This window comes from Mytilus edulis, chromosome 13 (assembly GCF_963676685.1).
Source record: "Mytilus edulis chromosome 13, xbMytEdul2.2, whole genome shotgun sequence".
NCBI lineage: Eukaryota > Metazoa > Mollusca > Bivalvia > Mytilida > Mytilidae > Mytilus > Mytilus edulis.
The window spans coordinates 66591556-66652503 of record NC_092356.1 but is presented as its reverse complement, the minus strand read 5'-3'; the positions used below and the strand labels follow the sequence as shown (position 1 = coordinate 66652503).

The following is a 60948-nucleotide window of genomic DNA, read 5'->3' as shown; positions in this document are numbered from 1 at the left end:
TGTTTGGTTTTATAAATATTTTGATATGAGCGTCAATGAGGAGTCTTATGAAGACGAAACGCGCGTCTGGCGTACTAAATTATAATCCTGGTACCTTTGATAACTATTTACACCACTGGGTCGATGCCACTGCTGGTGGACGTTTCGTCCCCGAGGGTATCACCAGATCAGTAGTCAACACTTCGGTGTTGACATGAATATCAATTATGTGGTCATTTTAATGAATTTTCCTGTTACAAAACTTTGAATTTTTCGAAAAAAGTAAAAATTTTCTTATCACAGGCATAGATAACCTTAGCTGTATTTGGCACAACTTTTTGGAATTTTGGATCCTCAATGCTCTTCAACTTTGTACTTGTTTGGTTTTATAAATATTTTGATATGAGCGTCAATGAGGAGTCTTATGAAGACGAAACGCGCGTCTGGCGTACTAAATTAAAATCCTGGTATCTTTGATAACTATTTACACCACTGGGTCGATGCCACTGCTGGTGGACGTTTCATCCCCGAGGGTATCACCAGCCCAGTAGTCAACACTTCGGTGTTGACATGAATATCAATAATGTGGTCATTTAAATGAATTTCCTGTTACAAAACGCGCGTCTGGCGTACTAAATTATAATCCTGGTACATATGATAACTATTGGAGTTAAGTGTGATGTCCATTTTTACTGAACTAGTACACATTTGGTTTCGGGGACATCTATATTCATAACCTTGAGTTTAACCAGCGAAATATCTTTAGAACAAGTGAGACACATTTGATTTCAATATTATTAATACAATAATTGAATTAAATACATATCACATCCACGCAAAATTAAAATGAAATCTAATGTTAAACAATACGCAAAAAAATAATGTAGTAATAAACGACGAAATAATATATAAGTTGATTTGTTTAAAAAGTATGATGCGACAAATTATTTATGATAAGATCCGATAACTTTACATCATAGAATTTAGAATGGAAGCAAGAGAGGTATTTATTATTCAATTTTAATACATTTAGTAATTTAACACATTTACAATACATTCACTATCAAAGCTTAAGTTTCAAGCAGTTATTAATGCGTAGCGTCAGTCAAATGTTCTTCTTTCATTCGCTAATCAATGTCTTGTATGGCAGTTAATCTGTACATTTATATCAAAAATTCAATTGACGACACATGAATAAGTATCAAGTATCCCACCATCTCTTTCGTCAAAAGACGAACTTTTATAGTGTTTCAATTTAAAGGTGTAAGTTTCTAATGCGCTTGGTATATCTGGGTCATAAAACTCACTTGATCTGAAATATAATCATAAAACACCTGTAAACATGTTTATTCAGGCATACAAAATAAATCAAAGATAACCACGTGGAAGTGTTATTATTTGTAAAATTGACTGATTTTTGAAATTAAACCAGAGAAAGACAAGATATCACAGCGATTTATATTGTCATACAAATCGTTGGTAATGTATACATTTGATGTCACATATATAATTTCATTCCAAATCCCTTATTACAAAAACATTTGCTGAAAGTGTTGTTGAATCTGTAAAATTTGAGGTAATGACAATATACCTATTTTGTTAAAACTTAATGCTCTTGTTAGAACACCACGAAAAAAAGTTATTTATTATATATTCATTTATTCTATATAAATCAGATCTAACAACCCTTCTAATTGAGAAGACTATATCTACTACCAACAGTAACATAGTTAATCAGATAAATATAGATCATGGAATATCCACAAAAATACAAAATTAGCAGAAAACTTGAGAGACCTACTCTAACAATATATCTTAACTGTTACATAACATATTCACTGCTTTATGATCTTCGTGTTCTTTAGGTATACGCTTCCAACAAAACAATCCGCAAAAAAAATAAAACAAAGAGCCCTTAGACTCAGCATAATCGAATTCGCTCAACTTTGCACGTATATTAATATTAAGAAGGTTATGCAAATATATAACAAATGGCTTCTTAGTTTAAATAAAAGAAAATGTTAAAGAATTGTCAGAAAGTTACCTAAACTATGATTTCATAGTTATGTATCTGCCTGAGGCCAAACTTTGATCAGCTGGACCTGAAAATAAATCAAGAACTATGTAGTTACAATGCATGCTTATTTTTTAGTTTTATATGTTGTGTCATGTGTACTATTGTTTGTCTGTTTTTCTTTTTCCTTTTTAGCCATGGCTTTGTCAGTTCATTTCCGATTTATGAGTTTGACTGTCCCTCTAGTATCTTTCGTCCCTCTTTTAACTATTTCGTCTCGATATTCAAAGAACATGTCATATGCAACCATAAAAATGTTTTATGCATAATACAATAAAATCAATCAAACATAAGTAAAGTACAAATCGATATTCTATAAAAATGTTTATCGTTTACATCAAAGCATTGATAAACATTTTTTTTTTATCAACTTTAAATAGAACAATCTATTTCACAAAGTCTTAATTGCATCTCTGGTAGTATAAATGGTACTTAGTTATACTTTTTATTTACCTTATTTCGATAAATCAAGATGTGATATAAGTCCAAGTCGTCACAATACGTAAAAGTAAACCAGCATAGAACAGAGTATGGTCTTTGAAATCTTATTTGTATGAATTCGCAGATGTTGTTTAATAAGTTTCGAAATGCATAACAATCATAAGAATGATATTGACTTCGCAAACAATTCTAAAGACAGTGACGGTGCTAATTGGATAACAGACCACACTACTAGTCACTAGATTACGTACCAATATTGCATTCATTGTGAAGAGAAGTACCTGAAAAAAATATATAATTATTTAAAATATGGGCGAAACAACGAAATAACAATTATTCACACTTGAAATATTGAGATTTTGAGAATTATCAAATACAACGGAGAACATTGACTATTTTAATTTGTACGGGAAATGTCCCACAGTCACCTCTTGTTATGTATTTATTTTATAGACTATAAATTATGAAAGTAATCAAGCATTTTCAAATATAAAAATTAACTGCCTAGAGTCGTTGACGTTGTAAAAAAAAAAATATAATTCATAATATAAATTGGTAGTATCTTTTCCTACTGAACAGATTTAATATAACGTTATAAAACATGTTTTAAATATCTGAACCGGTTAAAGGTACGTTTCATTAAAGAAGAATTGACTCATTAAAGTCATAAGAAACCTCAAATTAAAAAAAAAATGCATATGTTTTTTTATAACTAAATGGATAGTTTTCCTTATAAAACTTATGTACATATACTTTTTTCTGCAGAAAATTCTTTAATTTGTTCATATTTAGAAGAAGTTAACTTTATTTTAATTAATTCCCCGACACATTTCCCGTATGCAAAGTGACCTTAGTGTGACCCATCTCGTAAAAATCCTGTGGTCGCAATCCGCATGGATGTCCTTAAAATAAAATATTATCTGATTGTACATGTTAAACACGTGCTCAATGTCCATGTTTTTTTGTTGTTTGGTGACAAACAGGTGACAATCGTTAAAATTTTGCTACAAAACACGAACTTTAATTACCTGCCATATTTTCACAACAACACTGAGCGATTAAAATTTTACGAAATTTATGCGATTTCTTTTTTATAAAATCGTGCACAGAAGACTAAGTTTATGGTGTATGTAAGCATTAGTTCAAGAATTGGAATAACATTATTTTTCACCGGTCACATGTTTATTATGACTTTAAATAAATCGTTTTTTGTTTAGTATCCATATATTTAAGATAAACACTATACACTATAGATTAAAAAAAAAGAAGGTTAATTCACTTTTAATTACAAACAGTATTGTTCAATATTATTCCTTCAAAATTAAAGCAGATCTTTGCAAACAGATCGTTGCAAACATATCTTTGCATTATACTCACATTTACGAGTCCCACTTTCCACATATGGTAAATTTGATGATCTAGATACCGAATTATTGTTATTACATTGTTCACTTGTATTTGTATTAAAATTGTCTTTTTGATATTCGCACTGGTTGGATGATGCCTGATCCCGATATATTTCTGAATTTCTATTGTCAGTTGGAGTGGCTGTTGGTCTACCTCCCTCTGTTGTTCTAGTATCTACAATTTCTTGAATATCTCCATTTTCTAATTGATTTCCATCTTCGACTTGATTTAGAGGAATTTGCTCCCGTGGTGTATGGCCTAAAGAAAGAATTATTATGCTTAAAAACTAATCATAAAACGAACTATAGGTTTCCGGTGATTCACCTGCCTTCTATTTAAGAAGTAATGATACAACTCCAAGACACGTTTTTATTATATCTCTGCATTTGTGTTGCATGTATTAGTTTAATTCAATACAAACTTCTATGTCACTTGTTTTCACTTGTTCTTTTTATAACAATAAAAGACTTTTCGGATTTTGAATTTTGTTAGCAGTTCGGTATATGTTTTATATTAATTTTTTATATCCGCTTTTAAATGGTCAGCATGCTTGACAAGAAACCCCTTTGACGTACATTCAGAAGGTGATGTCTAAATAAACACTTCCGTATAGGAAAGATCATGTTCGTTTGGTGTCAGATGAATGTCGTCTATATCAATACCAAAGTTAAATGAATATAAGTATTGATTCATTTTTACAAAATAAGGTCAAACAAACAATGAACGCACTCACGATGTTATTATGTAAAAAGAAAACGATGTTCTTTTGTTTTTTATGTGTTATTTCGTAGACTGACTGTGTCATATTCTTTTGTTCTCTATTTGTGTGTGTGTGTGTGTGTGTGTGTGTGAGAGAGAGAGAGAGAGAGAGAGAGAGAGAGAGAGAGAGAGAGAGAGAGAGAGAGAGAGCAAATAGGAAAAGACTTACCATGATTAAAACACATATTAAACCTGCACATGCACTGTTCGCGTGTTCTCACTATATACACAACTACTATGAATAGAACCACCACAGCTATACCGAGAACAACTATGCTGAAATGTGTAATACATATTTTGATCATTTTACCAACATAACTTTTATTGCATATCTTGAATTAATATCATAAGAATTGTAGAAAGTTATAAAAATATTCACACTTGTTATTTCTAAATTTACATTGCCGTTGCTGCATTTATATATTATTGCCCGTAAGGATATATTATTGATCGTGATAAAACAATCTCAATGTTTTGCTATTTTGTAAGACAATCCAGAAATATGTATGGAAAGCAGTAAAGTATGCAATGCATGTTACACAACAAAAAAACATTTTTAAGCAGAAAATTAGACAACGATTCAAAAGGCCATTTGACACAATTAACACAAAATAATGTTATGAGTTCGAGGAAAAAGCCGAACATTTGACGTAAAATAACGACTGCTACAACAGAAAACAATTCAAGCATAATGATATAATAACCTATATTACGGCTACAAAGTTAAAAAAATTAGAAACGGCCACAATGGAGATCACTTTCAACCTCTCATTAGAAATGTCAAAATAATCTGATTTATACTGCAATCAGCTATTTTACTATACAGATAAAGCTATACGTATAAACGTGGTAAGATTATTTTAGCCCGACCCCCAAATGACATACATGTAGTTTAAGAAAGTAAAGTTCACCGAATGACCTTCACCAATTATCAAAATCATAACATACATATCAAGCTACATAAGACCCGACATGACACAATATATCAAAATAGAAACAAAAGCATTAGAAGAAACAAATGTGATGTTTAGAAACATACGGCAAGGTGAAGGTTCTTAAATATTTCAACACATTCTAAATTTTAAAACATCTTAATATGTGTTTGAACTTCATAATTTAAATAAAAAGTATTATAAAATGAGCATTTCTGTCTTAAAAAGGTTAACATCATGGATTTTAATGCCAAAAATAGAATATTTATCATACAGGGTTGTTCATCTGCCTTGTTATTGATGGACTATTATGAAATATACGTTTAATTCCAATGGGAACAAATTGTGTTCCTCTTCTTGTCGACTTGTTTCTTTATTAGTATTAGGCTGACTTCTTACAAGAACTTCTTAGGAAGAAAAATAAGAAGTTAGCAATATCATTTAACTCTACTTTCCGTTATATAGATAATGTTCTTTCACTAAATAATTCACAATTTGGTGACTATGTTGAACGCATCTATCCTATCGAACTAGATATCTTGACTTACATCTAGAAATTGACAATGAGGGTCGGTTGAAAACAAAACTTTACGACAAAAGAGATGATTTCAGCTTTAAAATTGTGAAAATTCCATTTTTAAGTAGCAACACTCCAGCAGCACCTGCATAAGAAGTACATATCTCCAAATTGATACGATATTCCCGTGCATGCATTTCCTATCATGATTTTCTTGATAGAGGGTGGCTGCTCACAAAGAAGCTATAAAACCAAGAGTTCCAAATGGTGAAGTCACCCCTTCGTAAATTTTACGGACGTCATCACGAGTTGGTTGACCATTCTGGAATAACCATTTCACAAATGATATCGGATATTTGCCTTATGTCTTAACTACAACCCCTTCCCTTTCAAATGCATGTGACCTACATAATTAGACTATTTACCGGATTTGTTTTCACTTAAACAACACGACGGGTGCCACATGTGGAGCAGGATCTGCTTACCCTTCTCAAGCACATGAGATCACCCCTTGTTTTTTATGAGTTTCGTATTGCTTATTCCTTAGTTTTCTATGTTGTGTCATGTGTACTATTGTTTGTCTGTTTGTCCTTTTCATTTTTAGCCATGGCGTTGTCAGTTTATTTCCGATTTATAAATTTGATTGCCCCTCTGGTATCTTTCGTCCTTCTTTTAAATTTGGATGAAAACTACTAATGTTAGCACATGACGAGACGAGCACAATGTTTATTATGACATGCCATGCAAGTGAATAAAAGCCTCCGAACGTATCCATACTTAGATAAACATCTATCTAATTTTAACCAGAGATAACAATACACAGTGACATGCACGTTCTTACCTGCTTTTAATCTAGTAGAAAAGAGATGCACTTTTGTTTTTCATACCTTTTCTATCTTTGAGCGAAACAAATTATTTTTAAAAAGTTATAATCTGTCTCATTTTAGTCATTTAATGTCAAAAGTCAAAGTTTCATATTCCTCCTAAAAGCGAATCAATATAATTTATCATTTTATCATAATTTTATATTTTCTTTCCAACTTTTAAAGTTATTACATTGCTATGTTATTCTTATGTCACAGTTAGTTAAGGGCTGTAAAAATTTAGATTGATGTTTTCAATGTCAATTTGTTTTAAAAATGAGATTATAATTTCTACATATTTATTCTAACATTATATTGGGAAAAAGATTCTCTTTTTCAGTATTTTTTTGTTAAGATCTATTATAAATATATAATATTATAAATATATAAGGAATGAACAATATTACAAATGTAACAATACGTAGTATCAATAAAATATTTTTTTTTCCTTTTGGGTAATCTATTTAATGTTGTTTCCACACTCGTAACGCGACAAACTTGTTCTCAGCCTTTTTGTAAAATGTGAAAGTAGTTGTTAGGTGGTTACAGTTTCTGCTGTTGTCCAGTAAAGTTCACTTACATTATAATCATTGTTGTATTGTCCGAGTCTTCAATATTTTCTTGTTGATGTTTAACTGAAATTAAGATAATATTTATTAATTTAACAAAACAAGAGGCCCGTAATAGCCTGTGTCGCTCACCTGTATCTACTGTGGTTTGGGAAATCATGTTAAGTAAGGTAAACATCATAATGAAAAGTATTAGATAACCTACAAATGATAGAGGCTAAGAGTGGTTAAATTTATAGTTTGATTTAAGAAGGTTAACCAATTGCAGTCTGACAATAATTAATGAAGATCCTTAATAACTATTCAAATAAATTTTCAAATTGTTACCAATTGAAATTGTTTTTACATTTTTCCCATAGATTTCTGAAGTAAATCCGTATGTTCTATTTTTCAATCAAGCTATTCATTATCGTGGCTAATTTTACGCCTATTAAGACCAGTAAATTAAGTGGAGCAGTTTTTTGTAAAAGATTACAAAACATATGAAAAATTGTAAAAACAAATTCTATAAAGGGTAATAACTCCTAAATGGGTCAATTGTCAATTTTTGTCATATTAGTCTTTTTTGATGATTCTAATTTGCTGAACATTGCGGTTTTTAACAGTTTATCTCTATCCATATTTATATCAAAGATTTTAAAGACAATATCCGGCTAATAGTTATCAAAGGTACCAGGATTATAATTTAGTACGCCAGAAGCGCGTTTCGTCTACATAAGACTCAATCTCATAAAACTTGCAAAATGTCCTTACAATTACCAATTTAGAGGCATCATTCCAACAAAAGGTTGTCTGATATGTCTGAAAATTTCAGAACAGATAGATCTTAACCTGATGAACATTTTTATTCTGTAAGATTCTCTTAAGTTTCAGAGATGAAAAACTGCATTTTACCCCTTTGTTCTATATCTAGACATGTCGGTCATGTTGGTTTGCCGGTGGGATCATAGAACACATTTTTTAAACTAGTAACCCTGATGGTGATTGAAAGAAGACAATAATAACAACGATGAACAGATGAAATAGTATTTTTCGTCTGGTTGCAAAGATGAACTCACTTTTGTACTAGAAAGGAACGCAATGTTTTGCAATATAGGCATAGGCAAATGGGTACTAGGCTATAACAAATATAAATATGCAAATTGAAAATTAAATATATATTTGCAATTATGCCAGAGTATTGATAAAAAGGCCACATAAAATAACTGAACTGCAAAACAATCAGTTGAGGCTTAGAAATACATATATTTTGCAATATTTTATAATACTACTCGAATGAAGACATGTAACCTACACTGCAACATTATTAAGGTCTTTTTTTCTATAAGGAAAGACCTTACTGTATTTATTCTGATTATTCTTATTCTTCTTTCCGCCGAACTTTAACGAAATTTCCCAAAAAAAATTCGCGACATGTTGACATGATATTTGATATCTAGTATCGGTTGACCAAAAGCTTTCTTATGGTGAGGGCACGACCCCGTAACATTTCCTTTACAGCTGTTATCTCCCCTAACACCGAAAACCTTTTTATCATTCTTAATCCATAACCATGATAGGTAGAAAAAAAACAAAGGATGGAATTTGTTCATGAACAGACCCTGGTTCTTCGTTAGATGAATCGAAAAGATTCAACGACTCATTGGTAGGGTTATGCCCCTTTGAAAATTCACCAATGTCGGTTGGCCACTAAAACTCAGAAACCGTAAGATGTAGCCACCTAGGATCATCACCAATGATTATCAATAAATTGATCTAAGTTCAAAAATCAAGGTCATGACCTAGATTTTGACCTTAGCTTGAATTTACTCAATAACCGTAAAAGATGGCTGATAAAATGTAACGGAGAAAATGTGTGTCTTGTCGAGATCTACATATGTTATGTGGGTTCAAAATTATTGTACCAACTGTTATGGAACTAGGGCACCCAAAACTGTTTTTATGGTATGAAATGATGATTGATTGCCTAAAAAAGTGGTTAAAGATAGAAAGAAACTTTGAATTGCAAAAATGTTCAGCATGATAAGATCTACAAAGTTAAGTCAAGGTCAGAGGTCAAGGTCAGAAGTCAAGTCCCCCTAGCAACGACATAAAACACCTTAGCAACCATATTTTGTTTTAACTTTGAAGGCTATGAATAATATAAAAATGAAATTTGTAATACTGGAAATGACATTTTTGTCCCTAGCAACGACATATAAGTCCTAAGCAATCACTTATTTTTTTTAACTTTAAATACTATGAATAGTACATATGACATTTCTAATACTGGTAGTAATATTTTTACCCTTAGGAATGATTTTTGTCCTTAGCAACCACTTGTTATGAAAGTCCTTAGAAACCATATATTTTTAACTAAGAAGGCAATTAATAAAAGAAAAGAAAAAAGACCTTTCAATTGTTCATGAACAATTGACTTTTTAATGATGAATCCATTTGTTCGTAGGAAATGTCCTTTAATTATTCGCAGGAACAACTGCATTCGAGGTAACCTCGATGCAATTTCTTTTTGAGGCAGTTCAAGGAAAACAATAGAGATTAAAAGGTAATACATTTAATTTCAATATCTCTTTGATGTAACATGCGGGGATGTATATGTGGATACAAAGTAGACTTAAATTCAATGAAAATCATAGTGCTAACATATATTACAATAACAGAAAAACTGGGGAACATTAGGTGCATTGACTTGATTATTATAAGGTGCATGCATCACTAATCATACGGTTCTAATGACGTATGAAATTGAACGACGACACAGCTTATTCAATTTGAGAAAATCATACCTATGGGTAATTGTGATGAGGTAGACAAAAGTACACTAAGTTTTGTCGACTGTGTTTCAGTTCTTTTTGACGACATCTTCACTTCCGGTACACTATTGGAATCTCTGCAGCAAAAACAAATTATGTTTAGCATTTTGTTATAGTATAGTAAGTTGTGAGATACTAGTAGAAGCTTTCTACATGAGAAAATGCCTGTACCAAGTTAGGAATATGACAGTTGTTTTCCATTCGTTGGATGGTTTGAGCTTTTGAGATTGCCATTTGATTAGGAACTTTGCGTTTCGAATTTTCCTCGGATTTCCGTTTTTTGTGATTTTACTTTTTATTAGAATTTCAACTTGCATATTTGATACGACAGCATTGAGTTATCTTGCAAATGCACAGATGTTACACCATATGAATGATTTATACTTCTAACAAGCTGTTTAAATGCACGTCAGAAATACAAAATTTGTTGTTCATTCGTTTGATATGTTTAAGCTTTTGAGTGGCCATTTGATTAAAGACTTTCCTTTTTGAATTTTCCTCGACGTTAAGTATTTTTGTGAGTTTATTTTTTCACCAGAAATGTTTTTTTTTTAAGTAGCTATATTTATGCAATGCTTTTATAATTCTTAATCAATAGTACTATCAATTAATAACCATATAATGCTTATGTGTTTTTTATGCAATCTCATTGACGTGCAATGACTTTAATACAAATAAATACATGAATGCATGAAGACTATTAGAAAAACGTAGATTGACGATTTCCGTTAAACAATTCTGCATTGAGCCGGCAAACTTCCTAATTGATATTATAAAGCTGCAATAGCAAATAGACGCATCAAATGCAATGATATTAACTGTTATTTTCTCAATCGTTTCTCTCCTCCAAAAAGATTTGTTTTCTTAACCAAATATTGTTGAAAAACCCAAATACGGCATAGGGCTGTGCGCTTGATAGTATGTCGCATTTGATATAAAATGAGTTACATATATACAAGCAAACATACATACATACATACACAGACTAAATACACAAGTCCATGCGAACTACGATAAACGATAAAATAGAAGACTATTAGTGTCGGATGCAAGGGAAAAGGTGAACAAAACTAACTTTTATGTCCTAACTATCTTGAAACAAACGTCGCATTGGTCAAGCGTGCCGTAAGTGCTCCCTCTTATATCTGTCGCCCCTGTTTGTCACCCGAAATAGTCTTTGCAGACAAAAATTCAATGAGTATTGTTTAACTTATGTAATTTGAATATTAAAATCTGCTATGTGTACTGTCATTAGGTACGGTTGTCATCAGTAGTTTGAAAAGAGATTTAGTGATACACATAAACCAATTATACTTTACAAAAAGCAAGCTTAGTATTTGTAGATATAGGAAGATGTGGTGTTTGTGCCAATGAAACAACTCCCTATCCAAATAACAATTTGAAAAAGTAAAACCATTATAGGTCAATGTACGGCCTTCAACACGGAGTTATAGATATACATATTTTAGCTTTTTGAATCAAATGGAAATGAAAAAGTGTTTAATCGAAACAGTTGCTGTAGCAATTGGAAAACGGAAAATCTCACCTATCACTTTCTACCAAGAAGATTATTTGCTTACTTACAAAGCAAAAAACATTTTTAGGTAACACAATAAATCCTATTACGTCTACTTTAGAAACTAAAATAGAATAGAGTTATATATACCTCGAATGAATTCGTTCAGGTATATACTTGGTTCTTCGGCATGGTCCACAACCTTTTCCGGCTTTTTCTGTTCCCTCTGGACAATCCTCACATCCTACATTAAAGACGTAAAACATATTAAAGCAGTTAACTGATGTGTAATTAACAGAAGATGTGATATCAATGGCTTTGTTTAAACATATTATCGGACTCAAGATTTTCTACTAGGCAACGTTTTTATATTGATGTTGGTAAGAAGCCTGCCCTGTTTTTGTAGTTTTGATGCCTTTATCTGGTATCGGGTAATTTGTTGTCATTTTATTCCATGTTTTACTTAGATAGTAAAGTTTTTGTTTCGTGTTGCCTTTCAATTTATACTTTTGATATTTTTTCGTGTAGTTATAAAACCACCTAATTCATAGCCCTATTGCATTCTATGTTAAATATTGCAATTTCAAGCATTAATGGCTACTTTGTTCGAATAAAGTTGCAGTTATTTCGTGTTAAAACTAAACCTTATACTGACTTGTGCTGAAAAATCAACATACCTTTAATTGTATATTAAAGCATACTGACTGGTTCAACGAAGTTTGATAGTACAAAAACAGGAACTTCTAATTTGAACAACAGGCCAAATGTGCCCTCCTATTAAAATTTATGTAATTCTTTAATATTCAAACAATGGTTCTACCGTGTTTCCAAGTCCCTAAGCTTTCATTTGATACTAAAACTACCCTAATATTCCCACTATTGACAAAGATACAGCTATGGGTATGAACTATTATGTACTACGTTCTTGAATGTTCTTTCCGACCGGGTCTTAATAACTGGTTCTATACCTGTAATTTATTTTTCATTTGTCTTCTAAGACTGTTTGTTCAGTAAGGTAGATTTTTGCTATGTCTCATCACTTTTAATTCTGTGGTATGTTTATTTTCTTCTCTGAGTTCGTGTTTTGCAAAGAATTTTTAAAAATCAACACCAGTGTATTTGTATCTTCACTATCTTTTTTATGCATGATCAAATTGAGAATGGACATGGGGAATATGTCAAAGAGACAACAACTGGACCATAGAAAAAACAACAGCAGAAGGTCACTAAGGTCTTCAATGTAGCGAGACATTCCCGCACCCGGAGGCGTCCTTCATCTGGCCCCTAAACACATATATACTAGTTCAGTGATAATGAACGCCATACTAATTTCCGAATTGTACACAAGAAACTAAAATTAAAAAAAATACAAGACTAACAAAGGCCAGAGGCTCCTGACTTGGGACAGGCGCAAAAATGCGGCGGGGTTAAACATGTTTATGAGATCTCAGTCCTCCCCCTATACCTCTAGCCAATGTAGAAAAGTAAATGCATAACAATACGCACATTTAAAATTCAATTCAAGAGAATTCCGAGTCTGATGTCAGAAGATGTAACCAAAGAAAATAAACAAAATGACAATAATACATAAATAACAACAGACTACTAGCAGTTAACTGACATGCCAGCTCCAGACTTCAATTAAACTGATTGAAAGATTATGATTTCATCATATGAATATCAGGCACAATCCTTCCCGTTAGGGGTTTAGTATCATACCATCATAACATATATGAGATGAACATAACCCGTGTCATGCAAACAACTGGTTTTTTAATAAATGTGTTTAGTTCCGATGCAAAGACCCTATAAGTGAATCAATATTAACGCCAAAATAAGCAATCTTTAGTGACCTGACAACAGTATCGTATTTATATCCCTTCTTGATAAGTCTATTTAAAGGTTTTGTTAGTTTCTGAGGTGAATACTGACATTTTTGTGCTTTATAAAGAATATTTCCATAAAAAATTGGATGTGAAATACCTGAACGTATAAGAAGTCTGCATGTTGAGCTATATTTACGAATGATGTCCTTATACCGATGATAAAATTTAGTAAATGTTTTGACTAGTTTGTGATATCGAAAACCCTGGTGTAATAATTTTTCAGTAATACATAAATTTCTCTCGTTAAAATCTAAAACATTGTTACATACACGAGCGAATCGTACAAGTTGAGATATATAAACACCGTAAGATGGTGGCAATGGAACGTCACCATCTAAAAATGGATAATTAACTATAGGAAATGAAAAATCATCTGTTTTATCATAAATTTTAGTATTAAGCTTTCCGTTAATGATATAGATATCAAGATCGAGGAAAGGGCAGTGTTCATTGTTAGTATTAGCTTTATTTAAAGTAAGTTCAACAGATGTCTTTATATACTTTATCGAATCCTCTGTTCGTGTTTGCCAGTTTGAGTGTTTATATGTATAAACTTTACTAAAATGTTTGCAGGTGAGAGTGTTACCTCCAGTTTTGTTCAAGTATTTTCCTTCTTCACATTCTGTTTGTTTGTCGTCGCAGAGGCAGGGATCACCATAGTAACACTTAGTTGTATCACATTCACAGCCTATCAGCTGATCGCAAAATGGAATCTTTTTGCTTTTACTATACTTTATCTCTGTAAGTAGATTGTTCAAAGTATATTTAGCTTCCCAATTGTGAACTTTCCATTTTTGTAACAACATTCCAGCAGTATATATTCCAAAGTTAAAACGATATTCAATTGCTTGTATTTTCAATCACGATTCCTAGATATAGGGTTGATGTTCATAAAGAAGCATTTAAACCAAGAGTTCCAAGTGGTGAAGTTGATATCATCCCTTCGTTAATTTGACGGGTGACATCACGAGTTGGTTGACCGTAATGGAATATCCAATTCACATATTTTAACGGATATGTTCCTTATGTCTACAATCCCGTCCCCTTTCCCGAATGTGACATACATGTACCAAATTTATTTATCGTGTTTTAACAAAAACAAAGCTGCACAACGGACACCATATGTGGAGCCGGTTCTGCTCCAGTTGAAATAGCTCTGTATTTATTCATATCAAATGTAATATTGCGATATTTTAAAAAATTTATATTCTTGTTTTTCATTTTGATAATGAGCTTTAGGTATATGCCTTTTTGAGTTTTTTGTTACATATGACGTCTTGGCTCTGTACTTATAAATTCTGTCATTGTGTTATGTGCTATGATGATGGTGAATTCTTTTATTTTTGTCTTTCCTTTTTACTAATGAGCTTTGTCTATATGTTTTGTATTTCTTTGTTACATACTTCTTTGTTTTTATAGTGATACATACTTTAACACGGTTGACTGCTATATCCCTATGTTGACATGTTTATCTATTATGTCTGTTTGTTTTGTTCACAAATCGTTGTCTAAAGGAAATTTATGCGACTGTCATACAGGTTTGATATTTAACTAGCTATACATCCAGGTTTAAACTACCATTTCCTATATTAAAAAATGCCTGTGCCAAGTCAGCAATATGACCATTGGTACACTTTCGTTTGATGTGTTTCAGTTTTTATTTTGTCCATTTGATTGGTGACTTTCCGTTTTGAATTTTCCTCGGCGATCGGTATTTTTGTGATTTTACGTTTTAACTATCCAGAGAACCTGAGATTAATCCTAGTTTTTGTTGGATTTCGTGTTGCTCTGTCTTTAGTTTTCTGTTTACTATTGTTCGTCTGTCTGTTTTATGACTGGATAATTTCGACTGATTTGCATAAATCATATTGCTTTGAATAATAAAAATATAAATGAATACTTCAATAATGGGCAGTTTTTCTAAGTTCAGAGTTATATATATTTCCTTTAGAATTTACATCACAGTATTCTTTTAAATATCTAGCATGTCCTTGATTTAGTTCTTCCGATAATGAAGCAATGAGATTTGAAACAAACAGCAAAGTACTATCGCATCAATTCATTCATTCTAAAGTTTGAATAAGAAGTAAGTACTGATTCATACTTGGTTCGATAGTAAAATTATAAAACACCATATGAGATATTTCAGCAAATAAAAATATGGATCAACTGCAGATTCCCAAGTAGAGTACATTCATTTAGTTGTTAATGTCGTTTGCATCGTTCTGTTTTACCTTTGCATGGATCCCTGGGGAATTTAACAATAATAACTATGGAAAGTTTGTGTTAAAACATTTTGAACAACTGTAGATTCTCAAATCAAGTGGTTTTATTGGTACAACTATTATTTATTCTAACTATAACACACTATACTTGCCGTTTGCATCACATTTCTTAACTCGTGGAAAGCATTTTGTATCGTTCTGGTTTCCTGTTGGTGATGAAGATATCAAATCAGGTTGAACCTCATCATTTTTACATGAAGTACATACATCTTTTGTAAATTGTATAGCACAGGGTAGTATTTCATTGCCTCAAAAATAGTAAATAATAAATATGAATTAAAGTCGAAGATGGTTAGAGTATTGCAATTCTTCATTTGTCTTCATTACGTTTTATTGCCAGATAAAATAAATAAACAGTTTAGATTTCTAATTTGTAAATTGTTTTGTAATAAATTCGGTCGTTAGTTTCTCAATTGTGTCACACGAGTCATATCGTGGCCTTCTATAGCCGACTATACGGAATTGGTATTTCTCATTATTGAAGGCCACAGATTGTCTATAATTGCTTATAAACACTTTATTTGAACTTTGATAGACAGTTGTCTCATTAGCCATCATATATCATCTCCTAATTCTAAATTTGGAATGACAATATCCAAATCCATGCACAGTGAATAAACCGCCTGGATTATGTCATATTCCGTTCACAGTCCTAAATGTATTGCACATTTTTTACATATTAATGCGCTTAAATGATTAAATGACATTCAATAAATGTCTGTAGTCGATATTTAAATCATAAGTAGTACTTTAAATTTTTTTTCATTGTTTATGAATTATTAACGGTCAAAAGCGTACCGCCTTTCTAGTTTTCACAACATCAGCATAACAGATACGATGCAATATACTTTAACGATACAACTTGTAAGTTAATTGTGTTCGAATGTGAAAACATTAGTGTTGCAATATTAAGTTGCAAAGTATATTTAAGCCACGTTCTCTTCTCACCAGGATGTTGATATCCCCATACGGAATCAAGTGTGTACCTCTCCTGGCTGGTGTTCTTTATTAAGTTGGAGTCGCAGTTCTTTCTCAAATGTCACAAGTAGAGCTGGATCTGATTACCCTTCCGGAGCACCTGAGATCAACCCCATTTTTCAGTGGGGTTCCAGTTGTTCAGTCTTAAATTTCTTTATTGTTTTTTTGTACCTTTGATTGTCTGTTTATCTTTTTCCTTTTTAGGAAAGGCGTTTATTTTTGACTGATGATTTTGAATGTCCCATTGGTATCGTTCGCTTTTGTTGAAAAAGCGTCCGACCGAGGAAAAAAATAGAGCCAGCGTTTAAAAAAAGAGTTTCGGTGGCAACTTTACAAATATTACAACATGGATATGAGTTATAAATTTCACGTTTAGAAGTTGTGTATCTTTAGCGTTATTGACGTGACTCGGACCTTGACTTAGAACAATACCTAAAACAACCTACGACATGTGACTGTTCCCACTCGCCTTATAATTACAGCCCCTCTGGTCATGTTATAACTGGGGATCTAAACATAATTCAACATGAAAATCTCCGAAAGGTGATTTCTCATGGTCCTAAGTTTAGAGAACCCCAACACTTTAATTGGAACCATAACTTCAAAATAATTATGGATTCCATTGAGGACTACGCCAGAGCATGGGCTAAGCGAGAAGAAGTTGAACTGGACACTTTGTCAGAATGGGTTAAAACTATCAGGTCTCTGATAAAACGTCGCGTTCACAAGTTGAAAAACTGTGTGAACGATCGACCAAAGTCCGTTTTCAGAGACAAAGAGGCCATGAAATGTCTATCAACTCTTCATGATAAGTATGTTGTTGTTCCTGCGGACAAAGCTTCAAATAATATTGTCTTTGTATGTAAATCGTATTACTACGAATGTCTTGTAAAAGAATTGGGTATAAAGGAGCACTCAGGTAATCCCACATACAAAGACATATCATTTGACAAGGATGAGATTTTAGCAAATCATAAGTCCTTCATGGCTTCAATAAACATTGCATTGAACACCAAATCGGAGGACTTACCTTGTTTGTATTGGATACCAAAGCTTCATAAAATTCCGTACAAACAAAGATATATTGCTGGCTCATCTTCATGTTCCACTAAAGAATTGTCCATTAGATTGACAAAAATTCTGTCCGCAGTGAAGGAGGGTCTTCAGAAATACTGTGAAAATGTTTACTCGCGTAGTGGTATTAACCATATGTGGATTCTTAAAAATTCGAAAGAACTTCTAGACAATTTTAAATCTCGGTCTTTTTCTGAAATTAGTTCCATCAAAACTTTTGATTTTTCAACCCTGTATACCACCATTCCCCATGTGAAATTGAAAAATCGCCTAAAAGAAATAATCCACAATGCCTTTCAACATAAAAATGGTAGCATACGCTATAAATTTATTACTTTGGGATTTCATAAGGCATATTTCGTAAATAGTGACAAACAAAAAGGTAAAGTATGCTACATAGAAGAACAAGTGGTCGGTATGCTGGAGTTTCTTATCGACAACATATATGTTCAGTTTGGAGGTAGACTTTTCCAACAAATTGTCGGCATTCCTATGGGAAGAAACTGTGCGCCTCCTCTTGCCGACCTCTTCTTATTTTCATATGAATCGGAGTTCCTCCAGACACTTGTAAAAAACAAGAGAATCAAAGAAGCCAGATTATTTAATTTCACTTTCAGATATATTGATGATGTTCTTTCCATAAACAATCCGAACTTTTCTGATTGGGTTCCATTAATATATCCCCCAGAACTAGAGATTAAAGAAACAACAGACACGGCTTCCTCCGCCTCATTTTTAGACTTGTATCTCGAATTTGACTTACACAGTCATCTCAGTACCAGAATCTATGACAAACGAGACGATTTTAATTTTGAAATTATAAATTTTCCCCACCTTAGTAGCAATATACCAACTTCACCTGCATATGGGATATATATTTCCCAACTTATTCGATATTCAAGAGCTTGCAGCTCCTACTCAGACTTTGTAAAACGTCATCAGTGTCTGAGTACAAAGTTGATGAAACAAGGGTTTGTCAAAGAACGTCTCGTTCTTTTTCTAAAAAAGTTCATCGGAAGGTACCAAGACCTTGTTGATAAATATTCCGTATCAACTTCTCAAATAATACACGATGGTCTTGATGTATAGATTCTGCGTACTGATGTTGTTTATCATCTTAACAACGTGTTTTATAGTTCTTTCATTTGTCTTTGTTATATTATTAATATTACTTTTACTGTTGAATGGTTTCATGTGATATCCGTTTCACGTGGCTCGGTACTTATACATCTCGTCAATGTGTTTGTATTGCCTTTCATTTTTTTGTGGTGTGTTTTGTATTTTCGACTTTTTGTATTTCTTTTGTTCTTATAACGTGACTCTGTACTTTAAAAGATCCCGTCAATATGATATTGTTCTATTATATGTCATTATAATATATTTCTATTATGAATTACAATATACGTTGAACCACAAACGTCAAAATCATTCAATCGCGTAGTGGAATTAACTATTTTTGGATTCTTATAAATTTTATATATAACTTTTGAACTAGTTTAAATCTCGGTCTATTTCTTAAATTTATTCTTACATACTTTTGATTTTTAAACCCTGTATGCTAACATTCCCATGAAAATTTTAGAATTGTTTGTACACACATTGAACGACAAATTTATGTGACGTATAAAATTTTCTGACGTCAGACACTCAAATCAATAAATGTGTTCGTAGATAGTAGATGTTTTTGTGTTCTGTTAAATTGTTCCTTTTAAAATTGTTAAACGATGATGACTGATGTACCCATATTTTGACTATTTTATTTATTGTGTCTGTTTATTTAACGCATCAATGTAAAAATATCGGAAATTGATGAGACTGTCATTAAAGTGAGAGGGTTAGCGCTATAGAACCAGGTTTAATCCACCATTTTCTACATTTGAAAATGCCTGTACCAAGTCAGGAATATGACAGTTCTTGTCCATTCGTTTTTTATGCGTTTTGTTATTTGTGATTTTGCCATGTGATTATGGACTTTCCCAATTGATCTTCCTCTAAGTTCAGTATTTTTGTGATTTTACTTTTTAATACATCCCGCGATTGTTTTTGTTTTTGCCTTCTTAATATGGGATGTAGGTCGGTCATGTAGTGCAATTCTGATACAAAGGGTTTCACAGTGCTGTTGCTATTTTGTTTACCTTCATATTCATGTTAATTTATTTTCACTTCTTGAAGTCATTGTCAAATATGTTATCTGCTACACTTACTTTTTTGGTGTCTTTGTTATATTGATTTTCATGTTTGTTTGAATGTTTATTCATTTGTGTTGTGTGTCTTTGAAAGAAAGGTCAAAGATATCAAGGGACATACAAACTAACAAGTTGAAAATAAACTGACAATGCTACATCAAAAGACAATTATCAGTATTTAAAAAACAGTAACGAATTATAAATTCTGAGTAACACAAATCCTCTTAAAACAGAAATTGATATCAGGTGCTATGGATAGGTAAGCAGATCCGTCTTTACCTGTGGCAAGTGTGATGTTTGTTAACACAGTTCGGCTTTTGGATGAACAACGGACATACATGTTGGATATCGTGCTTACTATTAAAAAAGGTTAAAATCAGTCTTCGGAAAATGCCTATACCAAGTCAGGTATATGGCAGTTATTGTCCACTAGTTCCGTTAAGAACGTTTAATTTTGTGATTCTTTTTTAATTGACCTGGAAGTCAGTAGGTTTGTCATGTTTTTCATTATATAACTAAAGAGCTTACCTGGTTCACAATTCAAATACGCTCGACATGATCTTCTATCACCATCAATTGTATAATAGACATAGTGTTCTTCAGTAGTAAAAATCTGATAGAATAAATAAAGATGTTGGTTGTGATAATTAAATAGAAAAATGTAGAGATTATATTATTGCCATTTAAACAGAGACAAAATGTCATGGACATAAGTAATTATAGATTACAGTATTGTTTTTGCAACGAAAAACTAAAAACGCATAATTACCAATAGAAACCCTTACATGACATTTTTCATACCATTCAAATGTGTCAATCAAAGACTACATTTTAGTAGATCGCTAAATAAAACATTTCGCGACAGAGGATACCAATACCAAACTCTGATTTACAGACTCGTGATTTTTTACATGCACTTAATATGACAAGCATTTGCAATGTCGCAGTAGCTCTATCCTACCCTTTCCTTTCTATAGATCTTTTTCGAAGACCTTGATTCATCAAAACGGAATCAGACACATTAAAACAAAAGGATACAAAAACATTCAGTGTCGTTTAAGAAAAAACTCACAATCACTCGTAAAAATATTTGAAAGAGAAGCAAATAATAGCAAACGGAAATTCAACTTAATAAATCAAAAATATACAGACGAACTCAGTGATATTTTTACAGTGTTCAAATGATACCTGTCAAGAATAATCTGATGCTAAAAGTTTAATAAGTTAACATGTTTCATTTCAATTAAAGATACTTGTTCTTTACACATCAATATTGAAGATTCCATTTGACAGGGTGTTTTTTAAATGAATTTTTTAAGACATAAGCCAAGATTACACGCCATTGTATTGATAATAATAGCATGTTAAAGTTAAAATTGGTTTGGGGTACAATCATTTTAAAGTTAACCAGCTACAAACGTATCAAGTTTATCGTAGTTGACAACTTGATCACATCCACAAGCATACAAAAAAATTATAAAAGTGAACAAGATATGTGAACAAAAGAACACCGTTCGATGATATGCAAACACAAAAGAGCGCAATAAGTGTGGACAGTTCATATCGAATTCGAAATATCAACACAGACAGGGTAGTTTAAATTACATTGATTGGAATTATTTTATTTTCAAAAATTACAAACAATTTATAATTCTGAGCATACATATCATCAGTCGGTAAACGTTGTTTAATGTATCAAATAAATAGATAATAGACGGATTTTTTTTAGTTTGTCTTAAACAGATGATCAAGGAAATTCAATGCATGTACTTATCTGTACGCCTTTATCTATTGAACATTAATACGAAACTACGTGAAAGGAGAAAGTCCGGTAAGGGCTAATTTCGGCCTACAATTTGTAGTACATCTGATGAAAGATTTTTGATATTTTTAAACACTAAAGTATCTATTTCGTTCGATTCATTTGGTTATGGTAAAATATTTTGACTGACTTGGTCACAAACAACGCTCTATATGAAATATACCATTTAGCGTCACCTTTAGATGATTTTTGTTTAAAATGGTAGTGGCCTCTTTCGTGTTAACTCTTAATACTTATTATATTATTTATGATCATTAAATACAACATGTATTTAAACATCAAATATGAACACAAGTGCAGCCTCGTCTATCTTATACACAAATTGTCTTAAAAGAGGGACGAAAGATACCAGAGGGACAGTCAATGTCATAAATCGAATATAAACTGACAACGCCATGGCTAAAAATGAAAAGGACAAACATACAAACAATAGTACACATGACACAACATAGAAAACTAAAGAATAAACAACACGAACCCCATCAAAAACTAGGGGTGATAGCAGGTGCTCCGGAAGAGTAAAAGTAGCATTAATGTTCAAATTGTTAAAGTATCATTATTTTTGCATGAAATAATGAAGCTATTCCCTGGTGCATGCCTATTATCAAAAACAGCCCATATTTATATAACAAGAGCATGTTACTTTCCAATAAATAAGAAAAAGTTAAGAATTGAATAACTTTGTAAAAACACTATATTTTGATGCCAAAAATGGGGTCATACTAGGCTTCCTCCTTTGTTTATGTCATTGCAGTGTACATACATAGATGGTCACGCCACCCAGCAGTTGATGGGGCACGTAACAAGCATACTTGATTATAGTCATGCTGTCTTTGGTGAATATTTCATGTTTTTTTTAAAGATTATATGTCATCTTATCCTTCCTGATAACAGTTTATTAGTTTGAGACTTACTGGTAGCACTTGAAAACGACCCGTCAGTTCTCGTAATTGTGATATAATCTGTTTACGAATATATTTTTGGTCGTGATAAATGATATCTGTCTACATTTACGAAACGACATTATCACCTGGTTTGTGACGAGACATGTTTTATTACGCAGAAATGCTTAACTTTCTCACTTTTATTATTTGCGATTAAAGAGAAGAGTTCGGCTTGCCAGTTGTTATATTTCTATTCAAAGTTGAGCAGTTAAGCTGCGATTGTATACGGAGTAATGTTTCTTGGTGTCTGTTTTTGTAATAACGTGGTCAGTTTATTTACCAATTATGGCATAATTTGCAAAACTATAAAATACCACAAATGACAAATGCAAAAAGTTCAAACGAGAAAACAAACGACCTCATTTGTGAACAAAATAATGAAGACGAAAAACACACATATGATTTAAAGTTATACACGACAACCATAGAATTATAGGTTCCTTGCTTGGAATCGGCATATAAAGAAATATGCGGTGTTAAAATAGTTGGAGTGTACTATTGTGTACATTTGGTTTCGTTCGCCTCACCTTTATTATATTAACTTATAGTGACAATTGTTGTTGTCCGAAATACATGGTATATCATATTTACTAGTGTATGCCTTAAAGAAGTTGATATATGACACATTCAATGTTTTGAAAAAATGTACATAAATCTGGGGGATTACAAACAAAAATGCAACCAACAAGATACAACTAAATTAATATGTGTGTAGGAACAAGGATGTTGATAAATGGAGAGACCAGCCTTTGTATTAACATTTAATGCAATATAGCTTTCTTAAACTGATTTATTTTTTAGACATGTTTGACAGATTACCAATAATCATATTTTCAAAAATGACATCTTTACTTGTTAACAAATAACAGGTTGTACGTACCTTGGCTAATATGCAAAGAATAAATGTAGCACGCAAGGTCCTTTTAACCTGGCTTGTCATCTTTACATCATTTTCTGTTATCAGAGAATATATGGTTTGATTAGAAAATTGAATACAATTTATTTATTTTAATATATTACCTTGAATCAGATCATAACAATCGAAAACTTTTCTTGACGCGAAAAAGTCATAAAGGTCATATAACCTTAACACATTCACGTCTACGTTAAATTTTATTGTTTGCTGTTTTTTTCTTGTGTGAATAAAAAATGAAATATGAAAACACTTTCTTTTTATGATTGGCCATGCGGAAATTATCGTCCAAAGACCTAATAGATATATGCAATATATGTCATCGTATAACTTTCAACAATGATTTAAATCCTAACCGTGTTGAAAATTTGTAAAGCTCATACATAACAAAAGAACTGAAACAAGAAAACTAACCCAGGGGTAAATATGTTTATTCGCACTCAACCCTCCGATAAGAATGGAAAAATGTGAATTACCGAGTAATTATACTATAGCATAAGCAAGTAGGGGTTTGTTTGGCTGTACGTAGCACAATAAATGAATAACAAAAACAAACAAACACACACAAATAATTCGGAATATCGCTCTTAGAATATTCGCATTTCCTATATATGCGTGTTTGCATTTTGTTATGGCATGTGTATATTGTATCATTATAATATTTCTTAATTGTGATTAGCAATTGGGAAAGCCTACATTGAAATGGGCATCCTGTCCTGTTGAAGTCACATCTGAAAATATACGCAAGCTCTTCTCAACCTAATTCAAATAGATCAAATGAATTTGTTTGCGCTGATGGTTTGTTAGTGATATAATAATAGCTCTTCATCTGCACAGAGATGGGTCTGATTACTTTCAATGTAATTGATTAAATTACAATTACTTTGGAATTTGTACGATTAAATTAAATGAACGATTACATCATTTCTGAAAGTATCTGATTAAATGAATGATTACATTGGCATAGTAATCATGATTTCATCTGATTACAATGAACTTTAAAAAAAAAAACGTTTTGACTGATGTGAATGAATAAACGTTTAATATAACAAAATTAGCATTTTTGCAAAAGAATTTTATGATATGTTATAAAATGATAACATCAAACTGTATCTGTTTAATAAACTACAAAAATTTACAGCATATTTACATGTCATTGGTTATGACCCATTACACTTAATCATCATTGATCTCTGAATTATTTTTACTTCAATTAAATAAAAGGTTTATAAAGAGTTTGGTGTTTGTCATCAAACCTCTCCATGTACACAGGCAAATTTCACTCACATCAATTTCACGTGAAATTTAATTCATGTGAATCTCACGTGAAATTCACATGAATTTCACCTCAAACGAGCTTATACGTGAAACTCACGTGAAATCAGTTTTTGTGAGTTTCATGTGAATTTCACATGAAAATCACGTATATTTTTTCATGTGAAATTCACATGAATTTCTAAAATAGAGTATTTCAAATAACATCTAAATTTCTAAATTTAATCAAAATCATGAAAAAATATTAAAAAATTTTGTTGTAAATTTCACGTGAATCTCAATTCACGTGAAATTCACATGAAAATTTTCATGTGAGTTTCATGTATAAGGTCGATTGAGGTGAATCTCGCGTAGAATTTTTCATGTGAATTTCATGTGAGATTCATGTGAAATTCATGTGAGTAAATTTTGCCTGTGTATCATGTGTGTTTCAAGGTTCAATTTCTGGAAGTTAAAATATGGATGAAATAAAATTACCAATTAAGAACTATGTAAAATGTTACTAGAATTGTTTTATCAAATCGTTAACAAAATATAAGTACCAAAAATCATTGCATTTTACATGTCCAGTCCAAAAACATACAAATTTTTTTTTTTAATTTGAACTACATATTTGTCCCCTTTCAATTAGTTTGTGCTAATTAGATAAATTTTCACTTGTCTGATTTATCATTATCATATATATTACCATGATTTCCCTACAGCTATACACAATTGGTAATTGCAATTGAAACAACCCTTAATTGGTTACCTACCTGTCAATTCAAAGTGGCCAAAGATCACAACATTAACAAAAGATTATAATTCAGGGGTTAAAGAAAAGTATAACTTGAAATTAACAGTTATTATCAAATATACAATATTAATAATAATTTATTTTATTATAAAGTATATATATATGTTAAAACGTCGCCTGAAGATTGCCAGAAGGCATGAAAGCGCTAGTGACAATATTTTAACGAACTGTTATTATTTGATGTGAAATGTAGTTTGCAAATTTAAAAATATTATTATATACATTCTGTACACCGTGTTTATTTACTTTTGCTATATATATATATATATATATACATCTTTAAATTATGAATCTTTCACTTAGGCTAATGATGACTTTTCAATACTGTAACAGTTTTTTTTACTGAAGTTTACAATTAAATATAAATAACAAAAAGGTTAATCTATTGACCGTAAACAGTTTTTGATTGTGTTTATTGTAATCAGAATGTAATATAAAAGTAATCAGGATTACAGGGTATTTTGAAAAGTAATTGATGAAATTAAATTACATGTCATCAGATTTTTAGATGATTAATGATTACAATGATTACTTGAAAAAAATGTAATCAATAACAGCTGATTAACGATTACAATTACAATTACCCCATGTCTGCATCTGCATGCTATATGACATTTTATTTTACAACATTACCTTTAATTATCTTAACATGTTTACACATATTACATTTTCGATCAATATACGTTTAAGGACATTTCAATTATACAAATATTTAATTATCATTATCGATACTTAAACACTAAGTAGTTAATAAAGTAACAATTTAATAAAGTTATTTTCTTTTATTAAATCATTTCCACAAGACTATAATACAATGTTTAATGTTATACTTGATATCACTATATGTCAACAAATAGAAGTAGCTGATAAACTATGATTTGACCCATAAGGACTTCTGTCAGGTAAATATGCAAAGTTGTCCGACCATTGGACCAGTATAATATCATAAATAGATTAAAACATGATTATTTAAAATTTTATAATGTATTCTGTTTTTACAATTATTACGAATTCAGCGTGGTATAACTATTCACTTAAAGTATAAGCCGTCATTTATTTAAACCCAATGAAATCTAATTAACTGTATAATATCTTTATTGTTGACTGATGTTTTTATGATAAACAATATTTCTTATATAACTGTATCTCTTGTAGCCTTCATCTCAAGTTCGATAGGATAAATGTGTCTAAATTAAATCAATCATTTCTTAAATATATGTCCATTAAAATTTCAAAAGAAAAATTTGTACTTACAGTTTAAAGTGTACAGCGCGCGGGTATCCGGAAAAAGTATTTATATTTTTGACTGTAAAGGAAGTTACCGATGGTCTATCTCAATCAAGGTAGTGTTTGTTTATATAACTAGGTGAAATTATTATTTTATTTGCATATATATTGCAAAACACCACAATAAGTATTCTGTTTCTGTTGTGATTGCGTTTAAAAAGACTGTTTAACTAATCACTAGTCCATACGAACTCATATCAATTCATGGACATAGGGTCGACTTAAAATGCAAGCAGTAGGCAGAGTGTGTGCATTTGTTAATCAGGGCTAAGTATTTAACTCAAATTCCTTATCAACCAAAAAATCACCAGCTCAAACACATCAATGGAATGGAATACCACTGTCTTATTCCTGACTTGGAACATGCATGTATTACCAAGTGGAAAATTGGATTTTTAGGACTACATAAAACTCATCAGTGACGCTCACAACAAAATTAGAATACTTGTTATGCCAAACAAGTACAAAGTTGTAGAGCATTGAGGACCTAAAATTGAAAAAGTTGTGCCAAATACGACTAAGCCTATCCTATTGATGCCTCTATTCTATTAAGATAATATTTTATAAACCAAACCATTAAAACGAAAGGGAAAACTTCTATGACGTGAATTTAAGTAGCTAGAGATCATTAATATTGTATTGTCTTTAACAATGACGGACAGCAACAATGTTAAGTAAGTTATAAAAGATTCAGCATGACATAATGAAATAATACAGAACAAAATTAAAACGAATGGTAAGATTTATGCGGACAAATACAAAAAGAACTAAAAGCCATACCAAAACATATGAAAACCTCTTAATTGCAACTGGAGAATCTTAACAGGCACACATATAAGGTGGCTCGGTTTTATATTCTTGTGAAAAACAGAAACATTGAACTGTAAATAAATTTAAAAAAAAACGCCAATAGAATATTCAATGCTGACACATATCATTGCATGATATGGTCTTTTTTCGGTAGATTTTCTGTTCATGAAAATACTACTCAAATACATAGATAGTCATACACACACTTATGAGAACTTTGTGAAAGTTTGTTTTGCATTTTACCGTAAATAGTTTTTGTATTATGTTATCCAACAGAAGATGGATCGCGCGACTCCTCATACCTTATAGTAAACATGCTGTCTTTAAAGAGTATTTTCAAGTGCTAAAGCGAAAATAAGCAGTTCATGTGTGTCAGTTTATCGTACCTGATTTTAATTTATAAGATAAAGACGTACAAGTAGCACTTAGAATAGATTTATCAGTCCTGTTATGCTTACCTCCTGCTATGTTACTTATTCAAATGTAGCTCTTGTCGTGTTAAATAATAAGTGTCTACAGTATTAAACCGGGATTATAACCAAGTTTGAAAGCTTTTAAGCTGTGACACTATTCCACCACACCGTTTGCACTTTATTACGAATTCTAAAAGTTTTTGTTTCATTTTCATGTTTCTTACTCATTTTTTAACTGAATTGATGAATAGTAAAACAGTTTCTACAGATCCTCGTATGCATGCATATACAAGGAATAAACACCCATCTACGTATTTCTTGTGGATCATTCGGTAAAGACCTTATTGCTTGATGTAAAATTCAAGTTGGTTTTCTGTTTATTAACTAGCATTTCTACTTTGTTTTGAAGACATAACGGAAAAAAAGAGTAATAAAACTTAATTTCTTTATATTTTGGGTTCATCAAAGTTTCATTTCAATGATACCCTTCCAATTTACATGTGTATAAATATTGTTTGGCAAAAAATCTCGTTTGCAAATCATGAGCAAATGTTTTAAGCATAGAAAAGTAAGGACTCCCGAATTGAAAAAAGAATATGGGTATCTTCTATATAACCATGCAACGTATATGAGGCGAACATTTCTAAGATGTTTTAAATATTATGCCAGGGAATAATTGATGTTTTAACCTTGGAAGAATAATGAAGTGTCCATATAAAATACAAAGCTTTTTGAAAAATGTACTATTTCTCATTTAATCTGCATTATTGTTATATAAATATAAAGAAAGGGATAGCAAAGGAATATTTTAGCGATATCATCTTATTTTAACACATTCATGATTATATCATCAAACTTGAGTAGCAACCGTCGAAAGAATAATTTTAGTCTTCATTAAATACCCCATCAAATAAATCTGGCCAAACAATTGTGTTCCTTTATTATATGTTTCGTTTATTTATGACATATCTTATTCTTTCATTGTGATTTACAAAGTTACTTGATTCTTGTGTGCGCCATGAATACCAGCAAGATATTTTTCTGATGACTTTACAATATATCCCTTTGACTAAAGAATTTGATAAGGTTAATAACATTATTGTCTGATTTTGCATTTTAAAGTGTGAGTTTATCATTTGAGCTGTACGGTTTTGTCGTTATTAATTCTTCCTTTTCAAAACTATCTAAAATCATTTATACTCAAATACTAGATTGTACCGTTTGAATTGATTTATACGTCGACTTAACTTCACAAGATATTTAAAGAAGTTTTATCAAACCAACAGACATGAATGACTTTGAAAAGATGTCATTTTATAGATAAACATTTGTTTAAAAGGAAAAAAAATAAAATATCTCCTATGTTTTTCATCAAGTATTACGCAAAATAAAAATGTGTTATTCCTGTTGATAACATTCTGATTAAATATTATAATAGGTATCACTTGAGCGTTAGATATAACATTTCAGAATCCATAACAATTCATAACATATTTTTCAAACAAACATAGTACTTATATACTTAAAATACAGAATATGACTAAATATAATGGTATTGCTCTAAAATGTGGTTATACAACTATGAATTGTGTTGTTGGTTTTATATGTACTATGCCAATTTATGTTTTCCGAAAGACATGTGTTATTCTTACTTATTTTCCTCTATATCAAAATTGATGAATTATTAGATAAAGGTCTTTCTTAAGTTAACTTTCTTATGACGGAAACTTTAATAACAAAGTAAAGGGATGGATGACATAAATAACAAACACTATCAACTCAACATAAGTTAAATGTATTAAATACATAACAAACATATGTAAGAATAAGGAAATAAGTTTACGTAGAAACCCATCGTAGAACTAGCGTAATGCACTTTAACTTCCTTTAGGATTAGACGCCTACTTAAATTAACCTAAATAAAAGACACGTTTGGTGAATTACCAGTAATCCAATGTCAATGACTTCCTTACTCATACTTGATCAAACAGATAATACGTACCATAGGTATTGTGAAAATGACAATCGTTGCACGCACGGTATCTCTAACCCGGATGGTCATCTTTATATCATTTTCTATAATTAAAAAATATCAAGTTTGATCAGATAAATTTAATAAATACAATTTATTGAATTAAGATGATATGCTACACCAGATTTTGATAATCGATAAAAAAATTTGATTCAAAAACTTATAATTTTATTAAGTTAACAGATTCTCGTCTCCTTCAAATTTATTGTTTGTTTGTGTTAAAGGTTAATCATCTTTAAATATTGGCTCATTATTTGACATGGTTTTCGATAAATTATAATATCAGAAAAATAGGTCACAGTTCTATGTTTAAAGCTATAAGTACTCCAAAATTACACAATTGTGCATAAGTAGTTCGTAAAAATATAATTTTGAAATGAAATATGAAGTATGCTTTTTAAAAACCCAAACGAAAAAAAGATGTCACCGTTCTTATTATCAGCAAGAGTTTTAACAATTAAAAAAGATTAAAATTTTATTTTATATCCAGACGTATAAAAACAATTACTATAACAGTTAGCTCCTCTTGTATGTTAAAGTTAAAAAAAAATAACTATTTGTTAATTGTTAAAACAGTCATAATATGCAGTTAATCACTTATTTTACTTTATTTAGTCGAACAGTTTGACACATTAATTGTCAATATGTCTAACTATTTGAAGTTTTAGAAAAAAACAGATTATGCACTGCTATTGTAAAACCCAAGATTGGGGATACACGTAATCTACTCTAAAAAGGAAATATATTATGATTTGCAATGCGATAACGCTTGTCCATAGATCCACGGACGAGAATTTAAATACCTTTAGGTCATTGTACGACTTTCAACAATGACCATAGCCTTTAGTGCATAGAAAAGAATCAGTCATCATGAAAAAAACAAGAGCTAAATCATAATAATCAACGAAAGGCTTTATATTTAAATATGAACTAAAAATAAATATTACATATGACAAATAATGTCAGGCACTGATAAACATGCTCATGACCATACTCCATGCAAACATTATGTTGCAGATTGAACATGTTTGTTCGTGCCCAAACCTCCGCTAACCTGGGCAGAGGTGAAATATCAAATTGAAAGAACGTACTGAAAAAGGTATTTTGGCTTAACATCGCTGGATCAACCCGATAAAATACCCAACAAAATGACGAATGAATCAGATTATTCATTAGTTAATAGTATTCGTTTTTATCATATATACATGTTTCCTACTTTTTGTGTCATGTGGTTTTGCATCATTTATGCAGATCTTAATATTATTATTCCTAATTGTGTTGATTGATAATATAGGAATGCCTACACGCGAAAAAAAACCGTCATTTTAATTGCGCGCTTTTTCCTCAAAGTCACAGTATAGACATGAAGCTCTTGATCTGCATTGACACTGGATATTTCATTTCATAAGTTTATACAGAATCAGCTTAACAACATATTTTAATTTTAAAACGTATACGTTGAAATTATCAAACGTGTTGTTTTCAATTTTTCACATCACTTGGTCGATACCTCTGCTGGTGGACTATCAGTCCCAAAGGGTATCATCAGCTCAGTAATCAGTACATAGGTACTGACATGAATTAACAAACTATTCTAAAAATATTTGTCCGTTTATACATTTTAAAATTATTGAGAAACTAAGTTATCAAGTTCACTCAGGTAAAGTTGACTTGAGGTGAATTTGGCTATCAATTTTAGGTATTTTTGTCAGATAGCGCTTCAACGGTTTCGGTACTTATACATCCTTCAAATGTTTGGTTTTGAGCGTTCCTGATGAAGGTAAATCGCTTCGGATGCATGATATTATTTAACGTGTTGTTTTCAAAATTTTACGACATTGTTATTATACATAAAAAAAGAATTAGCCATATAACACTAAAAAGTTATCTATTTAACATTTTAAACTGTAAAAACTGATTTAATGTGATTAATAAAGGTATTTATTTCACAATATTATATCCACGACCTAACCTACGTAAATATAGATTGAATTGTTATCAATAAGTGCCAATAAATTCAAATTTACAAATGATTATAGAATCTGATATGATCCACAATGAATTCTGTCAGGTTTATTGTTCGACCATGACAAAATCTAATATTTCTCAAAAAACGAAACATGATTACCTTATTATCATGTTATATGTTACGTATTTAAAAATGCACCGAATCTGTTGATCGGGGTACAACAAATCAATTCTAATAGAATTCTGCACTTAAATTTAATAGATAAAACATGATAGGAAATAACTGAATTGTTCATGCATTTGTAGTAAACAGAAATAATTATTATTATCAAAGGTATACATTAATATTTAATAAAATTATATGTGGAATGATAAAAAGTTCTACTTACTGGTACTAATGAATGGCATTTACCCGGAAATAGTATTTGGGAATTCCCAGTCAATATTTTGATTTTTGAAGGAAGTTACCTTATGTGTTTTTATCTAAGGTCATATCAAGGTAAATCAACCGGTGAACATAACATATTACGTTTGTATAGCTTGCAAAATATCGGAAACGTTATCTTATCTATTGTTGATGTTTTGTAAAAGGGGTGGTAAAACACATCCATCTAACAGACGTAGTGAAATCAAGTCATTTAATTGGTAATGTCTTCAAATAGAAAAATATACTTTCCAGAACTATGTAAAATATACTTTTTATCAATGTTGTGAGTAGCATTTATCAATAAAAATTATATTTTTCGGGTATAAATAAGTTTTAAACTTAAATTAAACTATTTGTCCAATTCATTTTGACTGAATCATATCAAAATCTCTTATTTTATTCATAACATATTTAAACATCCCAAAATACAAGAAACTGGCAAACTCCTATTAACATTTTCTGTGTGTTATAGAATAAACGCAGTATATTAAAAAGTAAAATCACAAAAATACTGAACTCAAAATTCAAAACGGAAAGTCTCTAGTCAACTGGCAAAATCAAATGGTAAAACACATCAAACGAATGGACAACAACTGTCATATAAACCATCGAGATGAATTCAAAACAACATCAGTTAAAATATTTATACACAAGCAGACGTACGGATTATACAATCCTCAACCCATAATGCCGGAATTCGCACGGTGCCGATTATAGCTACCGTTTGAGACCAGAGAGTGCTAAGAAAAATCAAAAAGTTGGATTACCATCCTCAATGATATGGAATGTCCTCTTATTGTTTGAACGTAGTGGTAAGCGTTCTTTAAAGCTTTCGATGGATCGGAGAGGTTGGCAAAACACCCCTAACAGTTAGGTGCGTCCTGTTTTTTGCAACACTGGATACTAAATGCGACAATAAAAAACTCGTCTGAGTTCCGACGGTAACTGATCATCCAAAATATGGCAACAGTGTTCTAATATCTTCAATTAGCGTCTTTTCACTGTCTGGTAATTGTTTGTTGGATCGCAACTGGGAGAATCGGGACGCTGTCAGGACAGAGTCAGTCGTTTTTAACCATGGGAAAGATGCAAATCGGATTGAGAACGGGATAATAAGGACAGGTATGGGTGGAGACGGTTGAGTTGGGACGCTTTCCAAACAATTTCTGATTGTTTTCGTGATTAAATTTTTTTTTTTATAAAAGTTTATATTTCCAGCCAAAGTTTACAAGATCTTGACCAGACCTTTAACAAATTCATATTGGGAATGCTTCTAACATGGACGGCAGTTAAGATTGTGAATGTGTGATCCCAGCTTACGACGTTGCAGTTACTATTCGTACTTTTTGATACGTCATCGGTGTTTTGGTCAAAATTATATGAGCACGGCTTTTTGTAAAAGGGCATCACTTCTTCTTTCTGAAAATGTTAATTTGAAACAACCAATAATTTATGAATAAATATTTAGTATCTACTTCACAAATTATACAAGTTCCTTGATTTACAAATAATGATGCTGAAGTTGTGTATCTTTATATTTACGTAACAGTGTTTTGTTGTGTTTTTCTTTTTGCTTTCACGTTTCGTTTGATCGTATATATTTACCTGTTCATGTGACATGGTATTTATGCACTCACTATCGTATTGTTGTTCTAACACTTGAAAGATGATATCTTTTCAAATATTAGCAGCATCAAGCTACTTCATAGTATAGGAAGATGTGATATGAGTGCCAATGAGACAACTCTCTAATCAAGTTACAATCTATAAAAGTAAAACATTATAGGTTAAGGTACAGTCTTCAACATGGAGACTCGGCTCACACCGAACAGAAAGCTATAAAGGACCCCAAAATTAACTAGTGTAAAACCATACAAATGGGAAAACCAACGGTCTAATCTATTTAAAAAACGAAAAACGAGAAACACTTATGAAGCAAATAAACAAACGACAACAACTGAAAACAATAGCAGCGTCATTTAACGTTTTAATGGTACTAAACCTTCTCCCGTTTCTGAAACAGTAGTATTACATCCCAACAAAGAAAGATACACTATTTAGAATAAATTGGTATGACTAAACTCCATCAAAAAGCGTGGTAACACAAATTTAAATACGGTAACTATCTTTTTATTTTTATGAATGATGAAAATTTGAATAATCTTTTACATTTAGTTATATCTTTCATCAGGAAGTTGCGTATGGTAATTATCTGACTTAATGTGATGCTGATGGCCAGCTCGCATGATAGTTGCTTTATATCATGAGACGGAAAATATAAACCTAAATATCGAAGGCTTATCACTTGCCAGCAGTAGCCAGAAGCTGCATAATAATGCATCAAAGCGGTGTTATAAATCATATCAAAATAACAAAACATTACACATGAACAGAAAATAAATGATTAAGTTAAATATATAGTTCACGTGACAGTTATAAGATACGAAAAGTTATTTAATAGTATCCAATATTCAAACATTTCCTTTTTTTTTTAATTTGTCAAATGATTTTATTTCTAACAAATTCATGTTTAATCAAGAAATTGGAGCTTTAACATTGTTGCACTCGTGGTCGATTTTTTAATTTACCAGAAAATAAAATACCATTTCTAAGTTCTAACGTATATCGTACGCTACAACTCAAATACCTCAACATCATTAACTTCGATGACAATGTTAAGAATTGCACAGTCAACTGCTATTTCATAAACTATAATTTGAGTTTTCTACATATTCTCTACAAAATCTATAGTTTCACTCCAAAGACTTATATTTTTCTGTTTATTCGAAGGTCAACATTGTAAATAAAAGTGTCACCACTGTTCGTGTACATTTCAGCAATTATTTACACTTTTAAAGAAGTATCATGTATCCCATCGTCTTTGTCGTCCGACGATACATTACTGCAGTGTTGAAATGAAAACGGGAAGTATTCTATTGCACTTGATATTTCATCTGTTATAGAGCTCACGTGATCTGGAAATATTTAAATTTCATCACTTGAAATTATCAACACTGTATAAAACTCGACTTGAAATAAACACACAGTCACATATAACATCATAATCGTTGAGTGAACAAAAACGAAAACAACTTCCAAAAAAACTTATGTTGAAATATTATAACAATACAGAGCGTTGCATGATTCAATCAATCAATGCATTGATCATGTATCGTTGGCCTTTTACACGATGAGCGTTCATTTATATTGAAAAATAAATAGGTAACATAGAAGTAAGAAGCTAAATGTATACGCAAGATATCGAAAAATATTGTTTTCCGAATACGTGAGTTTATAAAACTAGTCTAGTTAAACAATTGAATACCTATAATGAAAAAGACCGAAACGCGAGACGAGTTATCTGACCTAACTTTAAAGACAATTTTAGGAAGTACTGACTTCTAAACTGATGAAACCGTCTGGTTATTATATTCCACCAGCAGCATTATTTCCTAAGTACCAATCGCTGAAATTTGTTTATACTGAACATTGTTAATAACAACACAGCTGTACCAAGAACTATATTAAACTATCCGTCTTAAGTATATGACTTGCTTGGAACTAATGTATAAACTGAAATTAAGTATGCAATAATTTACAGGAGTAAGAAATAATGGTGTGGATTGGCATCAGTTTTCATCGATGAGCTCACAAAACTGAACAAACATTGCTCAAATATAGAACACACGTTAGTTTTAGAATATTACTCGCTTGTAATTACAATTTCAGTAAAAAAGTGGCCTCCACCTTTTATATATTAAGAGATGTAAAATGCTACAGCATACAGTATTACTAGTTTTACAGAGAACAAAGATTGCTAATTCTGGCACATGATTTATCCGTTGCCAATGATAAATTACCAAAACTCGTGGTTACAAGAGAACAGATTAGAGACATAATATATGAATATACACAGTATTATAATTTTCTATTTTTTATAGTATGAAAGTCTACTTATATTAAAGGTAATGGCAAAACAGCACCAAAAAACGTCTTTGCAAGAACAGAAAGCAATAGATTGACCGAAGTCGGAAATATTGTTCAACAAACCAAAGTTTAAAGTCATTTGATCTTAGTTAAATAATAATTTATAAAACATTGCATTGCATTTTTATCGATTGTTGAAATTACAGTTAAATAATTTACAGTCTATTATCCAAAACATGGCGGATATTATTGTAATTTGCCGTTAGGCAAGAAACAAGACAAAACAGAACCTGATAATTTCTCAAGCATATGTTTCCATGTTATAATTGCGCATCTTCATTTGAATATAGCAATTTGCTTTATGATTAACTAAAACATAGCTAAACATATTTTACTATTCATATGCTGTGCTCATTTACATGATATTCTGTTACAAGATTGAGAAAGATATAATTTTTATTAAATCTGTATGAAAAGAAATGAAATGTATAATTTCAACAATATATATTGTTGATTATTATACATGTCTTCTTAAGAAACGAACAGTAAGGTAAAATATATTGAAATATTCTTTTGTATTTAAAATAAATACTAGTAGTGTTTCCTGAAAAGTGACTTTAATATTGCTGTATATATAACTGTGACTAAAGCAATAAATGCGCTGTTCCTTTGTTTATTGTGTGTGTTTTTCCTTTTGTCAGTGTGCATGCACCGATTTTGTGTTTCATAAAAAAAACATTTGTTTTTTAACGAAAATATCCAACATGTAACAATACACAAGGAGTTATTCATAGAGAAAACCCAAGGGTATGTACTTCAGGCATACCTGAACAATTCCAACAATTCTCGCATGGCCTATTTGTGGTTGTAAGTTCCGAAATGCACTGCTCATTTCCACGGGTATTAGAGTTATCTTCATCATCAATTTCTTGCAGTGCAGGCGCTTATGAATTGTGTTGCATTTTAACAAAGATGTTAACACTTTGAGTGGTCGTTGTTTCTTCATCTTCTTTGGTAAAAAGAGTGTTTTTGACTTCTTTGATGTCATCGTCTACGACTTTCTTGAGAGAAGTTTGTTCCTGTTTTGTTTCCACAGTGTCTGGAAGATCTAAAAAAAGAATATTATAATAAACCCTGATAATTCAAAACATACAAATATCCCATTCATACTTATATATATATATATATATATATATATATATATATATATATATATATATATATATATATATATATATATATATATATATATATATAAAAAAAAGGAAAATACAATTATGTTTTGATAACAGTATGAAATGTAATGATTAATACAACACCACATTACATTATTGCCATTCTATAATTAAACGAGATAAACATCTGAACTTAACAAAAAGGGTGTTATTTTAAATCAGCATACTATACGAACAATTAAAAAAAAAATGTTCTCCAATTGCCATCTGGTACAAGTGATGTCATTCTAAAGCACAACGTAAGATTGGTTGCTAATTAACATATTGCATACTAATTCAAATAAATAATATTGTAACAAATAATCTGGCTTTTGATTTTCATGCATTCAAAGTCAATTGGTCTAATTAGTTTAATAATGATTTATAATATATTTATGCAACGTTACTTTGTATTGCACCTGTAGTGAAGCTATTATGGAAACCTTTTCCATTACTATACATGTGTTCATCAGGTATTTTCTTTTTCATTTGCATGACATTAACCCGTAATAAGGTACTCGTGTCGAAAAATTCTTGATAACCTATCAGCTACTGTCGTGCTGTACCTCAATGAATATAAATATATTTTGTTCACATTTATATGGTCCGAGTACACAGTTATTTCGTAGTGCATTTCTTTTAGACAATAAATGAAAATTAAAAAAATCCCACCTGCGCTTTCTCAATAATATTTTTACAGTGTGTTGTACTACTTTTGGGACAAATTATATCAAAATTATAGAAAACTTCATCAGCTCTAACTTAAAATATGGACAATCTTATGTTAAGGGGTCTTGAAATCTTTTGACAGCTTCCGAAGTGCTAATTTTTGACCTTTTTCAGCTGGACCTAATCACTACTTTACATTAATATTTATGACCCAAATTTTTTTACAGTGTCATTTCACCCCCCAACTTGCTATACGAGGCATAAAACATGGAGAAATTAATTTGGAAGGGGTGTAACAAAAATTGGCAAGTAACACACTGTCCACACTAAGGACTATATTCGTGGACAACGAAAATCAAAGGACGATAACTGTGTACTCGGACCTAATATATAACGATGCCAGCATTTTTTGCAATTTTGTAGTTTGTAAATGAAACGATAGTCTCATAAATATTTTCAATTGTGCGTCTTAGTGGTATCTTTCCCAAAAGTAACTTAATTGTAATTTTTTAAAAAAAGGGACATTCAATTCGATAACTTGAGAAAGTGTTACATTATCTGCACGTAAAAATAATTGCAACGAACCTTTGAGAAGTTCATAGGTTGCCGATCGTAATTCAAATGTTTCGTTCCGATCCAAGTTAGATTTCCAATGGATCCAGAAAGTCAGTCAAAATACCCCTCTCTTCAACCTTATTACTCCCTATGCATTGTACTTTTATCGATTGTTGAAATTACGGTTAAATAATTTACAGTTTCTTATCAAGATCATGGCGGAGATTAATCTATTTTTACGTTAGGCATGAAACAAGACAAAACAGAACCTTGTTAAGGGGGTACCCAACACTTTAACTAAAATTAATTTGGCTCGTTTAATTTTCTTAAAATTTTGACAAAGTATTTACTTTGACCCTTTGACAAAAATATTAAAATTTCAAAAAATGTGAACCAACCGTTTTATCAGAAAAATTACACTGGTTATATAGCAGTGTGACAAAAACGTTTTTTGATCCTTGAAAATCTTAATTTTTCCTTTACAACATAACGTAATTAAAATGTTTAGATGATTTACAGAGTTATCTCCCTGTAGTGTTAGGTACCACCTTAAGCACTTCTTTCCATATTATAATTTCGTATCTTCATTTGAATATAGTTATTTGGTTTTTGATTAACTTAAACATATCTAAATATATTTTACTATTTATTTGCAGGGATTGATTGCATGATATTCTGTTACAAGATTGAGAAAGATATAAATATTATGAAATCTGTATGAAAAGAAATGAAATGTATAATTTGAACAATATATCATGTTGGTTATTATACATATCTTCTAAAGAAACGAACAGTATGTGTTAAATAGATTGAAATATTCTGTTGTATTTAAAGTAAATACTAGTAGCATTTCCTAATAAATGACTTTGATAAATGCCTCACTGTGACTAAAACAATAAATGCGCTGTACCTTTGCTCTTTGTGTGTGTGTTGTTTTCTGTTGTAAGTGTACTTGCACTGATGATTTTGTGTCATGAATGAAAAACATTTGTTTTTTTAACGAAAATATCAAACATGCAATAATACACAAGAAATCATTCATAAAGGTAAACCAAGGTAATATACTTCAGGCATACCTGAACAATTCCAACAATTCTCGCATGGCATATTTGTGGTTTTAAGATCCGAAATGCACTGGTCATTTCCACGTGTCTTAGAGTTATCTTCATCGTCATTTTCTAGCAGTGCAGGTGCTAATAAACTCCGTTGCATTTCGACAAAGTGGTTAACACTTGGAGTGGTCGTTGTTTTTCCATCTTCTTTTTTATCAAGAGTGTGTTTGACTTCTGTAATGTCATCGTCCTCGACTTTCTTGAGGGAAGTGTGTTCCTGTTTTGTTATCACAGTGTCTGAATGATCTGTAAAAAAAAGAATATTATGATAAACCCTAATCATTCAAAACATTCAAATATTCCATGCATACTTTATCACTGTGTCTAAACCACACCGGCAAAAATTGTTCGGACTCGGTGGTATCTTATATCCGGCACAATGACGGAACATCAACAGACAGAAGAAAAATAGGTTTCACCTTATTTTCTTTTTTTTTATGATATCGAAGAATGTATGTACAAATACAACTATTGTGAGATGCAATACTTTGTACAACCGATCTATATTAACGGAGAAATAAATAAGTAAAAATGCAAGTTCATAATGACAAGTTTTGCAATCTCCGTGTCAGTATCTACCTTCCCGTACCTTTTTTTCCGTACAATGTGAACAATTTAACAAGAAATTAAACAATTTCGAGGCAATGTTCACTCAATTCGTCATTTTGACATGCATTTTTACTTATTTTTCACAATAGAAAATAGTTGTATATGTATATATATTCTTCGATATCATTACAAAATTAAGAAAATAAGGAGAAACCTATCTTTCTTCTGTCTGTTGATGTTCCGTTATTGTGCCGGATGTTAGATACCATCGAGTCCGAACATTTTTTGCCGGTGTGGTTTAGACACAGTGTTTATAAAAAAAGAGGAAAATACATTAAAGACCTGTTGGTGACCTTCTGCTGTTGTGTTTTTTTTTTCTACGGTCGAGTTGTTGTCTCTTTGACACATTCCCCATTTCCATTCTCAATTTTATTTTTTACAGAGTTTGTCTTTAGTGCCGTGTGGAGGCAGTAGAGATCCTCACCGTGCTTCAGGTTTATGCTCTTATAATATACTAGATTATGGAGTGTGTGTCCGAACGAGAACTGCTCTAGTTCATTACTTTAGGAATATTTATCAAAAAGTAGTATTTCAATATTCAGCCCCATTCTACTATTTAGTCAGCCATCAGGCCTACCCTGATATACCCTATCTTTTTTGGGTAATTAATACTGATAGCGTTTGACATTTTTAACCGAACATACTTATCAATTTTACATAACTTAAATTATTGTATACTGGTTAATATTCTAGACGCCAGTCTTTGCTCCTTTATTATGTAATTCACTAAGTTAAACATAAAACAATTATGAAGCTTAGAAATGGAAAAATATTAGATACTAAACTTGTTCAAAGGGTATCTACACGTCTCAATCTTCAAAATCGGTTATCTAAATATACTACCATCGCTTACATTTTTAAAAATAAAAATCGTGGTTACCCTTCTATCGATAAGTTTCATGCCAAAAAATGACTTACATGTCCCCGTCTTTCCACCAACAATACGGTAAGGTCCACATTTTCTTTGAATTTCGAAACTGATATAACTTGAAAAATGAACAGTATTATTTATTTACTCACATGAAACAAACCAGGATGTGGTATTCAGTACGTAGGTGAAACTGGACGATATTTATCTAAACACACTCAAGAACATCTATATCGTTTTAAAGACCCAATAAATTCAAAAGTCTCATTTATCAACACCTTAAGAAGCACAACCATCCTTTTAAATATTTAGCAGTTAAACCTTCAGAAGTAGTAAATAAGCAGCCTGGTGAATCTCATTCAAAGTTTGTACGATCACGGAAAATAATTGAATTAAATTGGATTAAAAAATTACAGACAGTCTACTCTCTCGGTCTTAATGATAATATCATGGTAATTGGTAATATATCTAGAACCGATTCCGTTAACATTTTGGATATAGTTTCTAAAACTGTTCGTAAAAACCGTTCTCACGGTCGCAGAATAAATCGCAATCAAAGAAAATTTATGACCAATCATACCAATATTTCGGACATAATTTCTATTTCAAAAAACAACGGCAGACATTATCTGTTAACAAAACTCTGTTCATTACCGGTGAATAAGTTAAATAAAATTTTGGAGGAATACAACACTATTTCATATAGCAGTCCTAAGTATGAAATTGTTCAAATTATTATGGAATATTGTTATTCTAAACTATTTCCCAAAATTGATCGCCCTGGAGATCATAAAAAAACATTTTATTACAATAAAGTATGTCAATAAAGGTTTTGATTTTGTAAATATTGCCGGTATATTAAACGACCATTCTGTTAAAGAACGAATTCCTGGATATTTTGACAATACTGATCTACCTCTTATTTATTACATTTACAAGAAATCTACCCGGAAAATTTGTGTTTAATTATAGTCAATTGTTTAAAGATGTTAATATCAGTGAACATACACCTGCTTCATGTAATTGTAGTAATTGCGAATATATTTATGAACCCATTTCCCATGTTATAACAGGAGATCTTAACATCGTTCAAGACCGAGAGTTAAAATCATTCCTCAGTAAAGGACCTAAATATCGTCCCCCGTCAATTATTAATTGGAATGAGTGTCGTAATATCATCCACGACTCACTCCATACTTACTATATGAAATGGATAAAACGGGAAAAAGCTGACAAAAAATCTTTGGACTCTTTTTTTATTTCAGTAATGAAGATAGTTGATATACGTATTCAACATTTTCAAGAACATATAATATTAACAATAACCAAAATAAACCTATTTCTCGTATCAAACATAAACTAAAAGAACTAGCCAAGGAATTTTTTTTGCCCCGGCAGATAAAGCTGCTAATAATATTATTATTGTTTGACGTAAATTTTACTGAGAGGTTCTGAAAAAAGAAATCACCAATTTACCTACATTCCAACTGACTCCATTTTCAGAATACGACATCTGTAACAAACATAAACTTTTAGCTACCGCTTTACAAGCAGAGCCAAATACAATGAAAGTCCCAACTATGTATTGGCTTCCGAAGCTACACAAAACACCTTACACATATAGATTTATTTCGTCTTCAAGCCATTGTTTCACTACTAAATTGTCTATTCTTCTTACCAGCACACTTGGTACAATTAAAAACCTGATAATAAATTATTCAAATGAGGCCTTCGAAAATAGTGGAATTAATTACTTTTGGAGTATCAAGAACTCGTTGGAAGTATTTGATAAACTGCATGCTTATATTGGTGATTTTGAATCTGTTCAAAGTTTTGATTTTTCTACCCTGTATACCACATTGCCTCACATTCTCATTAAGAAAAAATGTACATACCTAATTAATTGGGCATTTAAAAAGTCAGAATGTGAATATATATGTTCAAACTCTTTTAGGTCATTTTTTAGTAGCAATAAACAAAAAAACTATGTCAATTGGACATGCTTTGATACTATATATGCCCTTGAATTTTTACTAGATAACATTTTTGTTCGCTTTGGGGATTCCGTATATCGTCAGGTTATCGGAATTCCAATGGGGACTAACTGAGCACCACTTCTGGCGGACCTGTTTTTGTATTGCTATGAGTTACAATTTATGACAAAATAAGCAAAGACCCATTGAAACAACATCTGATACACAAATTTAATAATACTTTTAGATATTTGGATGATATTTTGGCTCTCAATAATGACGACTTCAGTATGTATATTGAAGAAATTTATCCTTTTGAACTCACTTTAAATAAAGCTAATACTAACAATGACCACTGTCCTTTCCTCGATCTTGATATCTAGATCACTTACGGAAAGCTGATTACTTACTAAAATTTATGATAAAAGAGATGATTTTTCATTTCCTATCGTTAATTATCCATTTGTAGATGGTGACGTTCCCTTGTCACCATCTTACGGTGTTTATGTATCTCAACTTGTACGATTTGCTCGTGTATGTAACAATGTTTTAGATTTTAACAAGAGAAATTTATGTATTACTGAAAAATTATTACACCAGGGTTTTCGATATCACAAACTAGTCAAAACATTTACTAAATATATAAACAATGATAAAGGTATAAGGACATCATTCGTAAATATAGCTCAACATGCAGACTTCTTATACGTTCAGGTATTTCACATCCAATTTTTTATGGAAATATTCTTTATAAAGCACAAAGGTGTCAGTATTCACCTCAGAAACTAACAAAACCTTTGAATAGACTTATTAAGAAGGTTATAGTTACGATACTGTTGTCAGGTCATTAAAGAGAGCATATTTTGGCGTTAATATTGATTCACGTATAGGGTCTTTGCGTCGGAACTAAACACATTTATTCAAAAACCAGTTGTTGGGATGACACGGTTTATGTTCTTCTCATATAACATGGTATGATACTAAACCCCTAACGGGAATGATTGTGCCTGATGTTCATATGATGAAAGCATAATCTTTCAGTCAGATTAATTGAAGTCTGGAGCTGGCATGTCAGTTAACTGCTAGTAGTCTGTTGTTATTTGTGTATTATTGTCATTTTGTTTATTTTCTTTGGTTTCATCTTCGGACTTCTCTTGAACTGAATTTTAATGTGCGTATTGTTGTGCGTTTACTTTTCTACATTGGCTAGAGGTATAGGGGAAGGGTTGAGATCTCACAAACATGCTTAACCCCGTCGCAATTTTGCGCCTGTCCCAAGTCAGGAGCCTCTGGCCTTTGTTAGTCTTGTATTATTTTAATTTTAGTTTCTTGTGTACAATTTGGAAATTAGTATAGCGCTCATTAACACTGAACTAGTATATATTTGTTTAGGGGCCAGCTGAAGGACTCCTCCGGGTGCGGGAATTTCTCGCTACATTGAAGACCTGTTGGTGACCTTCTGTTTGCTTCTACGGTCGGGTTGTTTTCTGTTTGACACATTCCCCATTTCCATTCTCAATTTTATGTTTCGATAACAGTATTAAATGTAAAAGTGTAATGATTGATAAGTATTTAACACCACATAACATTATTGTCATTCTATAATTAAAGGAGATAAATACCTGAACCAAAAAAGTTGTTATTTTGAATCAGCATACTATACGCACAATTTTAAATAAAATTTGTTTGCCAATTGCCATCTGGTACCAGTGATGTCATTCTTTATCACAACGTAAGATTGGTTGCTAATTAACATATTACATACTGTTATCAAATAAATAATATTGTAACAAATAATCCGGCCTTTGGTTATTATACATGTCCTGTCCTGGAGTTATCTAAAGTTAGGTATACGGATGCAGTTGCAGATCTTGTATCAACCTCTCGTGATACAGATACAAATCTAGCAATGAGTACATTTGTAACTTAGATAAGATAAATGTAAATATGGCGAACGGAAGAAATGGATATAAAGGTTGTTTATGATTAAGATGAAAAAATTCATCTGCAAAGAGTTTTTTGCAATTTTATTGTAATCGAAACTATTAAAGCAATGCAAGCATTTTTTTTTAATTTTTTTTATTTTATACTGACCATTTCGATGTTTAAACTAAAGTGCAAAATTACATTTTTGTAAGACATAAGTGAATGACATGACATTTATGTCATTGTTATACTAATAAAAATTACAAGTTTTCTAAGTTGCAACACATTATATGATGCATCTTAAAAAATACTTGGAGTACTTTAAATATACAGTCATTCTCAAAATATATTAAATAACAATACCCCCCCCTCCAAAAAAAAAAATCTATCGATGAATGACTCGTGTTTGTCTTAAGAAAGATTTAAATATTCTAAAATTTGCAGACGTCTTTTTAAAACTTTAAGAAAACCTTGTACAGATATTAAAAGTCTTTTTAATTTTGTGTTCTTTACATAATTAATGTAATATTTTGCCTGTAGAATAATTTAGAAGTAGGTTATCAGAATTCAATAAACCAAAAACGAATCCGAATGGGTTACTGTTAAAAGACATGTGTTTTTGTAATAATAAATCTTTCCAGTCACCTGACATAGCAAGTTTAATAGAATAACATATCTACAAAAATAGCATTCAGGTTATACATTTAATAAATAAGGTTATTAGACGAAAATCGCATTTATCATATACAGTATCATTGATGAACCTTATACCTCTTATGTACCAAGATGTGCAAAAAGTACTCGTTCTGTCAACTCTGACAAACGGATTGAACCAAATTAATTCTTTTCTAACATTAAATGCATCTAAAAGAACGAAAATGCCCTTGAAACGTTTCCAAACAGATAACACATCTTTATAGAAAAAAATGTTGCTTTTAATTTAAAACTCATATTCACATCAGCTCATGAATAAATCATCTAAATCAAAAACATGTTTTTCGTTTCTTTTTATTTATATATAGATTAGACCGTTAGTTTTCCCATTTGAAAGGTTTCACATTAGTAATTTTTTGGGGCCCTTTATAGCTTGCCTTTCGGTGTAATCAAAAGCTCAGTATTGAAGATCGTGCTTTTACCGATAATGGTTTACTTTTATAAATTTTGACTTGGACGGAGACTTGTCTCATTGGCACTAATACCTCATCTTCGTATATCTATTTCATTTGGAGCGATGTTCTGACAGAAATTCGTGTTCCTACATAATACGAACAGCTGTAATTCAAAACTTGGGATTTTGGTCCCCCCTCGCTAGAAAACTTTTGAATAACTTCCAATTTTAATTTAATTGACAAGTGTTAATTAATTTGTTGTATTACATATGTTCTTTATGAATGCGTTATTTCTATTTAATATCAAGAGCACATGTGAAGGAGTATGGAAATGGGAACATAAAAATGGGAAATGGGTTTACGCATAAACTCATATTAGAACTTAAACTTAATGCACTTTGATTTTCTTAAACTGATTCAAAGCGGGCTATATAAGTTAATCTAAATTGTTTTATGGAATATCAAATTTGAATTGACAATACGTATCGTTAAATTTACTATTATGAAAAGAACAATCGTTCCATGTAAAATCTTTGTTACGGACTTGTCATCCTATTCTGATTTTCTAAAGTGAAAGAATATTAAGTTCTGTCATATAAATTTAATTAATTAATGAAATCAAAATGATATGCTTAACCAGATTGAAACGATCGATTAACTTGTCATGTGATGAATTAAAAAACTAAAATAATATTATGCAATATTATATTCACGTTAATGTCATTTTGTTTGTATGGATGTGTTGGAATAAAGATATATAATAAATGGAGTAAAATATTGTTTATCGTGGTCAGTTGAAGTAGAAATTAAAAGAACATAGGTAAAATACTTTAGCTTTACTCACTTGTTTAACTCGATACAAAAACACAAAGAGACGAACGATTCAGCGTAGTCTTTTAGGAATATTCGCAGTTTCTACATATCCATGTTTGCTTTTTTGTGTGTCTATTTGTGTAGTATTGTATCATTTTTATAGTTCTTGATATGATTATTCTTCATGATGATCGATACTAATGATGATGTAGGAATTATTTAACATGTTGTTAGACTTTTAGAATATCATATTCGTGATTGATAAATCATTGTAAAAACCTCATCATATGTATTGTGTAATATGACTCATTGGGTTTTCTGCGATTTGTATATTTATTTATAATAATATAAAAAAATAGGATTTTCTAATTCTCATATTATATTTATGGATTTTACAATTGTAAAGACTTTTTTGATCAGGGTTAAACAATTCACTGAAAATATAACCCAGGACTAAAAAGTAAAATCACAAAAATACTGAACTTAGAGGAAAATCAATTTAGAAAGTTCATAATCACATGGCAATTTCAAATAACAAAACGCATCAAAAACGAATGGACAAGAACTGTCATATTCCTGACTTGGTACAGGCATTTTCAAATGAAGAAAATGGTGGATTAAACCTGGTTTTATAGCGCTAACCCTCTCACTTTGATGACAGTCTCAACAAATTCCGTTATATTTACATTGATGCGTTAACTAAACAGACACAATTAATAGATAGTCAAAATATGGGTACATCAGTTATCATCGTATAACAATTTTAAAAGGGAACTGAACTAAATTGAACTGAATTTAAAAGGATTTAAAATTTCAGAATTGTCTATACATTCATGGTACCTAGAAGAAGTAGAACACGTATTATTATAAATCCACTTAAAATATATGTAAAATTGATTGAAAATCTCTACTAACAGTTTAATATGAACGGCATATACTCGTAATAATTTTTTGGTAATTCCCAGGTAATGTATGCATATTTTATTTTAAACGAAAGTACCCTTGTGTTAGGTTAAACTATATTTAAAGTCGCGTAATCGAGATTGCAAAATTTTAAAATTAATATTTTGTTTGCCTTTTAAAGACTGTTGAATTGAACTGGTACAAACGAACTGAAATCAATACATTGACACATTAACGTCTTAAAATGCAAAAAAAAAAGACTTTAAAGCGGATGAACTTTTGAAGTACAATTTTTCAGAGTCAGCACCTATCATTTGAGCTAGTTAGGGTAAAAAGAAGAAATGTTCTCAATGTTGTTTTTTCTTCTTTATGTTCTATGATTGCCAATGAGATAGACAGTTGTCTCACTTGCAAATAAAGAATTTAATTGTAAAAATATAAGGGCAAATACAGACATGTAGATACATATTACTGCATACACACAACACGAGTAACAAACACTGCAGTATAAGAAACCAATTCCCCATGTTTTTCCTCCTTTATGTGGTATTATTGCCAATGAAACAGACAGCTCTCTCACAAGCAAGAAGTCTTAACTGTTGAAACTGCCTCCACACAGCAGAAGTATGTTTAACAAGAATACTTTATAATTCCGTTGTCAACTGTTTTGAAGTAAAAGATTGTGTTCTATCTGCAATGAACATTGCCAAACGAGGAAATATTCAAAATCTTATTTTGCAGTGTTTCTGTGTAATTTGTCTGAACGTTAGTAGTAAAGATTAATTTTGACATATTTTAAAAGGCGATCTATGCTATCATTAATTTATTTAAAACGACTTTATTCATTCTTAAAGCCAGTGCAATAATGTTATTCATTAATGATTTATATTTGCGGCTGTGCTAATATCATTACTTGAAGTTTTAAAAGCAAAATATATCGAGTGACAGTTCTTTTGTTTTAACTGACCAAAAAGGTCATTGGCAATCTTGTTAATGGACTAAAATTAACATTATGGCAACATTATTTTACTGATGACCAATCACAGGTATACATTAAAATGACAAACCAGAGAGGAGTTTCTTCTGTATTGCAAGTGTCTCCTGGTATGCTTTTTTATTCCTTGTGTGAGTTAACTTTAAGTAAACATAGCAAATACAATACATGTACAATACCAGTAACAACACATGTGTGACAAGTTCTTCAGTAAACTCGAAAATTCTTACGGTGAAAAGAAAACATTTCGTAAAATTAAAGATGTTACTTATTTTCTGGCAACTAAAGAATCTTAGACTGTTGCAACAAGTGGAGTTGATATATATATATATATGTTCTTTTGTAATCAAATTATTGATGGTGACTGTAAGTGTATATTTCAGTCGTTCAAACACATTTGCTTTAAAGATAACATTTCTGCTCTGATTTCAATACTATATTATTCCATTCATTAATTCCGTTTCACACCAAAAACTACAGCTCTTTTTGTGACATGTTATTTAAAGTTGTATATAGTTTCACTATTTACATCAAAATTCAATCCTACATGTATAGTAAGATCGATCAAGTCATAATGATATGATAAGATTTAAAATATAACACTTGTTATCGTATGAATTCGTACAGACAGGACAGGATATGTTAAACTATTTAAATTAGCTAGTTCAACCTCCTACTTGTATGACAGTTGTTTATAATACCGTTTCCTTGATGAATTGTAACGCTCCCATTTAAGTGGTTTTATTCGCGGGGTTAAAGACAACGAAAAAGTTTAGACCAGCTATAAAAGATATACGATGAAGAAAAACATTATTCAGAACAACTTTGCCACTGCAAAATATGTTCGTGTTTCCCATTGGAACATATATTTAACCCGGGGAACAAATATTTCTACCCTTAGTAATATTTATTTTTTACATGATAATTAAGATAAATATAATTTTTTAACGTTACTCGATACCCATGTTTTCGTCACTTTAAGACAAATGATTTGCACTGATATTTTTTAAATATTTATTTATTTTTTTGGTCAATTTTCCTTATTCAATGTGTGACCAAAAAAACATAAAACAACGTACAACCAATCAATTTACTTGTTTTTCGACTGATTTTCTCGGCAAACACATTTCAATAAAAACAAAACTCTAGAGGAGATTCAAAACGGAAAGTCCGTAGATAATGGATAAATGGAAATCTTAAATAAATCAAATAAATGGACAACAAATATCATATTCCTTACTTGGTAAAGGCATCTTCTGATATAGAAACTGGTGAATTAAATCTGTTTTGTTTATACTTCTCGTTTATGATTGTTTTTGTAGATATAAACAAGAATGTGTCCCTAAAACACGGATGCTCCAATCGCACGATCATTTTCAATGTTTAATGAAAGTGGACTGTGCAAATGGGTTCAAAACTTTAATTTGGCATTACAATTTAAAAGGTCATGTCATAGAGAATCTGTGTATTAAGTTTACACTTGATTAGACTTCAACTTCATCAAAAATCTTAACCTGATGAACGGACGAATGGACAGACGAACTGACGGACAAACGAACGAACGAATGCAGACCAGAAAACACAATGCCCCTCAATTTATCGTAGGTTGGGCATTAAAAAAAGCCATAGTTTATCCCGTTCAAGTGTATTACATATATCTTCCCTATTGCTGTCTTCGGGTTGTCGTTTGATAGTTTGCAGTTTAAAGAAGCATTATTCGTTATCGCAACTATAGATCATAGACTAATTTTACTTGTAAAAGATTTTGTGAATTTATGCACGTAAAACTATTATGAACAATGTATCGATGATGTCACAAGATATCCATGAGAGACGAAATGACAAATTATAATACAAATAATATAATAAAACTTTAACAATAGCACAATTGAAATACTAATTATAAAAATATAACGTAGAGACTAATGCAAAGATGATATAGAGTGTTAATTAAACTGAAACGTTAGTTTTCTTTACATAGCATAGTCTCGTCATACTAATTTCGTAGTGTTTCTGTGTAATTTGTTTGAACTTTAGTACTAAAGATTAATTTAGACATATTAAAGTGATCTATGCTATCATTCGATTATTTAAAACTTCTTTATTCATTCTTAAAGCCTGTGCGATAATGTTATTTATTACTGATTAATAATTTCGCCTGTGCTAATATCATTATTTTAGCTATCTTGTTACTGAACTATAATTTACATTATGGCAACATTATTTTACTGATGACCAATCAAAGGTTTACACTAAAAGTCAAACCAGAGAGCAGTTTCTTCTGCATTGCAAGTGTCTCCTGGTCAGCTTATTTATTCCTTGTGTGAATTAACTTTAAGTTAACAGCAAATACAATACAATCCAAGTTCTTCAGTAAACTCAAACATTTCATAACGGTGAAAAGAAAATATTCCGTAAAACTTAAGATGATACTGATTTTCTGGCAACATAGGGATATACGACTGTTACAACAAGTGGAGTTGAGGCACATACATGTTCTATTGGTAATCAAATTCTTAAATTCTTGATGGTGACTGTAAGTGTATATTCCAGTCGTTCAAACACATTTTATTTTAAAGATACATCTCTGCTCTGATTTCAATACTATATTATTCTATTCATTAATTCCGTTTCGCACCAATAACTACAGCTCTTTTTGTGACATGTTATATAAAGTTGTATATAGTTTCACTATATACATCAAATTCAATCCTATAGTAAGATCGATCAAGTCATAATGATATGATAAGATTTAAAATATAACACTTGTTATCGTATGAATTCGTACAGAGAGAAAAGGATATGTTAAACTATTTAAATTAGCTAGTTCAAACTCCTACTTGTATGACAGTTGTTTATAATTTCGTTTCTTTGATGAATTGTAACGCTCCCATTTAAGTGGTTTTATTCGCGGGGTTAAATACAACGAAAAAGTTTAGACCAGCTATAAAAGATATACGATAAAGAAAAACATTATTCAGAACAACTTTGCCACTACAAAATATGTTCGTGTTTCCCATTGGAACATATATTTAACCCGGGAACAAATATTTCTTCCCTTAGTAATATGTATTTTTAACATGATAATTAATATAAATATATTTTTTTACGTTGTTTGTCGTCACTTGAAGAAAAAGGATGTGCACTGCTATTTTTTAAAGATTTATTTATTTGTTTGGACAATTTTCTTTATTCAATTTGTTACCAAATGAACATAAAACAGCCGACAATCAATCAATTCACTTGTTATTTGACTGATTTCCTCGGCAAACACATTTCAATAAAAACAAAACTCTAGAGGAGATTCAAAACGGAAAGTCCGTAGATAATGGATAAATGGAAATCTTAAACAAATAAAATAAATTGACAACAAATATCATATTCCTTACTTGGTAAAGGCATCTTCTGATATAGAAACTGGTGAATGAAATCTGTTTTGTTTATACTTCTCGTATATGATTGTTTTAGTAGATATAAACAAGAATGTGTCCCTAAAACACGGATGCTCCAATCGCACTATCATTTTCAATGTTTAATGAAGGTGGACTGTGCAATTGGGTTCAAAACTTTAATTTGACATTACAATTAAAAAGGTCATATCATAGAGAATCTGTGTATTAAGTTTACACTTGATTAGACTTCAATTTCATCAAAATTCTTAACCTGATGAACGGACGAATGAACAGACGAACTGACAGACAAACGAACGAACGAATGCAGACCAGAAAACATAATGCCCCTCTATTATCGTAGGTGGGGCATAAAAATCCATAGTTTATCCCGTTCAAGTGTATTAAATACTTCTTCCCTAATTTGCATTTTAAAGAAACACTATTCGTTATCGCAACTACATCATAGACTAATTTTACTTGTAAAAGATCATTTTGTAAATTTATGCACGTAAAACTATTATGAACAATGTATCGATGATGTCACAAGACATCCATAAGAGACCATATGACAAATGTTAATACAAATAATATAATAAAACTTTAACAACAGCACAATTGAAATACTAATTATAAAAATATGACGTAGAGACTAATGCAAAGATGATATAGAGTGTTTATTAAACTGAAACGTTAGTTTTCTTTAAATAGCATAGTCTCGTCATACGTGTTAATTCTTATAATATGATAACATTGTAAAAATAGCACAATTGCAATACACAAACTACAAAACGGTGGGTGTTTAATAAATCGGATTTCTTTAAAAAGTTTAATATCCACCCGAACAAGTCTAATTTCCAAAAAATAACAGGTTCTTCTTTTAATATAATTTCTGATAGCGGTTGAACACAACTTTTTCTTAGGTTTTTGGTGCTAAGTTTGTCCTGTATGTAAATAATGGATAGAATTTCAAGTGTTTGCGTATGATATTTTTCATTGATGAATTCCATTTTTTAATGTTAGCCATTAACGTTAAAAAATGAGAGAAAATCAAACAAAAAGTATCCAACTAAAAATTATAGAAAAACACATTTTGGTCAAATGATATTTTACAAAAAGACAAATTAGGGTTGTCATATAAAAAAAAACTTAATGAAAATCATTGGATGAAACTTAATGCTATTGAAAAAAAAGTAAAATCACAAGAATACTGAACTCAGAGGAAAATCAAATCGGAAAGTCACATCAAAAACGAATGGCCATATTCCTTACTAGGTACAGGCATTTTCAAATGTAGAAATGGTGGATTAAACCTAGTTTTATAGCGCTAATCCTCTCAATTTGTACGACAGTGTAATCAAATTCCGTTATATTTATAAAGATGTGTGAACTAAATAGACATAATAAATACAATAGTCAAAATATTGGTACAGCAGTCATCATCATTGACGTTTAAGTAGTATCACTGGAATTCATCGTGGTTTTCAAAGCCTGTATGTTACCTTTTCAATAGTGCTTCATCGAAAACGAAATTTACAATTTTAAATCACTTTTTTGTCATAAAGTTTATTAATTAATCTACCTGTATTTATAGGAACAAACGCAGTAATCGAAATAAAAAAACGTATCTTTTATACAGCTATGAGTTCACACAATTTATTTATGGTTTGATGTATTCCAATTAATTTACAATATTCGATGTTCTTATATCACATGTACAGTAGTCAGCACTTTGATAAATTAATTGTTTACAACATCTTGAAATGTGAGAAATACTACGAACTACACTAATAGTAGGTTGTAACAAACATCAACTCATACTATCAAAACATACTATCTATGGTGTTAACACTTGGTGCCGACACATGGTGGGGTCATATTATATTTCATTGATGTCATAACTCTCTCCTTAGTGTTCTTGTTGTTTTTGATAAACTTATTTACGCTCAAAATGTACTTATAAACATTATGGAAGGTAAAACATTTCATATTTTCATACCGGTAAAAATTACGCATCCTTATATAGTAGCACAACAATATAATGCTTAACAATACAATATCGAAATATGTTAGTCATAACTAAAAGCAAGATCAAAATAGATCTATCATTTATAATATTTGCCATGCTGTATAAATAAGTGTTACACAACAATTGCCTTAAAATGACAGAATGGTATGATATTCTAAAAAAGTACATCTGTTTTCTTGTATATTTCTCCTTTATCGTGAAGGTAACCGTAACCACTGCGTTTTCTTATAAATAAAGGAACTTGATTGTGATAAATAATGATGATATATTTTTGGGAAAGGAAAATTAACACAAAGCAAAATGAACATATCAGTTCATTTCAATTTATTTTTAGTGGTAAAATTTCCTGAAAAGAAAATTGATGTTATCGTGTTTACATTGAAACAAGCTAAATGTGACGTCATATGTATGTTCGGGTAAACAAAAAATCAAATGTCAAAGCTTCTGTACGGCTCAGAATGCAACAAAATTAAATTAGTAGAACACATATAGGTATAAAATATGCTAGATAAAGATTTAAGAATTATATAATATTACTAACTTTATCATATGCATCGAAGTAAAACTGAACAGCCGAAACAGTATTGCGTGTATCGGGATTCCATTGTTAACAAAATCATAGAATTTGTCCCATTAGAATCGAAATAATTCATGGTAGATTTGTTTTCATTCAACCATGTGTATTTTATCCTACGCTAACGTTCAGGGTAAACATATACATGTATGTCTCAGACTTTGTTGCTATTGATTATTTCGAGCATTCTTTATAGAAAGAATAAATCTTAAATTATATGTTTAAATTAGTTTTTTTTTAAATTGCTCAGTTTAAGCTTACTGGTAGAGGTAAATCTACAAAATATCCTTTAGATCCACGTAATTCATCAAGTATGATCTTCATTCTCCAAAAGGCAAACCTGTTACAAAGTTTATTTTGAACTAATAGAATTGAGAGTAGAATTGGGAAAAATGCCAAAGAGACTACAACCCGACCAAAGAGCATATAACACGAAGGCCACCAGTGAGTCTCTAAAGCAGCGCGATAGAAACTGCAATTTTTACTTTCAAATCCTTATTACTGTTGAAGCCAAATATTGGAAAGACAAGAATATACAAATACCAAATCAATTGATTGGCCATATAGACAAAAAGTACTAAATTATAATATCAAATCATGTTATATTAAGGTGATAGTCCCCTACCAAAAGCGTATAGAAAAAATCAAATAAAGGTAACAACACATTCGAAGCTCTTTGGTTGACATTTTCATCACATAAAAGCATGATGATCTATTTAAGGAATGACTGTAATATTTGTTCTGTCTATGAAGTAATAACATAAAAAAAAATTGGTGCACACTGAATATGACGCGCGTAGCGGGTTATTTAACAGTGTGCACCACACTTTTTATGTTATTTCGAATAGACAGAAAAAATATTAGTCATTTCTTATAATTTAATTCTAAAATCCATTTTAAACGTAAAAAACCATGAAAAAACCTTGATGACATTACGATCACATGACTAAATTATGTCTATGGGCTGATAACAAAATAACGTCATCCAATCAGAAGACGCGTTACATCCAAAATTAAATTATTGTTCGTTATTTGTGTCCAATAGTATATTGTCCTTCTGCATCTGATTGTTACGTGTTGCTCATATCTTGCCTTTATTAAGTATTCCATGTTAAGTTTTATATACTATTGTTTGTATTTTAGATGTTTTTCGTTTTTTACCATTTCTATTTTCAAAAATAGTGTACAGCCATTATTTTATCTTTAACATGAACAATGAAAAATATGTATCTGAATTGAAACTGTGAAATTTTTACATAATGTTACAAAAGTAACCTTAATGATGGAAGAATTTTCATATCATATTGAGATGTTTGGATTATTTTATTGTTATACTCCAGATACGGTGATATACTTCGATTGGCAGACATTCATTGGATACAGATACATGACATTGTTTGTCCATCTTTAACTTACAAATCAATTATATTTGGCTTTTGTTAGAATGGTGATGACAGGTCAGAGGTTTTATTCGTTACGCCAACATCATACCTATATTCGTACAGTGTGAATGTCTGTTGAATCAAAGATCTGAGATCGATTCACACCATTTAGTCATTTGGACGAAAATAGAAAAGTGCAATTTTGACAGATGCTCTTATTAATATATTATTTAATGTGGTAATAATAAATGTAAATATTAATTCATGATCCTGTACACAGTAGAGAATTTCTCCTGAAATTAAAACAATTTCTAAACGTACAACGAAAAGTAGATGATTGCACATACATACAGTAATAGAAGAATAATCAATGTACATTTTTGTGTAAAATTGTGCGACTACAAATACGGAAACGAAACCTTATGGGATATAGAAATCTTTCGTGGAATGGATCTCATAAACAGAATATAAACAGAAAGGCAACTCCCGACAATACAATACTTTGTATTTTCCTTTTTAATGAGAATAAAAACTTTATCATTTGATATCTTCGAAACTTAAAATTTATAAAATCACAGACATAGCTCTTAGTTGTAGTTTTTTTAAATGTACAATGATTAAAATCATTCGGTCTTCTCAGATTTGTTTGCTAGACAAAAATATTTTGAAATTTAAAATATTTCCCCAACTTTATAAGCAATATACCAATACTAAGTGAAATAACAAAAATACCGAATTCGGAAAAAACGAGAAGTCCCTAATCAAATGACAAAATCAAAAACATCACACGAATTGATAACAACTGTCATATTGTTGACTTGTTACAGGCATTGACCTATGTAATAGATTATGAATTAAACCGGATTTTAATATATCAATCTTTTTTTGCGGATAAATAGTGTGTTTTTACTTATACAATTTTCTAGAGTTTGCAGTTGCCTCACATATTTCATAACACGGCAATAAAAAAACTTACCGAGACATGGTTTTGTAAAAGAAAGTCTTGTATTACATTTTTTGAAAGAGACCTCTACCAAATAAAAAGATAGTCAGTGCGTTCACAAATTGTATGAGATGCCCAACATGTACCGCTATAAAATATGTTCCTGTTATGTTTAACTTTATTACATGTGTACGCGTACTTGTATGCCCCATCTTGACATTACTCCATATTCAAACTTTGATAGTGAAATTTCCATTTTGTGTACCCTAATATTTATATTTTACTTATTTGTATTTTACGAATAGAGTACATGTCTGTCATCATGTTTACTTGATTGTAGTAAACTATTTTTACCATCAATTACAAAATCTGCGATTTTCGGTTGTATTAAATTTTATGTTATGTTTGTTTTGATTGTTTAATTTATTAATATTGTATATTTCGCTCTTAAAGAGGGACAAAGGATACAAGAAGGACGATAAAACTCATAGATCGACAACAAGCTGACCTACACGGGTTCTGATCAAATCCAAATATTGGCACGTTAACCAATTACTTAGTATTCGGTATTTTTTATTAGCATATTGTTGTACAGTTAACAATTTTCTTTATCAATCGTGTCAGGATTCTTCAGTTGAAACTAAATAAATTCAATTTCGTCTACAAAAGACTCATTAGTGACGCTCGAATCCAAAAAAGTTAAAATGGCCAAATAAAGTACAAAGTTAAAGAGCATTGGGGATCGAATTTCCTAAAAGTTTTGCCAAATACAGCTTAGGTAATCTATGCCTGAGGTAGGTGTCAGTTTGTTAAACTTGTGGTATAGGTAATTTGTCGCATACTCTGTCTGATGGAGAGTTAAAGTAAGAGTAAATGTTTGTTGTTGACCGTTTGATTACCTCTGTTAACCTTTGCGGTTTGCATTTTCGTTTACGTATATCTAAATGTCCGATCATTCATTACACTGCAAAGTATGCATGCTAATTATACGATAGACAAGATCATCACTACACATCATACGCTGCAGGTGTGTTTATTCAAAATCTTAATATAACAGTTATGTTGCAGCTGTTTACAAACAACTGTACATACGTCATCAGCCATTGAAATATTTGATCATGCTTATTTTTATCATTATTTTGCATTACCTTTTTTAAAAACATTTATTGATGACGTTAGTGTCAAAATTAAAATTAAGTCCATAATACACTTTTCTTGTTAGATTTATTTGTATGTTTGTTTGATCTTTTTAGTGAATTGTGGTGTATATCTGTGATATCTGTTTACACAGTTTGGCTGCTGGATGACAAGTTTTGCCATATTTACCTACTATGTCTGTTAAAATTGCTCACCCACTTTTGCCATTTTAACGGAACTACACACAACTGTCACAAATAATTGGGAGAGGACGTGGCTAGCTTTAAACCATACTTAACTCACAATTTCCGTTGATTGACAACGTTTGTGTTTGTCAGTAGGTTTTATGGGCTTCCCATTTAAAATCTGTTTTTGATATTTAGTATATATTATATTTATATATCTTTTAAACGTAGCTATAGGCTAAACAACAGGATGAAATATTGGTCTTACGTAATGAAATTTACTTAAATGTTGTACATGACTACCTACTTTGTTGTTACAAAACAAAAGTGCAGAAGATACCAATATGATGGGCAATGTTGAATATTGATAACCTTGTTTTTTAACTCTACTAGCGGATTGTCATTTCCTGATGGTATATTTAATCAGATGCTTAAAATTTAGTACTTGCTTAGAAATACCTCATGTATTGTTTTTGCAATTATAAAATTTGGAAACGATTCGATTAGGAAATTTATCTATACTCGAGCATAGCACATATTAAATCCTTGTCAAGTTCCACCAGCTCTTTAGATGAGATTCGGGAGATATCTACAGAAAAATCATAAAAAGTCTACCACAATATGTAAACTCAGTGGCATAAGACGCAAAACGACCAAATGACTTCACAGCAGTTTTAAACATAACGAAGATCTCAGACAGGGTTAATAGATCAACATGTGGCATACATTACTTTGCTAATTATAGTTACAAATAGGTGATTATCTAAATCTAGAGATTGTGTATATCAAGTTTAAAGTTTAACAAATATTCGAACATTTTTATGTCTCCTTCTTGTTCAGACAGGTACTTAAAGCCCTATATAACTTGAATTTCTTCCCTGGGGGACATATTTTTGCAGCTTTGAATAAATTTTGTTGCGCAGCTTTATATGTTTTTGTCTTATGATTGTACATTGTAAGTTACAAACTGATGGTGGTCCTATATTAAATGTCGTTGGACAAAGCTGTATTGTGCTGCTGAATAAAAGCGTCGAAAAATATCGAAAGACACTGATGAAGATTGTAACTCATAAGTCAACACAATCTGACAATACCATGGCAAAAAAAAAACGATAGATAAAGGCAATAGCTAGTATACCGCTGTTCAAAAGTCATAGATAAATTGAGAAAAAAAACATGTTAACAAGCTAAAACCGAGGGAAACACTATATCAACTATAAAAGAAAAACAATGTAACAACAGTCACACCGAAGTGCAACTCAAAATTAACGACAATGACACACATACACAGAAATAAACTATAAGATAACAATTGCATTTCGTGACTAGGCACAGGACATTGTTATAAACAGTGGTGAATTGAACATGGCTTTATGGCCAGCCAAACTGCACGCTTTTATTGCTATGATACATATACCACTAAAATGACAACATTAAATGATAAGAAGCAATTACAAGTAAATGCAAGAACACCCAGGACATAAAAATACACAAATAAGCAATACAATATTACATTTCGACATTGATGGACTTCGGCTGGTCGGGTTGTTTGTTGTCTCTTTTACACATGGCCAATTTCCATTCTCAATATTATGCTAAATAGAATAACAACAAACACGTAAAACAACATATGACAGCACACAAACAAAACCCCGGAAAATAGCAGTATTC

At 30.9% G+C, this 60948-nt stretch overlaps 1 protein-coding gene across 1 annotated transcript; it reads right to left on the bottom strand.

Annotated features, from left to right (window-relative positions):
• Window positions 1–1185: 1185 nt before the first annotated feature.
• Window positions 1186–33039, bottom strand: LOC139501007 (uncharacterized). Its single transcript, XM_071289950.1, has 14 exons — window positions 32929–33039; window positions 30542–30615; window positions 23926–23999; window positions 20808–20892; window positions 16134–16289; window positions 14343–14495; window positions 12021–12114; window positions 10328–10431; window positions 7553–7607; window positions 4830–4936; window positions 3872–4159; window positions 2746–2775; window positions 2024–2081; window positions 1186–1291 (listed from the first exon to the last, which is right to left on the bottom strand). Exons 3-13 carry the CDS (start codon window positions 23983–23985, stop codon window positions 2029–2031), a joined length of 1185 nt encoding a protein of 394 aa, XP_071146051.1. The 5' UTR covers window positions 23986–23999; window positions 30542–30615; window positions 32929–33039; the 3' UTR covers window positions 1186–1291; window positions 2024–2028.
• Between the last annotated feature and the right edge of the window lie 27909 nt (window positions 33040–60948).

What these genes read in the sequence shown, in the direction of transcription:
- LOC139501007 (XM_071289950.1), bottom strand. Translation starts at nt 23,985, where the DNA reads ATGACAAGCCAGGTTAAAAGGACCTTGCGTGCTACATTTATTCTTTGC. An exon ending in GTATTTGAATTGTGAACCAG is followed by an intron (nt 16,290 to 20,807) that starts GTAAGCTCTTTA and finishes ACTATTTTTGAG; the next exon opens with GCAATGAAATACTACCCTGT. An exon ending in TAATATGTGTTTTAATCATG is followed by an intron (nt 4,160 to 4,829) that starts GTAAGTCTTTTC and finishes TTCTTTCTTTAG; the next exon opens with GCCATACACCACGGGAGCAA.